Source organism: Megalops cyprinoides, chromosome 23, assembly GCF_013368585.1.
Source record: "Megalops cyprinoides isolate fMegCyp1 chromosome 23, fMegCyp1.pri, whole genome shotgun sequence".
NCBI lineage: Eukaryota > Metazoa > Chordata > Actinopteri > Elopiformes > Megalopidae > Megalops > Megalops cyprinoides.
In genome coordinates this window covers 14,337,436-14,398,383 of record NC_050605.1, presented here as the reverse complement: position 1 = coordinate 14,398,383, position 60,948 = coordinate 14,337,436, and the positions used below count along the sequence as shown (strand labels likewise).

The window sequence follows — 60,948 nt, the reverse complement described above, 5'->3', positions numbered from 1 at the left end:
GGGGCTACAGTCATGACATCTTCAAAACAATAATACATGAGAATATGTAAAAGAGAATGAATAGCATACAGCACAGTACATAGACAGAAAGTATTTGCACTTAAGAGTCTCCAACATTCATACTAAAATTAAATTATTTCATTGTAAGACTAAAGAGTGCATTCTAAACTAAAGTTGTTTCTCCCCCTCTTTTGCTGCAGTTAGTGGTGAGTGAGATTACTCATAATTTTCCATGTCTCTCGCTGTGGTCACATCAGTGGTTGTGTATCCTGAATGTGGGGTCATGGTTTCTCCCTCTCTCTCTGGCTTTTTGGAAAGAGGTAAATCTCTGCCCATTAATAACATACTGTAGGAAGCGATTTTGATTAAACTGTGATGTCCAAACATGTTACATAACAGGAAAGCAGCAGGGGGAGGGTGTGATTTTGATAAAGGGGGCAGCTCACTGTCAAAACATAGGAACCCAGATCCAGTTTAGTAGAGTCCACATACCATACATAATATCTTTGTGCCACAATCACACTCACATTCACAATTTACCCCTCAATGAGTCTTTGTTCTGACACTCTATGCTTGAATGTGCAAACTAGCAATCCAAACAACAATCTTGACAGTTCTGACGGAGTCCAGTCAAATGGCACCTTTCTTTGGGAATAGAGCAGTATTGTCCCGAGGAATCTGGAACAGCAAACCTCGCTGACCCCCCTCTCTCGCGTCCGTTCACAAGCGCTTTTGATTATCCGTGCTAGCTGAACCTGATGATGTGTTTATCTTTTAGAGAAGATGTTATTTCTGTTATTGTTGTTGTTGTTTTGTCTTAGTCTGGAAGGAGGACTAATTGATCCATGCGGACTCCGGGGCAATGAATGCCGTTTGCCCCCTGCTGATTGGCTGGCTGGCAGTGGCTGTGTGCGCGGGGTTTTGGGGGGCCTGCGGGCAGCAGCTGAAGATGGCCCGAGCGCCTCTGCTGCCGCACAAGCCCTTCATCGTGGTGTGGAACGCCCCCACCGAGTCCTGCCGCCTGCGCTTCGACGTGGACCTGGACCTCAGCGTCTTCGACATCGTGGCCAACCTCAACGAGACGCTGAGCGGGCCCAACGTCACCATCTTCTACCACACTCACCTGGGCTACTACCCCTACTACGGCCCGGACCTGTCTCCCGTCAACGGCGGCCTGCCCCAGAACCAGAGCCTGACCAAGCACCTGAACAAGGCCCGCTCCGACATCGACAAGCTCATCCCCTTCAAGGACTTCCGGGGCCTGGGGGTGATCGACTGGGAGAACTGGCGGCCGCAGTGGGTGCGGAACTGGGGATCCAAGGACATCTACCGCAACAAGTCCAAAGAGCTGATAAGGACGGACCACCCGCAGTGGCCTGACAGCAAGGTGGAGAAAGAGGCCAAGGAGCAGTTCGAGAGGGCAGGCCAGGCCTTCATGAACTCCACCCTGCTGCTGGCGGAGGGCCGCCGCCCGGACGGCCTCTGGGGCTTCTACTTGTTCCCCGACTGCTACAACTACGGCTACAAGCAGCACCCGCACAAGTACACGGGCGAGTGCCCCAACGTGGAGCACGTGCGCAATGACCACCTGATGTGGCTGTGGAAGGAGAGCACCGCGCTTTACCCCTCCATCTACCTGGACTACGAGCTCAAGTCCACGCCCAACACCCTCAAGTTCGTCCACTACCGCGTCAAGGAGGCCATGAGGATTGCGTCCATCGCGCGCGGTGATTTCACGCTGCCTGTGTTTGTGTACTCTAGACCCTTTTACGCCTACACCTTTCACGTGCTCTCAGAGGTAAGCCGGTGAGGGAGCAGGACAGTACAGTGATAAGGAAGAAAAAATCAGCAGTAATTGTGTTACTTTACATTACATTATTGCCATTTAGCAGAATCTCTTATCCAGAGTGACTTACATCGATTACAGTTTTTTTTTTACAATGTAATCCATTTATACAGCTGGATATTTACTGAAGCCATTGTGGGATAAGTACCTTGCCCAAAGGTACAGCAGCAGTGCCCTATAAGGGAATCAAACCAGCAACCTTTCACTTACGAATCCTGCTCCTTAAACACTATGCTACACTGCTGCCCAGCTGTTACTGAGCACAACAGTCCCACAATGAGCTGAAAATTTAATTACCATATGGCTACCATCGTATGGATATAGCGTCTCTCCCCTGACTTCTTCTCTCTCAGCCTCATTGTTAAACCACAAGTTGTAAATCTCCCAGTGGTGGCCTATGAAGTGTTCTGATTGCCAGTTGTAGTTAAACTATGACAGGAATGGCGCGTCTTAGTTTCTTAGCCGAGCTTACTTAGCTTAAGTGTTTTTGTTTCGCTTGTTTTCTTAGCTTAATTTTTCCAAGATTTAATTTTTCCAAGATTTAATTTTGCCTGAAGTGACAGCAGGAAAAATTGGAAAACTGTCCACTTGTTTCCTCACGATGAACTGTATATTAAAAATAAAGGAACCTTTAGTGTTCTTCTGAGCTGTGATCCATGCCCCGGTTTTCATAAAAAGTGACTAGGTGAATTGGCTAAATAAGTGGCTGCCCCTCCAGCTAATGTGTTCTGGCAAAATATGGCTGCTTAGCAGGGGCCACATATTGGTGGTGGTTGCAGTGAGTGACCTCCACTCATTACAGAGCATATTAAGATCCTCAGAAAGGATGAGAGGTGTTGTATATAATAAATGAATAAATGAATCGATGAATGACATTCACATACCTCTGCTGTGTCTTCCAGAGCGACCTGGTCCACACTATCGGTGAGAGTGCAGCTTTGGGGGCCGCGGGGGTAGTGCTGTGGGGATCATCAGAATATGCCCGCTCTCAGGTAGAGAAATCACCTTTGCCTGCACGTATCTAACAATGCATGAATGCTCAACAATGAGAGGAAATACTACAGAGAACATTGCCAATACACCTATGAGAAAAGTCTGTAACTCTGTGAGGTTCTGAACTGTGACATTATTAAAATATTCCTCACCGTTTCTTCTTCAGAGTGCCAGTCTTTTGCGGTGTTGACACGACCTCTGACACCTCAGAGAAGGAGGAGGGGGCTAGATTAATTTACTACTGCCAGCAGTTCTGTGCTCCACTGAAAACAAAACATGGCCAATTTTGTGGGTCCATTTACTTCCTGTTTATAAGAGGCACAACAGTATATATTTATTGTGTCAGCAAACTTGGTGATTGCAGAGCGTCATCAGGATGGTAGTGGTTAAAGCTCATAGAATTACCCAGTTCCGAAGAGCTGTAATTAGCTTGATGTATGTGATAGAGCAGTTTATCATGGTTGAAGAAGTAAGGTTATATACAGGCAGAGGGATAACATTTACAAAATGTTTGTGTATTGGAGGAGAGAGTGCTATGGTTATGCGTTTGTTTTTGTAAGTTCGGATTCCACCACGCTTGGAATGAGCTGTGAGTAATGGAAAAAAGTAACACTATCTTAATTTGTTGTTTTCACGTAAAGGAAATTGACGTGTGTTGCTGTCAGGTTGAGGGATAAATCTCTCTCTGAGAAGGGTGCGCAAATCACAGTGTCTCTGTATAGTGAAGGAAAGAGTAGATCTCAGTGTCTCAGCGACGGAGAGTGCAAATCAAAGTTAGGGGTTATATTCACACCATAAAATAAGAGTGTCTCTATACAGGAAATGATTGTGTTCACACTGAATCTCAGTATTAAGAGAAATTGTTCAGGGGATTGTGAATCTCTCTATTTCCGTCTATATCCAGGATCACTGTACAGTGAAGGAGAGAGGTTTAGGGGAGCGTGAATCTTGTGGTCTCTATGTCTTGGTTCCAGAGGAACTGCCTGGTGGTGAAGAAGTACATTGACGGGCCCTTGGGGCACTACGTCATCAACGTGACGTCAGCGGCCAAGCTGTGCAGCAAGGCGTTGTGCAAGAAGAACGGGAAGTGTGTGCGGAAGAGCCTGGAGTCCGGGGCCTACCTGCACCTCAACCCCCGTTTCTTCCGGATCCACAGCAACCCGGGCTCCCAGGGGCCCCGCTTCCACGTCAGCGGGCACCTCAACAATGACGACATCCTGGACATGAAGCACAAGTTCACCTGCCAGTGCTACCAGGGCTGGACGGGCATCTTCTGCGAAATGCCCGAATCTCCGCCCTACCCCCCGCGCCCCCAGGACGGCCTGCTCACGGACATCCTGGTCCTCCTGTCCCTCCACTTCTCCTGCCTGTCCGTCATCACCTTCCTCGCCCTCTGCCTCATCATCAAATGCCTCATACTGTAGGGCGGTCGTACTTAGACTGCCCACAGGTCAAAGGGCAAACCGCATCTCCCGTCATAATGTACGCACGAATGCCGCACCACAGCCGTCATGGCAGCCCACAGTGGAGAGATTAGAGTGTAAATGCCAGCTCACCACACTCAGCTAAAGGGCCAGTTTGACTGAAGAGTCAGTGTCTGGAGTAGTGATGGTTTATGATGTCCTTTTGGCACTTGTTGCACTGTAGAATTAGTGAGAACAGAAAAAACAACAGCACTCTAATGCTTAATACTGTATATTTTTGGAAATGTAGGATATAGATTAATTAAATGTCTTGTTTAGTCAGCTTAGGACTACTATTGGCATATGAATAAATATATTTTTAAATATATTCATTTTTCCTCTTTAACTGATCTAAGGGCCTTACAAAGAGGTCATGAGTAGGGGCTGGGGTTCATTCAGCTGCTAAATGGCATGACGTTTTGCACTCAAATTTGGGAAAACAGTTAAGCCATTTCTTTCCAATTTTTAGAAAAAACATATTTTTGCTCAGATTGGTTAAACTGGTTGGTTAGACTGCATGCACTCACCATTTAGTCATGATGCTACATCACCATCACTGCTGGAAAGACTGTGTCACTGGGATGTTTGAACAAATCTCTCCCACATGGGACTGTCCATCTATCTCTGAAAAACACTGTTCACACACATTTTACAACAAGCGCACCATGGGACCATGCTGATCTAAATGCACTCCCCATCTCACATTGGTTGGCAGTGATGCATTCATGCACTCTGTAATTACCGGCAATAACTCAGTATGATTTGTTGAAGGGTATTACGACGGAGTGCATTAGCAGTGGTCAGCTGCAGGAGAAAACAAAATGTGACATATGGAGCAGCTCCGTCCAGGGAGACACTGGATATATTAAGACCACAGTAATGAGAATGGGTGCCACGGCATTGTGGGTAATTGCAGGCGGGGAGGAGTGTGTTTTTACAGTGATTATGAAAGGAAGAAAGGGTAATGAATGAGAGAGGGGAGGCAGGGGGTGGCGGCCTGCAGACCCTGCAGATATGAAGGGGAGAGGGGCTGGGTGGCCAGCATGCTCATCACTCCGCTGTCATTGGTGGTGCCCCAAATTGATGCCTCTGCCCTGGGTAGCGTGATAATTATGGTGTCGGCCATTTTGCAGAGTGTTCCAAATCAATGGGTGAAGATAGCGTACTTTATGGTAAAACGCTATACTGAAACATATACTTAAAGGGCATTCTTCTACGTAGTGTATGTGAACCGTCACAGAAGAATGTTCCCAGAGTACATAGTGCTGTCAGAAAACAATGGTTAATTCTAAACAAAATAGGGCCCAGACTTGTTTTATAGCTGCAGTTAAGTTAAGCCTTAACTGGGAAAGGTCTTATATTCTAAACATCCCAACCTCACCATCAGCACATTTGTCATTCTTTATAAAAGCAAAAAAAAAGTCATATCAAAGGTTGTCTGAATATCTGATATGTTTGACACACCTCTGCTTAGTTTAGACTGGGCCTTTTTTCCACCCCCGAAGACAGGAAAATAAACCTGAAACGGCTGTGTGCACATATTTGGTCTCAAACATAAAGCAGGAATCGGGCGTCAGACCTAAACCTCTTTTCCAAAGCATATTTCATTTTTATTTTCCTTTGCAAACTGATAAGCCATGGCGTATTAAGGCATTTATTTAGCCAGGTTTCATTTGCTGATGCTGATGCTCGGCGCTGATTAGAACAGCAGAAAACGCAGCGGCCGTGACTGCGTGTTTGGGAAGGGCCTGGGGCTGCCGGATGCACGCTCCACGGCCGGCTGAGAGTTTCTGCAAGGTGGGCAGATCCCGTATCAGCACAGGGTAAAGGATACGTGGATTAAAGAGTGCCTGAGGTTTGGTGGGGTACGTCCAACACAAGCAGCGATCCTGCTGGAGAAACACAGGGAGGAAGGGGGCACCGGGGACATGGAGGGTATGAAAACCATGTGACCTCACTTTATTCACACCCCAATTAGAACACATCAAAGGGTAAATTGTCAGGATTGCTAATTACTAGGGAAAACGCTGCGTTTATTACGTGTTTGTGTGTGTGTGTGTGTGTGTGTGTGTGTGTCTGCGTGTGTGTGTGTATACACATCTGGAATGGCCTCCAAACAGGTCTCAGGCAGCATGAACATCGATGAAATTTTGTTCTTGTTTCACCTGAAACAGGTGCAGTTATCATCAGCACCACGCAATTTGCGATTTTACACATAATCGTTTTTTAATGTCACAAATCCGCCTGTGAGTTTTAGATTAAGTTCAAACTGAAGTCAGACCCACAGAAATCAAACAGATCATGAGGCAGGTTCATGAAACTGATCATTTCTGTCTTGAATTACATTTAAGAGCAGCTACAGAATGCAGTATGTGCTGTAATGCTGGATCAAGTGACAAACATTTAACTCTAAGAGCATAATTAACATTGCAGTTTAGTTTTGGGAAATACAAATTTAGGTTGGTTTGATTGATTCAGTGTTGTTGTTTTTAAATGATTCCAAAACCCTTTCCTGCTCAATGATTCAAACTAAAAACAATCTAATTCTGCAGGTGGGCAATTATGGAGATTAAAAGGGATAGCTCAGGCTGTTCACCTAATTACAAGAGTTATAAAACAGCTTTGAATGTGAATTAAACAAACAAACTCTGATAATCACACTTGTTGACTCCTGGATCAGGTTGATTGAAAGCAACATGCAGCTTGAAAAGAAAACAATTTATGATGCGGTTATGCATCAAGGCCAGCACAGGAGGGATTCCAAACACTATCGTCAGATTTGTTTTCTGAAGGAAGGGATCATTTCTGTGCTTTAGAGTATAAACAATCAGACAAGGCAAAACCACCCCTTCCAAACACATATGCACCAGAGAGAGAGAAAGGGGAGGACAGGAGAGATCAATTTTCCCCTGTGTATGGCAACTCAAGACCGATGTAGTGGAAACGAATCCTATGAGCCTCCCTCCAACCCCCCGTCCCCTTAATTTTTCCTTTCGGCAAGCTACCAATTTGGGCTCCCTCACAAAGTCACCACATAATGGTAGGTTTGGGGAGGCAGAGGGGAACTTTGGCATAGTCTCCCTTCATCCACTGTTTCACAGGTACCGCCGCGCAGCAAAACATGAAGGGAGAGCTTCTCGCTGCTCTCCTTCTCCATCCAGGAAACTCGACTCGCATCACTCGCTCTGCGAAAAAGGAGAAACACCCGGGCGTGTTATTTCAGATGAAGAAATGTGCCGGCCGAGAGTTTTCTTTGCACCGATTTTCAAAGGCTCATTTGTTATTGCCCATGGTTAAAAATACAAGATGATCGCCCGTATGCGTTCTTCATTAGAGCGCGGAGGAATGAGTTTGCCATGTCTCCGTGTGCAGTTTCTGGGGACGCGTCATTGTGGAAAAGCTGCGATGTGCCGGCCGCTGCGTGGACAGAGGCCTCGGCGAGGGCAATATGATGTCACCTCCCTGACCTCAAACATGGTTTCCCCTGGACTTTGATTTTCAAAACAACAGCGACACCAAATAACCTCATTTAAATTTAACAATGAACCAGGGCATTAACCTCAATAGAACAGCGACTGTTGCAGTCTCGGAAAGCGGCGTAATTGCATGTTTATTCTGAAAAGGGAGACAGGGTCATGTTTGTGTCAGACGGCACATTGGGGTGTTGTCATTTCTCACTTCCATTTCTCCGGCTCTCCCTGCAGCATCAAACAACCAGCAGACAACACACAGGTCCTTAAGGACTCTACAAAAAAACCCATAAAATTAGCATAGGCGTGCCATTGTGTTTTTCTGTACGCATTTCAAAAAAGCATTGCAACAATTACAAATCTGATTTAATGAAAAACCTGCATCATAGGCCTGGCACAGGTATTTGCACGTATATGGTAAATAAGTGGGTGCCTTTGGCTTCCTCCAGGGCGCTGGGAAGGACAGCAGTGCTGTGGGGATATACAGGGAAATAGGCCAGACAGCAGTGCTGTGGGGATATAGAGGGCACCAGGAAGGACAGTACAGTTGTGGGGACAGACAGGGGATATGAAGGACAGCAGTATGTTGGGGATAGACAGGGGATATGAGGGACAGCGGTATGTTGGGGATAGACAGGGGATATGAGGGAGAGCGGTATGTTGGGGATAGACAGGGGATATGAGGGACAGCGGTATGTTGGGGATAGACAGGGGATATGAGGGACAGCGGTATGTTGGGGATAGACAGGGAATTAGGAACGACAGCAGTGCCGCGGGGACAGACAGGGCTGCGGGGACAGGCAGGGCACTGGGGCGGCTGGTCTGCTTGTGTTGCCCTTTGTTTTCCACATGCTGACTTTCCTGCTGTGGGTCGCTCATTTTTTTTTGTCTTTAAATTTGAACCGGGGCTGTTTTTCCTGCATTTCTGTGGTTTCTCTCTGGAGCACAATATTATCCAGTGGCGCCTTCATTTGAACTGGGGGGTTGGGGAGTTGTGGGGAGGGGGGAGGGGGGGCTTGTGGTAAACATTCCCAGCTCCTCATATACACATCGTTTTCAGACAATAAACACCTATCATTACTAATCACACCACAAAGAGGGTGCTGTTAATGTCCTCTTCACTTCAGGAAAAGAGATGATCTGATGTGTCTTTATGATTTGAATGTGTCCACATTTCTAATTATTTTTCCAAGTGGTTAAGATTTTGCTGAGTGGTTAAGGTGCTGAGTATGGGGTAAACACAACTGCACATACATTCTTTAATTAAAAGCCAGAAGGAACATCATTTGTTGGTGTTGCAGATCTTGATACTCTTTGTGTTGTTGGACAAAGAAAACAAAACAAAAAAGAGGCCTCAAATCACACACACACACACACACACGTGCACGCACACACACACACACGTGCAAGCACACACGCAGTAATGGTTGCACATCTTTCTATTGCAGTGTTTCTTATCCCTGTTCCCATGATGTATGTACATCATTCTATGCAGTTTAACTCTTCTAATTACCCCATTTCCTATTCCCACTATATCAGCTGATACACATGCCATAAAGATCAGCGAATCTGTGCAGAATCACCATAAAATTGGATTTGTGCATCCTCTGTATGCTTGTAGCGGTGGATCATTTTTGCAGCTTGATCTGGTGAAGGAAGACACAAGTACCATATTTACATGCATATTAATATTCCCATGTTAATCCAAATTTTCAAGTATTCCGACTATGACATTGAGTCATGTAAAGAACCTGTTCTAACAACCATAACCCAAATAGGCTAGTGCAAGAGATTGTGGGTCATAATGCACTTGCTATCTAGCTCACATTGTTGGTACAATGATGAGGCAACTCTTCACAATAATCGTTTTGGTAAAAGACCTAAGAAAATAACACACCATAATGTTGAGCAGCTCTTCTGAGCGACTCTCCAAAATAAGAAAATTTGTGGAAAAATTCACATCTCTCTTTGCAGGGCTACCATATACAGTATACAGAAATATTAGTGTTGGTCATATTTCATGGTGCATGGAAATAGCTTATTTGGAATATAAGTGTAACTAGGGTAATGACTATTACCCGGCATACTGTGTGTCAGTAAACATAGTCACTGACATCTACTCAAACTACATTGGTGTTGAATTATGTCCAAGACAGTCAAGCCTCCAGGTCTATGAGGCTATGATCATTGGAGTGTTTGTAATTCTGAATGCTGCTATTCATTTCATTGCCTTTGATTCTGGAGATTTTGACAGGCTAGCGCCAAAGAAAACAGCGAGACCAACATTTACTAATGATTACACTCTAATTTTACATGCGCATTTAAAGTAAAAAATAGCCCAACAGGGAGGGGGAAAAAAACTTCTGCTTTGAATTGTGGACAAAACAAGAGTCAAGAGTTGAACAAAGAGTTTTGGAGAAACTGTGTTTTCCTGCAGAGGTACTGTACATCAAGCCGTGTCCTCAGCCATCTGTCGCGATCACAGTGTTCCTGTAATTTCGCTGCAATGTCATCACATTAAGATGTCACAGAGACCTTGATGATGTTTTCGTGTAAGCAGACCTCAGCTCCGTTCTAGCGCTCCGCTCTGTATAAATGATGCATATCTAGGCCCCATCATAAGACTTTTCCCATTAAATAATATTACAGGGGGGAGAAAAAGCGAAATGACTGTAATTCCGTAAAATGAAAACAGCCCGTTTGATTTGGGCAACAGCTGCAGAGGGTTTACGCGGCTCGCAGTAGGCAGGGCTCGCTCACACACACACACACACACACACACACGGCACGGAGCTCTTCCCGCGGCACGTCACACACTCCCCGTTCCTAATTGTCACCTTCTCGGTCTATAGTTGACTTCGGCAGACGCCAGCTCTGTAATTTCCTTTCCGCTTCAGCAAAAAAACGTTTAGGAATGAAAACTAACACATCGTCATCGCCATCCTCACTCAGCTCCTTCTTTCCAGGGGAAACTGTGCTAAAATTGGGATCCTCGAAGACCATTATGACACAGGAATTTATGTGTAAAGAATATACAGTAGCAATATATTTCACCATCATTCAATATCAGTCGAATCATCTGTATATAATCTCTAACAATATTCATTTATTACAAAGAACAATTATGTAAAAATAAGCTATCAACAGTCCACATCCTTTGACTCAGCATAGTAAACACCCCTAGCGTAAGTCAAACATGCTTGACCTTTTGAGCTGTTCACTTACAACTTACATACAATGACTTGTCCTAGAAAGTGATGGTTAAAGGTAACTTGTTTTCATCTTCAAAAAGAATTGTACATTGTAATTCATATCAAAATCATGAAGTTGGATTTATGTGATATATATGTGATATATGTAATGATATATGTAATAATATTATTGTATAGATGTAATAACATTGTTGATTACTTCTAATATTGTTGACTATGGCTTTTTGCTTGTGTTGTACTGTGCCTCACTTGTAAGTTGCTTTGGATAAAAGCATCTGCCAAATGACTAAATGTACTGTATATCGAAATGTAAATGTAAAGGATTTGAGATCATATCGACACAATCTCAGCATAAACTTCCCTTGTTTGATTCAAATAAAACACCTTTAATGACCCCAAGGATATGACTAGCTGACTCTTGCAGTACAACCCCCCTCCCCACCTCCTCCCTCCCCAATTAAGTAAAGTCTAGTATTCTTCTATTCTTCCACTGTGGTCACCACTGTCTCTGTGAAAATCTCACCCTACACAACAAACCATAAGCAACAGCAAACAGGGCTGACATAACCAGACAGCAAAAGTACTCTGAGAGACACAGCACTCAAACACAGCCATGCTCTGGTGCCATTGTGTCTTTTTTTTTCCCCAGTGATCCTTCTTTTCCCACATTAGAGAAATAACAAGGCTTGGTTTTTTGGACTGACACCATCCCTCTATACTTTTGTAAGGGAAAGCTTGGGACCCGTACAAAATGTTTCGCAAACTTGCCTTGTTCCCGGTACTGTAACCGGGTTGCTGGGAACCGGCTACACCGTTGTTCTGAATCGCACGAACTCCAACATAAACACAGAGATTATGTAAAGTATTATAGATTCATTTCAGCGGATCTGGGTGGAATTGTGCACTGTCTTGGCGCACACACAGACACACACACACAGACAGTCTCGCTAAATGACTGAGATCCACATTGAAAACACAGAAACCAAATTTGGATGGGTTCCCCAGCAAGAGGTTAGCATGGTGGTTTGCTTGACCAGAGCTCCCTGCGTCCTCCAGTGCTGATGCTAAATGACTGCATAGCTCTTGCTGGAGCGGTGTTCATTCCAACCTCACTAATAGCCCCTTTCCCAAGCCACAGATCTGCTGAAGATGAGAGATATTTTCCCCTGGTTGACTCTGCCTCCCAAGGTTCTGTGGGCAGTTCACCATGCTACAGGAAAGGGGGTCAGGCTTGGACCTCTCAGTTAGTAAACCTATTTGAGATCAATGGCACCTTTTACCTTTTACTGAAGGCCAAGACAAATTTGTTCTGCCAATAAGAGGGATGAATGTGTACAGGTATGTAGTCGTCAAGCAAAATTATGAGTCTTATTGTCAATGTAGGTCATAGGTCTGTCTCTCATGGTGGTACTACTGTAACACATCGTGTGTGACTACTGCAGGCATAAAAATAATAATAGGCCTTCTAGTCCCTGGAGAAGTATCATTACAGCCTGAACCCTGCGACTGCCAATTTGGCATAAGCTGTAATGTGGTGCTGTTCAACTTTCATCGTGCATTTCAGTGACAATTTTGACTAACATGACTGGCAGCCTAAAGGTCTGTTTCACTGCTTCCCAGTGAGACACTGCTTCCTGCAGGAACCGTCACTGTGGTCTGCACAGGCCTGGAAATGAGACCCCGCCAAGATCCCCTTGGTCTGAGACCCACAAAGCTTATGCCACATGACCGTGGGGGTACAGTCAACCCAGGATGAGAACAAAAGTTGCATTTGTCAAGCTCCAAAGGCATTAATGTGGGCATAACAGTAACCAGTAACTAGAAGATTATGAGTTCAAATCCCAGACAAGGCACTGGTTTTGTATTCTTATGCAAGGTACTTAACCTAAGCTGTGTTGGCAAGTGTTGAGCTGCAACAAAGGACGATATATAAAAACGCAAGCTGGCCTGGAAAAGGGCCAAGCAAAATAAATAATGTAAAGCTGTCACCTCATCACTCACAGTCCCCTGACATCAGCTTCCCAGCAGAGAGGATGACACCCTGCTCCTCAGCGCCCACACTTCCTGCGTCTGCGGAGTAATTATAGGATGCAGGATGCGCGAGAGCCTTCTGATGAGCTCCCGTCTGGAGGAGGTCGACGGTGATGTCATGTCCTACAGGAGGCTGTAGCCAGACAAAGCGAAGGTGATGGTCTCTTATTTTAAGGAGAGGGGCGAAGGTGGTCCGTCAGCGAGATCTCCCACCTACGGTATGCGGCGGGGTGAGGGTTTACTCGAAAGACCAATCACTGCTCGCGGCGAGGGATGGGAACGCTGCCTACCCCGGAACCGAGGACTGGTCCAGAACCACAGGGGTCAGAGCAATCGCTGGAGGTCTGATCCCCTCGGGGTGAGGGGCTGGAGCAAGCCAGCAAAACCAGCCAGACTCTCCAGGCTGTGGGAATGTGGTTTTGAAAGCAACGGCTCCTTGGGCCCCCCCACCCTCAGCTCGGAACAACCCTGTCTCCACACTGACTGCACGCTGCTGTCTCCTACTGGGAGGAAGTGGGGGGGGGGTGGTCTGTCCAACCAGGCACCAATTCTACTGCATCTCAACATCTGTATCCAATAGGAGATGAGGGATTCGGCCCAGGCCTCTTCTGAACCCGCAGATCTTTTCAGCGCCTCAAATAACAGAGCAGTTTGCCACAGGCTTCACTCTGTCGTACAAAGCCTTTGCTTTAGGACTTCTCTGCAGCTAGCGCTGCATTTTTACTCAGGGTTCGGGGTCTGGTTGGGTAGGTCTTGCGGTAGACTGTCTCATCGCTTTGTCATGGGAACCCTGTTTCAGACAAAGCTGTCTCGAGGGGGTGTCTGCCTCTGTCCGTGGAGGCTCTTGTATGTTTCAGAGTCACGGACCAGCGTAGAGGAAAGAGTGCAGGCATGATCGCCATCTCCACCCCCTCTCATCGGCATGTCTTAGTTCCACGACGTTCTCCAGCCATGTGTACTGTACATGTACGATGACTGATGGTGACAAGCATGTCCATAATGACTACTTACAGTAACTGTTCACACAAAGCCGGTTTATGGTGATGGACGAGGTGCAGCCAGGCTCATGCTCACATGCTGCGTGTGGACTTTCCACCCCTCGCGCTCTCTCCTGCCAGCGCCCGACACTCTCCCACCTCCCGTAGCCTGCTCTGCCAACCCGCCAACACGACCACTTTGACATCTGCTGTGCATTACCGAGCGTCTATATGGCAGGGAGTCTGAGCGCAAAAGTAATGCATTAGTATATACTGTAGCTTTTATGTTGAGTGGAAAAGCAGGGCACTAATATGAACTGTGGGGTGTTTGAGTGAAGGAGCACTGAATTAGTGCAGAGCTGGAGCGAAGGAGGAGTGAATTAATGTAGAGCTGGGGTGGAGGAGCAGTGCATTAGTGAGGAGCTGGGGTGGAGGAGCAGTGCATTAATGAGGAGCTGGGGTGGAGGAACAGTGCATTAGGGAGGAGCTGGGGTGGAGGAGCTGTGCATTAGTGAGGAGCTGGGGTGGAGGAGCAGTGCATTCTTCAATCTTCAGACGGTGTAGATGTAGATGGAGGAGGAATGGTAAAGGAAGGAAGCTGTGGGTTAGGTGAGACCTGGCAGAGTCAGCAATGAGCAGTGGAGAAGAGAGCCTGAACACCCCCACACCCTCCAAGACAAACAGGATAATAGTTTGCAATATTCAACACTTACTTCAGAGATCCAAGTAAGGGTATAATCAGACCTGACACAGACAAACACGAAAGAATCTGATTACTCAGGAGCTTGAGGGGCTGCAGTCGTTGTTCGGATGCCGAGAGGGGCCCGGGGATCCGACTTTGCCCCGTGTTATTACAGTCTGTCAGAGTCTGGGATTCATTCACAAAGGACAAAGAAACTGTTCTGTGTTTACTCCTCGGCACAAAGCACCAGACTTGTGATTACACCTTCGTGTCTGCTCTGACACTGACTCCCGCTGCCTGCCAAACACGTCTGCACTCCCTCATTGACCCTAATACCTCACAGCTACTGATGAATTTCATCTGACATTTAAACCTATCGCGTACATGAATAAAAAATAAGGCGAAAATGTTTGTAACGTAAGCAATATCTGCACCCACTATCGCTTGTTACAGCGTGAGGGGGTTAAGGGTTCTTCCAGAAGCAAATACGCCTTTTTTAACTTAAACCTGACTAAGCTGCTTATGTTTCTGTCATTCACCAGCACTTGCAATCTGGAGCTCTTCAGTGTTGCACGGCAACTGTTCGCAGAATTACTTAAAGCTACAAACTCAAAGAAACGCCCTATTAGACCACTAATTTACTATAGGATCTGATTGTTTAGATACAGAACAAACACATGTAGTTAATCGGACTATTTCACTCACGATTTCTAAGTGTACAAAGACAGATTTTTAAACATTATGAAAATATACCTAGGTTTTACAATTAATATGTACATTTGTATAATACACACATTCTACAATTGTACTATGGCAAAAAGTCTCTTGTGTGGCCTCAGAAAATTTCTGTGTTCTGAAACGTTTAAATGATTGATATCTTGTGGCAAACGGATATGGGTAAGCAAAGGTATGTCAGCAGAGGCTAGTTAAGATGATGTGCAATATCAGACCAAGCCATGAATAACTGACCTCTGACCTAACCCACATGCGGGGCGGAAGGAGATGAGCAGCGGGCAGCATGTTGTAGAGGAAGCAACCCAGATCTTTCTTGCTAAAACGAGCCCCGAAACATGCTTGCGTTCTTTGCTTTCTGAGCCTGTGCAAACGGCATCCCGGCCGCGCTGCAGCGGCACGGCACATGACAATCCACGCTCCTGTGCACCGCGGCGCACTCGCTCTCGCACGTGCACAGGCAGACACACCGAGGCCCCAGATAATGCTGATTGATGTGGAAGAAACTAAGACGTCCCTGCGCAGAGACTCCCGGAAAGGATCAGGCGCTGACGACGACACACACAGTCAACGGGATTTGGGCTGGAATCTCCCTCCTCCCCACTCCTGCGCTAATCGCTGTGTTGTGGTGGAAGTCCTACTGGTGGCTTCTCCTCCCCCTCAGGAAATGCTGCCCCCCCCCCTCTCTCTCTCTTTCTCTCTCTCACTCTCGCTCTCTCTCTCCCTCTCTCTCTCTCTCACTCTCCACAGTATAAAAGGGTACGGGGTGGTTTGCGTTGCAGACAGAGCCGCCGTGGGAGGAAACATGCTGGAGAGTTGGCTGCGCTCCCTCCATCCTCAGGAATGTGTCTTCAGGAGTAGCCGAGCGGTGTGGGACCCATGGGTGAGTCTTCCTCACTCTTCCTCAGGGCCAGACCTCTACAGGACGGCGCCTGGGGGCACACCTCCATTTTTCAGCATCTGACTCTACGCACAACTCATTCAGAAACGGTACTAACTCAAACGTATTAGGTGACAGTGAGCCAGACAAGGGTTGCATAACACAGGTATTTTTAAAACACCGCTTCACAAGCTGTAATCAGACACTGCCTCTGTCAACGTTCTGTAGTGTAGCAGCGTAAGGGGGCGTGTCCTCTTTGAGATTGTGCTCCTTAACTCACAAGTTGCTACTACTAACCTCTGCTCTGCCCTGACCAAACCGTTTTAGAAGTCTGGTCCGTGGCGCTATCACAAATACCAAAGAGCTGCTTCCTGGCATCACCAACATATCATGTGAAGCCTTTTGACAGACAGTGCAGTAGTGGACTTTGCGTGCGATATGTAATTAGCTGTGGAAACAAAAGCTGAACGAAAACATCTGCAAAACGTTTGTTTTGTTTAGGACAAATTTCTACAAACTCGGCAAAGCGCTGTAACAGCATTTATTGCTGTGGTTTGGACAACCGCTCAAAATGTTAAAAAGCGAACAAATGTTTCCAAGTAGAGCGAGGTCATTAAAAACTAGATAAAATGTAGGATCAGACATCACAGCCCCTCGCTCCTTTGATACAACCTCGACTCAAGTGGTAAAACCTTGTTACTGCGTCCCTTTGAAGCAGACAGGCAGACATACATGCAGACAGACACACGGATGGAGCCGGATGCAATATCCTAGAGGCAAGGGTAATGAAGGGCTTCTGGTTGAAGTATTTTCCTAGAGACTGACATTCAAGAGGCAAACCCCCCCCACAGAGAGCAGTGCTGCCAGGTCTGTGCTATCAGCTGACAGCTGACTTCTACCTGATGGGTCCAGTGCATCTCTGGAGAAAGTCAGAGGGATGAAGCAAAGACATAATGCGTTACTGTGGGATCAGGACCGCAGAATAAATGAGCAATCATTCACACTGTAGTCTCAGATCACACCGTGTACTGCAAAGTTCCATAAGAGGGAAATCGCCTGAGCCATTAGACAGTCCGCACTGTGGTTTGTTTTGATCAGGAGATCAAAGATCAGGCAACTTTGATCAGGAGATAGAGGTCTGATCACAGGGCCTCCACTGGGAAGAGAGATCTGATCCTAACTCTGGCCACTGGAGATAAAGACCTCAGCCTTCTAGTTACTTCTCTGGCTTGGAGCGGGATCTAAACACTTCACTTTCTTTAGCCAAGCAAGAGATCTATGTGAGTACTCGGTAATAATCTCATAAGCTAACCATTATGGAGATTACTGTACAAATAAGGATAAAGCGCCATAGCAGTTATTGAATGAGGCAGCCTTTGAATGTTTCACCCCAGTACCGTTGCTGTCTCTGCACTTCAGAGAAACCTGTTCATTTACAGGTCACTCTCACAGAAATGAATGTCAGTGTTCCTTCTGAATGGATGTAAGTATGGTCTCACTTTCTAGGAATAAATGCGTTAGCACTGACATGGAGCGCTCAGTGATAACTGTCCCCCAACGCAGCTTTACTTCAAGATGGAAATGGGTCCTATAAGGGCCTGTAATGCCATTGTAAAATCTAAGATTCTTCATCTTGTGATCACAGGATAATTATCTCACAATGTCAATATTTGAAAAACCTGCAAAATCTCAACATTACGAGATAGTTAACTCTGTGTTTTTAATATTAAATGTTTTAGATTTTCATTCAAAACCGCCAAGCTGCCGCATGAAGAAATAACCTTTTAAGCCGGTAGAGTGTTGAGGGAGGTGCAAGGAAGCTTCTGCTGCTGCTATAGCATCCGTGGTCAGACGGGCCACCTGTTGTTTATGGCCGTCAAGAGGATCAAGTGTCCTTTCAGTGCTGGAGCCAACCATCTTAATTAATTTATTAATTGCATTAGTGTCGCTTTTGTTTAAATCCCCACCACAGCACACACAGTATAGGCAGCCACTCGCTGTATACCCCGAATGACCTCAGCTTCCTTAGGAAAAATAACCAGATTTTTCCTTTCCTACCCAGAACCTCTGTGTTGGCTCTCAAGTCTAATTTGTTATGTAGGGTATATGCACACCCCAGTCAACACAGCTAATTCTTTTCATTTGTTAACATCAAACAGCTCTAACAGCTGTGAGAAATTATTCGCAAACCACGCTACAAGCACAACAGAATGCTGTTGTCCCCTTCAATAATGCACACTACAATATAGGAACACTCTGAATACCTGTGTAGGTGTCAGGATCCATGATTGAGCAGGCCATTTACAGTGTAGAAGGTGAGCAGAAAAGGAGAAAGACCAATCCCCTTGAAAGCCGCAGAACAAGAATGTAGATTTTGTGACATGTGGTCATAGAAACTCACAAATTGTCCTCTAAACAACAAACTGACCGGAACCCAGGTAATCATTGGTAATTGTAAAGAGCTGCTGCATGTCAATGAATTTATGACAAATTCTCCCCTGAACTTTTACGTAGAAGAAACCATGTACAAGTATGTACCACAGTGCCAATTAAAAAAAATCCATACTTGCTTTTATCAACTTGTTGCTATAAAGTTAGACTAATACAGTAAATATAAATATTTAGTTTACTTTCCCACAAACAGCAGCACGTTGACAGCCATTCACCCTACAAAATGTATGAAACAGTGACACCTTGTGGCGAGATCACATACTACCAAAAATCTGAATTTTTCCCCGACCAGCGGATGTTGAACGTGCGCAAATTTTTTTTACCTAAGATGCAAATACAGTTTACGATGGTGTTATATTTTGTCACAATCTTTGTCACAGTTTTTACATCTCAAGTTGAAATGATGCGAGTAGCCAAGACAGAATGTTGCTTTGCATTTGTTTTTAAAATTTGTTTGAATAGCCCCAGGTGGTCAAGATTTTATGACACAAAAAAAGAAAAAAAAGGAAATACAGGAAAATGACACTAATTTGTCTTTAATTTTCACAGATTTTCCCAGTCTTTAATGCTGCTCTAAACAGACAGGATTACATAAACACTGTGCCATCTGTCTTACTGTCTCTAACAAACTTCTTTTAGCCGCAGTTTATTTATTTTTTTCCCGTGCACAAAATGCCCTGACGAAATTGCAGTTATTACACTGAGCCTCTGTTTATGAGAATGTAGCCAAAGACAAAGCTGTGAGGAAATTCAGGATTTCACCTTTCTCTGTACACCCCCTGCGTAGACACGCAAGGCTTTGTGTGGGGGGATTTCTGACATAGATCCATGTGGACATGACAGTGTCTTTTGTGTGTGTGTGTGGGGGGGGTCGACTGCACCCCCCGTCGAAGTTTCACATGACACTGGTACTTACCAATAACAATAGCACATCATCCTCCCAAGCAGGGCTACTTAACTCTGGCCCTGGGGGACCGGAGGGCCTACTGAATTTCATCCCATAATGGTCCATTCAATTAAGCATTGTCCTGACTGAAACTATTCAGCCCCCCTTCTGTGTTTCCAAGAATGCGAGAGGTAGGAAGGGAGGTGGAGTAACCTTTTGGGTTGGATCACAGCCTTGTTAAGTAGCTCTGTACTACAAAATGGCTGTTTTAATGCAGAAATAACGAAAAGAACATATTTTTTCTACTACTGTATAACAATACAAACACATACCCAGCGTATGAGAGCGTACAGCAGGCCACTATGTTATTTGTGAGCACCGTCGGAGAACTGGAGACTGATTGCGCAGGAAGTCGCTTATTTCAGCCCTTCCTGGCCACACAGTAAACAGCAGACTTCAGAAATGAGTACCCTCAGATTTTTTCCACTAAATAATATAACCACCATGTAATTGCTTGCTCCTACATTATCCCTGGAATTCCGTGCGATGCATTTTCTCTTTCAGATTTGCTGACGGCTGGCATTAATGATGTCCACATACGTTATTATCACTATAGTTACGGCTGATTAGTTCCGCCGTTTAAGTTTCCCCATACATAAAACGCTTGTGTCTGGAAGCATCCCGTCCCACCCTCCATCAAAAGCAACTCTGCAACTCAAAGGCCTTTGGGAAAATGTGACTGGGTCCTGCTGAGGTTTCCAGTTCACTCACAGACATTCCTGCTCTCTCTCTCTCCAGTGTGAAACACACAGCTAACTCACACCTTAGAACTCTCCGCTTCATTCTATCAGTGCTATTACAAAGCCATGATCTGCTTCATGGCAGTCTCTTCCTTTACCCCGAGACGATGAAACTCCTTTATTGCTGGGTATGAGATATTGTTGTACACACACTGGGTAAACACATCTCTGAGGGCTTCGACGTTGGCATGCGAGTCTCTTTGCTGGCTCAGCCGCTGTGTCATTAGGGCTATGTGGGCAAGACGCTGGTCTGTGTTCACTGTGATGTGGACAGAATGCCATTGGTAACTCTACTCCAGGGTCTGGTCGGGTCTCTGGGTGTGAACTGAAGTCCACATTATGGCCTCTGACCTCATGATGTCCCGAAGCAGTTTGAAAGCCTATTTATACCTCAACAGACTACTTCACAGGAAATTCTTGCATAGCTTTCAGACTGGGGGAAAGCCAAGGCATCACAACACTTATGCCAACACAGAATAAGCACACACAGTGAAATCTATGTTAGGAAGAATTCCTTAATGTTTGCTCCGTATCCTCAAGTGGTACACTACTGAAAAACAATAAAGAAACAGATCCACATGCAAAAGAACAAGGCACTATCTTCTCAAGGTGATCCCCAGCTTGACTTCAGCAGATTAGATGCTGAAGTGCTGATGGAAGGTGAACATTACACTACTGTCATTTAGCAGACGCTCTTATCCAGAGCAACTTACATAAGTTACCATTTTTACATGCTATCCATTTATACAGCTGGATATTAACTGAAGGAAGTTAAGTACCTTGCCCAAAGGTACAACAGCGGTTCCCCAGCAAGGAATTGAACTAGCGACCTTTCGGTTACTAGCCTTGCTCTTTACCACCACACTACACTGTTGTCCATAAGAACAGAAGAGCACTGTGAACAAGCCAGTCACTCCACCACTTTACCACTAGTCTTTAAAATGATAAAATTAAATTACAGAGGCAGTTTGAATGTACTCCTCCATCCCTGGACTTCATTCCCCACTAACCTCTTTGTCATCCCTCCCCCAGGCTGAGTGACATCTACCTCCAGTGAGACGAGCAGCAGGATGCCCAGTGCGCCAGCGAATGCCCAGCCTCACCACATCACACGCGTCACCTGCGCCCTCACCTGCTCCTGGCTGCTCCTCGTCGTCCATGCCAGCCCCGCCCAGAAACCCGCCAAGCTGCCTCTGATTGGCCGAAAGCCCTTCATCGCCGCCTGGAACGCGCCGCTCGACATGTGCACCAGCAAGTACAACGTCAGCGCCAACCTCAACCTCTTCCACATCAACGGCAGCCCCCGCGCGGTCATGACGGGCCAGAACGTCACCATCTTCTACGCCAACCGGCTGGGACACTACCCGCACTACACGGAGCAGGGCACGCCCATCAACGGCGGCCTGCCGCAGAACTGCAGCCTGGATTCCCACCTGCGCAAGGCCCACCGGGACATCTGCCACTACATCCCCTCCGAGGACTTCCAGGGCCTGGCCGTCATCGACTGGGAGTACTGGCGCCCGCAGTGGAACCGCAACTGGCACAAGAAGGACATCTACAGGCGGAAGTCGCGGGAGCTGATCTCCCGGGCGTACATCAATGTCACGGAGGAGCAGATCGAGGAGCTGGCCCGCGGCCGGTTCGAGAAGAGCGCCATGGCGTTCATGCAGAGGACGCTGCAGCTGGGGACCCGCACCCGCCCCAACGGCCTCTGGGGATACTACCTCTACCCGGACTGCCACAACTACAACCTGCACCAGCACAACTACACAGGCTCCTGCCCCCTGCTGGAGAGCCTGCGTAACGACGAGCTGCTCTGGCTGTGGAACAGCAGCACGGCGCTCTTCCCCTCCGTCGCCATCAAGAAGTCCCACGCGGACAGCGTCAGCAACCTGCACTTCTCCCAGTACAGGGTGATGGAGTCCCTGCGGATCGCCTCGCTCACCTCCCTCGACTACCAGCTTCCCATCTTTGTCTACACGCGGCTGAGCTACAGGGATGACGCTATGGCCTTCCTCACCACGGTAACAGATCAAATGTTCCACTCACTGCTTATGTGTGTGTGTGTGTGTGTGTGTGTGTGTGTGTGTGTGTGTGTGTGTACGTGTGTGTGTGTTTTTAACTGTGCACAAAAGGCACATATCATAGTATGCACATGTACTCTACTTGTAATGAGGGAGTTTAGACTAATGGACCAGAAGACTCTGGTCTCTATTAGGGGAGACTGGGTATTAAAGGATGACTTCATCAAAATGGTGACAAAATAAATAAATGCTGTGACTTACCTTACAGTTTAGTAGGTAGCTATGAGTAGGCCTACTGAAAGGAAAAAAAAAAACAAGTTTGAATGGAGAAAGTTCCATTTCCTTCCACAGTTCATTCAGTTATAATACCAACTCCAACTACTTCTTACTAATGCTAAAGTGCTCTTATTTTCAGTCGGTGGACACATTTTATCTCTTGTACATAGTACCAAAGGATTTTGTCATCACTGCTCATTCTTGAACCAAATCTTCCCGAAAGATCGCCATCTTGTGGTCATATTTGGTAAATGAATATTGTACTGTGCAGGCTAACTCATTCCCTCGATTGAAGGCATTGTTATTCCCGTTGTATTACAGAAGGATCTGATCCACACTATTGGGGAGAGCGCTGCATTAGGTGCTGCGGGATTTGTGATCTGGGGAGATCTGAACCTCACCTCCTCCAGAGTGAGTCCACGCAGCACTGTATTTTACCCAAAGTTTACATGTATTTACACGGTCATTGCAACGTTTAGATAGGAGCAAAGCAGTTATTACGTCTTTGGATATTTCCCATTATAAACATTTTTTGAACTTTGACTTGTTGGAACTTATATAAGATAATTTATTACCGTTTTTTTCCCTCCCTCAGCACAACTGCTCGCGGGTGAAGTCGTTCCTGGCGCACCGCCTCGGCCAGTACATCACCAACGTGACGCGCGCCGCCGAGGTGTGCAGCGACTTCCTGTGCCGGAGCAACGGCCGCTGCGTGCGGCGGGACCCGCGGGCGCCGCACTACCTGCACCTGAGCGGCGACAGCTACCGGGTGGAGCCCTCCGGGGACGGCCAGTTCTCCGTCACGGGCTGGCACTCACGGCGGGAGCTGCAGCTGCTCGCCGAGCGCTTCCGCTGCCACTGCTACCAGGGCTACGGCGGCGAGCGCTGCGACGCCCTCGGCGCCCCGGGGGACGCCGGGAGCTCCGCCGTCAGAACCGGGAGCGCCACTGCCGTCGTTCTGGTGCTCCTTATCTTGAACTTCGTCGTCTGACGACTGTCTCTGAAAACACAGAGAGTATGGGCGTGCTCATATTCACCAAAGAACGGTTATAGGCTCTCAATAAGCTTGTGTTGCAATAAGCTTACTATTATTGATTCAGTTTTTTTTTGATATATTGCAAAGAGTTTATTTTTATATGATACAAATATGAGCCAGCCATAATGGAGTGATGCTGCAAATGTATGTCTTTCAATTTTTTTGTTCAGAAGTGTGCAACCACTCACTAAACATCACCTACAATGCATAAATGACAACAAGAGCAATACACTTGTGAGGAGTAGCTGCTGTTTTTGCCACAGAATGGCTAATGCGTTTGAGGTGAGCTACTCTGCAGTGCAGGAAATTGAGGTGGGTGGACACATGGGACCAGTGGGTAAAACAATCTAAATGGATGAAAATCAACTAATGCATTCCGGTAAGCTTTTCTGCAAAGAGTAATGGGTTGTTCCACGTACTCCCAAACCGTCCTAGTGTTTCTTTACTGACATTTCTTATAAAACTACCTGTTAAAAAGAATATTTTGTTTGGTTCATTAAGAGGAAAGGAAACTGCAGAAATTGTAGATATGAAAACCACCCATGCCAGCATTTTGGTTAGGACTCCTGGAATGAGGAAATGAGGAGGACAGGAAGGAGAACTAAACAGCATCAGAAAACAATGTAAGCATTATAACTTGTTTTAACCCTTGCAAATGAATTATCTTTGAGTGACTATGCGCTGTGTGAAAACAGGGTATTATTGGACAGACCTTGTTTTCTTGAACAAGAATGTAAACCCACACACGAGGGCACTGTGTTGCTTGAATGTAGAACCGTTGCAGCGAAAAGGTTAATGTCAATAACCATTCTATATTAATCATATTATTAAGCCATTGTATGCACTTGGAAATATTTTGAAGCGTTTTCTTTTGATATCCTTGAATACATAGTGTATCTGCTCAGTGATGGTTAATGGATTTTGTTAGTAGTTTGTTCCTGCTGTTGCCATAGATTGTCATAGGACCTGGGAAAACCAAAGGAAAAGTCTCCCCAAACAACTCATGACTTGCCAAATTAGCCAAAATCCCAATTATGATGCTTACATCATGTTTTTTTTACAAGAAAATATGAGTAGAGAGTCATGGATGCATATGAATTGGTGTTTACAACCACTAAATCCACATGACATCAATTAGTATAGCAACATTCTGTAGGTTATTTGGACCTGCACTGGAATTCACAAACCTATGAGTAAGGCATCTTTGATTGTCTCTGAACTTCCTTTGAATGTATACAAGGCAGCATAATGAGGAACAGCAGTAAGAAACAGCTGTCTTGATTCATTGTCTGCATCTTGTCTTCTGTATCTCTTTCTTTCTCCCTTCCACATAAACTCACTCTTAGGCAAGTCATCTCACATGCGAGTCCATTTAAGCAGCACCTCAGGATAGAGACTTTAACACAGGGCACAAAAAATGGCCCTGATCATCTACTCAGAAAAGTCAACATTTTGAAGGGCAGCTCAATCCTGAGATATGTTTAAACAAGATACCTTTGTGACCAAAGCAAGTGTTCGAAACCGCAAAGTGCACTTACATAAGTCTAAACTAAATATTGAACTGATTGTAATGACTGGCGCTGTAAGATAATAAATGATATAACTGGAGTTAATTGTCTCTCTGTCCTTTATTTTTCCCAGAACAGAATTCATTCTCACCTCTAGCCTGCGCATAGGGAAAAAGAAATGACGCAGTGCACAACAAATTGTTCCCTTAGCTTAGCTTACCCTCCCATGACATTATGTCCCATATGGCTACAACATGCTCACTCCTTTGTACCCTCTTCTTGGTCTCACAATAAAATGGTAACAGTTCAAAACTGCGTTGTGTACAGTGTCATTCTTTCTCCCTGCAGCCTCCAACCCCTCTGCATGCATTTTCCTCTGCAGTGCCAAGGTCTGCATCACTCATCAGCTCTTAAGGCCTTTCTTCCAGCATTCAGTGTTGCACAGCAGGTGCTTTCAACCATATAAACATTCACAATCAACTGTGTTGTCTTTAAACAGTAATCATTGAAGGATGTAAATGAAGACCCTTAAGGCTGTAACAAACCCAAACAATGGGGTGGGTGCCTTATAGTAACACATCCAGTAAGGTAGCCAGGTGCTTACTGACTGGTGGGTTTAATTGGCTTCACAAACATAAAGCAAGCACGCTGACTGGGAGGAGAAGACGATTTGTCTTTTTGGAAGAGCTGAACTGTTGCCTTTATATAGTGATAGCAGTGTACATATATTCTGATTTTTTTACTGTTATACTTTTAAACAGACTGATTAAAGGTATGACTGCATGACTTGAAATGTATAAAAAATGTAAGTTCTGTGCAGAGAATTCTGTAACAATCCCACTGTGATTGTTACAGTATACTTGTTATTCCTTATGCTAGGCTTATGGTGGTCTGTACAATGACAACATAAATAGCTGAGAGGCTGTGAATTAAACCTGCTGTGGATTACATCTTATTTGCCTCCTTGTACCAGGAAACAACTGGTTTGAACCAATCAAAGCACTTGCTCTCAGAAACCATTACCAAGGACCAAATGTCTTCACAGAGCCAACACCCACAGTTCCAAATTCACTCAAATTTGCAGGTTTTTTAAAGACCTACTTACCTGTCAGTGGTAATAAATCAGCACTCACAACCCTAAACTCCTTCTATCTGTGGATTTAAAACAAGATCCACAAGTTCTCTGGTCTGAACGCAGGAAGTGACTCATTATACCCAAGCAACACTGTATTAAGTAATGCTGTGCTTTTTGGCTTCCTGAACTTAACTTTACAAACTCCCTTCTCATATTCTATTGTGATGGAAGTTGCTCTGGAGAAGAGCATCTGCTAAATGCATATTATGTAATGTAATGTAATGTAATATTGAACTAAAAGCAGATCCATTGTGTGATCCATTAAAAGCATATCCCCTCTGTACATTTTGAATTTAAAATCACTCATGATGTTTATTCAATTAAAAGTCTCAGAACTCCAGCAGACTGTAAATCCACCTTTACCACAGCAACCGTTGGCACATACAGTCAGCATTCAGCTGTTTTTAGTCAACCTCTACATATCAGTTTTTACATTCCCTCTTCTTAGATTTTGGATATTGTTTGGTGTTTGCAGAAAGATCAGAGATTTCCGTACTGACTGGTCAAAAACATTGGGGCTGCATGAGGTTGGCATATATTTTTTTTAACCTGAGGGACTGAAAAAAGAACAACTCACCAACATGCCAGGTTTGCAGAGAACTGCAAAAAACAGAGCTATAGGGACAGACTATGTTTGTAATCCCTGCTGGATGCTATGCTATGTACACAGCAAATCCAAACAAGGTATTATTTTGAATATGATGCACTGCATAAGGGTGTGAGACTGCAGTGTGTTGTCTTATTTCCCAGTGCCATACTCAAAGACTGAATCACATCCATGTGAACAAGAAAATGTAATAAAGGAGAACTTTCCAATGAGTGTTTTCCCTGATTTCAGTCATGGCACTAATCCAGGGATTATTTTCTATGATATCAGTGATTTGAATAGATTAATTCAACCGCAGTCTCTCTCTTGAAGTCCTCATCCCTCGTGCTGGACTGCAGGCCCCAGGAGCAGTGCACTCTGGTTTACAAACAAAAACCCTCTACTGTATATTCTGGAGTTATGGAATTATGTGGTACATGAGAGTGAATGTACCCCAACTCTGTGTCAGACCCTGAATGGCTGAAAAAATAAATCATCTCACACAACTGATAGTTAAGGGAACACCATTATGCATATGTTTACTATAAGGAAACATGCTATAACTTTAATGTTTAGATATCTTTAATAGACCTTTATTTTTATATCTTATGCTTGCAAGCAGCTTGTCTCTCTCTCTAATCAGTTCCAGTGTTATTATCGCAAACTGAACAAATGTAAAAATGCTGAGGTGTTATTTACAAAGTTAAGTATAACAAACAGACGAAGGCTCTTGATAAAATGTTGATACGGCATTCCATAACACGTATACTGACCACCGTATTTATAAAGCGGTTCAAGCCCAAACTGACACACCAATCCTGTAGCAATCTTCATACAACAGGTAAGGGCCACTGTTAAGTTTACCATCTGTTGTGCTTACTTATTTCAAGAATAAGAACGTGGAAAAAATTGCAAATGGCAGCTTGAGATTCACAATCAACAGCTATCTGTGTGAGTCACAATGACTAAAGCTAGCTCAGTGGCTGCTTGGTTGTATTTTTGTCAGGTTATCCTCTTCCAATGCAGGCGTAAATGTGCGGTGGTCATTTTAGGCATAATGAGGTTCGCTTTCCTCCGCTGCTTTTTTTCCGGTTATGTTGAGCAATGACACCATTTTCAGAAACTCAAACAACTTTAATCATTGGTTCCCATTAGCTTTTCCCTGCACTGCTCTTACTAGGATTTGTTGCACTTGTGTGCAAGCAGTGAGTCAGCATGTATCAGGGCGTCTGCTAGGTAAAAATGAACAATAATAATAATCGGCCGTAAATATTATGGAACCACCTGTCTGAGAGAGGAGACAAACTCAAGGAGTTGTTCCTCCGTCTCTCAAATATTGTTTTTCCTGATTTTTTTCTTCCTCTTTGCCATCATGTTTTGCGGCACACTTATAGCAACGGGGGGCGAAAACCCACCGTACGCCCAAAGCTGTTGCTGAGCTGGTGCTCCAATAACGTCTTGGCCCCGGTCTGCACGAGGGCTTGCTACATTTACTGAGGTTAAACCAGTACACACGTTCCACAACATAACACCAAGGTGTCTTCTCCTGTCCCGTTCCAAGACAAACTTGGTGTGTCTGGCCTATAACAAGACCTTCTCCAAAGACAAATAGAGTCTGGGGGGAAGTCTCGTACACAGACGCACAGCGCGTCCTGCCTGGGAAACAGGGACTTGTTTTTTTGGGATTCCTCCTCTTTTACCGGTGCTAAAGAACCCTTCCTCCGGACCACGCTAAGCTCAGACCCAGACAGCAGCAGTCATCTCGACAGCTCTTGTGCAAACCACTGATTTGAAGCGATGTGCAGGTACTGTACCATTTGCTTATTGTTGCATGCGCGGATTTCAGCTCCAGCTGAGTTCCGGCAGCTGAGCAAAAATGTGAGGGGAAGTGGTGGTCATCTCTATGGCAACACCTCCCGAAAGACCTTGCCATCTTTAGTGAGGTCACGTCAGCTGCCAGAGGTGATGCCCTGAAACAGATAAGAATCAGCTGTATTAATCATGCATAATTTAATGCTTCGGGGAAGGTAATATACAAAGAGCTATTTTACAGAAGTACGAGTTATATTGACATTTTGGGAACTGGGACAACTTTGTAACCGCAGATGACCTCATCTAGCATATAAAAAATGTCAGACAAAAAGCCATCTGTAATTATGCACAGGATGTGCATTTTTTAACATAAACATCTATAACATAATTAGAATAGAGAGGTTATCAAGCTCTGATAGGTGATTTTAAATACTGGTAAATTTTATTTAAATTATTTTTCTTTCAAATAAGTATATTTTATAAGTAGGATATATGTTCATTACCTGGACCACTGTGCATGTGTGTCTGTGTGTGTAATACGTCTTCAGCTGGTATGTTGTGTGTGAGCGTGCATGCATGTTTGTGAAATGTCTGTATTCTTCACCAGCTTGCACGTTTGTGTGTGTGTGTGTGTGTGTATGTGTGTGTAATACATGTCTTCTTCACCTGGTAAGTTGTGTGTTTTAGTGTGTGTGCATGTATGTGTGTAATGCACCTTGAACCTTGAACCTTGCATTTTTTACCTGGAAATGTGTCTGTCTGCTTATAAGCGTGCGTAATATATGTCTTCTTCACCTAATTGTGTATGTGTTTGTGTATGCGTGTGTGTGTGTGTGTGTGTGTGTGTGTGTGTGTGTATGTGTGTCTTCCTGGGACAGGAGCAGTGATGGAGCAGCTCATCCAGATGAGGAAAGGCTGTCCTCAGCTGCTGCCTCTCCTCACCCTCTCCATTTTGGCAACCCTCAGCTCCGCCCTGCCCCTCCCCCCTACCGCCATCCCTCTGTCTGACGGTCAGCCCTTCGTTGTGGTGTGGAATATGCCCACTCCCACATGTCGCAGGTATGACATCCCCTTAGACACCTCTCCTTTCCTGGCCGTGACCACACCGGCCAAGGTGCCTGGGCAGTTTCTCGAACTGTTCTACTCTGACCGGCTGGGACTGTATCCCTATGTGAACCCAACCACCAAGCAGCAGTTCTACGGAGGCATACCGCAGAGGGGAAACCTGAGTGCCAGTCTGGCCAAAGCCCAAACAGACATCGCCTATTACATCCCGTCGGAATCAACCCCCGGTTTGGCCGTCATCGACTGGGAAGACTGGCGCCCCCTATGGGACAGGAACTGGGGCTCCAAGAGGATCTACTGCTCCCTGTCTGTGGCCTATGCCCGCCAATGCTTCCCGCTTCTACCCACAGCTCAGATCATTGCCAAAGCCAAGATGCAGTTCCAGGCCGCCGCCAGGGACTACATGGTGGAGACTCTGGATCTGGGGGTCAGCCAGAGGCCGCAATATCTGTGGGGCATCTACCTGTTTCCAAACTGCTATAACTACGGGTGGGCAGACCCTGGCTACACAGGGAAGTGCCCAGAGGAGGTGAAGAGTCAGAATGATGAGCTGCTGTGGCTCTGGGAGGCCAGCACCGCCCTCTACCCCTCCGTCTACTTGCCCTCCTCTCTGGGCGGGAGTCACAACGCGGCCCTCTTTGTCCGCAACCGCGTCCAGGAGGCCATGAGGGTTGCAGCCCTGCCCAAGAGGCCCTTCACTGTGCCCATCTACGTCTACACCCGCCCCGTCTTTACCGACCAAAACAGGCGCTTCCTCAGCGAGGTGAGACCATCTGTCCCCCTGGGGCTGTTTTTCTGGTTGAAGGTACAAATCACTTTTGGCTCATGTGTGCCCATTCCATCATTTTGTTAGGCAGGCATGTTTACGTAGCAACACACTCAGTGTTCTTACTCCTCCTTAAACAAAAAGCCTTTTTTGCGTGTAGAACAATAGCTGTGTAAATGACGTGAGTGTTTTAGGTGCAAGAGGTAACCAGGTGGTAACTTTCAAGATCTGAAATTACAGCGCCATTGTCTGGAACGTTTAAGCTAATGTGGTGAGGTGTCAGGTTTCTGTATGCAAAGCCACGCTGTAGTTTTTCCTTACATTCCTCCCCACACACTCTGTCGTCTCCAGGGGGACCTGGTCAGCACCATCGGGGAGTCTGCTGCTGTGGGGGCCTCCGGTTCAGTCCTGTGGGGGGCCAGCGCTGACTTCGATGACAAGGTATTCTCACCCGCACCCTGAAACCTGATAACGTGCCAAGCACACCGCTGTGCTCGCTGCAGGCCCGTCCCTGCCACCTGCCAGCCTCCGGTGTCTTAATGATTGGATTGCTGCAAGTCGTGACCCAATCTCCCTGCAGGATACAGCACCGTCAGGATATGCCAACCACATTTCTGCACCGTCTCATCAAGCTCACAGAGGATGCCAAACACAAGGCAACATGGAGAAATGACTCAGAAAAAGGAAAACTCTGCCTCTTCTGGTTTTGTTGCTCTTTAAAACAGCCACTACATGCTGCATACAGCTGCATTGCAAAAAAAAAAATAAGTACAAAACTAGAAATGTCATTCACAATGTGGGTTCTCTGCACTCAACACGTAATCAATACAAGCCCCCTGTCTTCCCCTCTAGGCCTCCTGTGAAGCTCTGTCTGGTTACCTCACCTCCACCCTCAACCCCTACATCGCCAACGTGACAGCAGCAGCCAAGCTGTGCAGCGACACACTCTGCCAGGGCAACGGCCGCTGCGTCCGGCAGGACTACAACACCGACGCCTACCTGCACCTGAACCCCAGCAGCTTTAAAATCCAGAGCTCCGATGGGAGATACGTGGCGGTCGGGAGGCCCACCCTCGCAGACCTAAGGGTTTTCGCCGAAAAGTTCACCTGCCAGTGCTTTGCCGGGCTGGACTGCTCACCCAAACTGACCCCCCAGCTTCGCAGAACTCTAATGGTCATCCGCGTGTAACCTAGCGCCTCATTCAAAAAAACTGACAGACTTTTCAGTTCCAGCCAAATTGACTTGAAAGCATATTTGGCTGCTCTGAATATGACTATAAATGAAGAATTAAAGTTTTAAGGCAAGTTTTAGAATTTGCTACAAATAAGCTCCCAACTGGGAGCTGGATGATTCAGTTTACCAGTTGGTGAAATCTTTGTGCTGACTGTTTTTAACCTATAATTTATATAATTTCATAATGATTGCCTTCAAACACTTACACATTCTGTCGCTTGACATGTGAATAGGGACCCACTTGAGAGCGACCAAATATGACAACATATCACAATAAAATTAATTTGTGGATTATTAATCACAGTGGTATTACTTATTTACCCTTACAGTGCAAAGTGCAAAAAACCACTAAATTCCTGCTTCTGTCCCACAAAGAGTATAACCTTACACAGAGTGCATATATGTTCTGTTCTACCCTGAAAAGGAGCAGACCTACAGGCTTGCAGGGTGGGCTGCAGTGGTGCATGTAATCACTGAACAGCAATATTTCAGTACACCTGCACATACACACACAGTCTCACACACACACACACACACACACACACACACACACACCACAGTTTTGTCTGGTACATTTCCACCTTATTTTGACTCTCAGTAGTGAAAGAGAGTAGCATAGAGAAAACATTTCCTGGCCTTTGGTATGATGCACTAAATCAAAATGTCCCTGAGTGATGTCCAGACACTGTCCTCTCACACTTATTGCCCCCCCAGTTCCTTGGGGCTATGGAACTTCCAATTCTTAACATTTCTGTAGATCAGTGAATTACCCAGTTACAAGGATGGCCTGGGGGGAGACACGGGCAGCAGCATGCTTTGAGTTCATTCGGGCTCTTAATAACTTCAACCTTGACAAGTTTCCACATGTGCCGGGCATGAAGCCTAAACTACAAGCCAATGGGTAGTTATTTTAGGGTGAGTTATTTAAACACTCATGGGAGATCGGAGATGAGATTTCTTCCAATGTCCTGACAATCGCGTACAGAGAGATTAGTCAAGCTCTCGGTTAGGGAGAGAAGACTCGGTTAGGAGAGAGATTTTCCAGATTAAGGCAGTTTATGGCAAACCCACAGTAAGTGCTGCTCTTTTTTCATTTAACAACTTTTAATAGCTTTATTCTATCTTGAGTTTCCTGTTTAAAGTTGTTCTTCCTGTATTTTATCTCAGTTTTTCTTCCTCTTGCTCTCCCTGGCCTGTGGTCTCGGTTCAGACATTGAAAATTGTGATGAAAGCCATTTTACCTCATGCCAGGAACTGAAAAAGTGTTGAGGTTCCAGCAGGGAAGTTCCAAGGGGAGCATGTTACTCTTACGCATACTTGTTTCTAGTTCAGAGGACGGAAACAGGGGAGCCTTTCGGTCACACCTTGGTGACGAAACCCTCACGTGAAATCATGTGCCTGCAATACCTGTCTCTTGTGAAGAAATACAGTTCTTTCATACATTGGTCACAGATTTTTACCCAAACTCACGGCTGAAACATTTGCAATAGGTTCTATCAATGAAATATAAATATAAAATGACGTTAATACAGACTTCGTGATTAGAACAACATTACATATTAATTTCCACTTATGTTCAGGTCCTCTAGCTAGCACACCGGAAATCCCATTTCCAAATTTTTCACAATGTGACACAACAATACTGAGTATGACAAATCAGGTGGAAACAGATTACACACTATAACTGACTTCTTAAAATAAGAATGGAAGCTGTACTCATCTCAGATCTTTGGAGGCTGGACCCATCGCACATCTTTGGAGGTGTCCTGTTTCTCACTTAAGAAACAATGCATCTCCTGTGTAGACACAATTAGTGACAAGTGGAATTCTATCTCAGGAATGCATATTTTGTAATGTTGTGAAAGAGGCGGGAGGTATAGGCAGCACTCTTACTTTCCCCAACCAGAGACAGTTGCAAACCACCAGGACAGAGGTAAGGCAAATAAAACCGGCTCAATTATTCTAAGACAATATTTGTATAAATGGTGTGCCTATCTTTGTACTTTGCTGGGCTATAATCCAATTCATTTGAAAATCCATTGTGAAAATCATCATGTGGGATGGTAGTATTATGTTAAATTGTTGAATAATGTAATGTCTTTGAAAAATGTGTTTTAAGTGAATTGATTACAACCATGCATGGCAGATAAATTTAATCACAGTCTGAAATATTTGAAATATGAAATACAGTGTCATTTGATGTTTGGTTATTGCTCATGCAGATCATGTCTGCTGACTTTAACAAAATTTGTTTAAGTAGGTAACTTTCAATGGTGCTGTAGTTATATAGCTTATTTTAATGGGATTTTCCGAAGATTTTGAATGGTATGGCAGAAGTGTTCTAGAAAATGATGTCACAGTGCATTTTTAAAAAAGAACAGTCAACATTTAAATAATTTCCACAGGAGACATGCAAAAACAAAAGAATGCAGCTTTTGAAAAAATAACTGTTTTTTTATGGTGATGAAAACTGCACATAGTTTGTTGATCATTTGGTTCAATTAAGTAAATATGGTTCAGTTCTGCCAATTCATTATTACAGTTTTTACTCAGTTCATTAAGACTGTTTTATGTTTAGCTTTAACTTTTTAGACCAGAAAGGCACACTTGTTTTGATATCACGCTTGGTTTGATAATCATTTTCTATTTTGCTCTCTTCGAGGTACAAGGCTCACCGTGACCTGCATGTGAAAATGTTTGCCTTTTATGGACTTCGTCTGAGGGAGTGTGTCGTATTCATGGTGCTGCTTAACCAGTGCGCCTCACTACCAAAAACAGCACCACCCCTGAAGCCAGATTTTCCCTTTGTTTTCATGTGGAACGCTCCCACCGAACTCTGCGAGAGCAGGTTTGGTATGGGTCTGGACCTGACATACTTTCAGTTCGTCAGCAGCACTTTGAAGACGGCGATCAACCAGAGCATCTCCATTTTCTACACGGACAGATTCGGCATCTTCCCCTATGTGGATGAAGAAACTGGAGAGACATACAGCGAGGGACTCCCTCAGCTAGTTGATATCAAAGAGCATCGCGAATTAGCAGAAGATGACATTATCTTCTACATCCCCGTCGACCAGCCCGGCCTAGCTGTGCTGGATTTTGAAGAATGGAGGCCGCAGTGGGTCCGTAACTGGGGCAGCAAAGATATCTACAGACAGGTGTCAATCGAAACTGTCATGCAGAAGCATGTCTTACTGACCAAGGAAGAGGCAGAAGTCATCGCCAAACGAGTGTTTGAGGCAGCAGCCAAGCGCTATTTTTTGAAATCTCTGAAGCTGGGAAAAACACTGCGTCCACAGCGATTGTGGGGCTACTACCTGTACCCAGACTGCTACAACTATGAATACAACCAGGATTTAACAGACTATATGGGCCAGTGCCCTGAAATTGAAAAGGAGAGAAATGACGAATTACTCTGGCTTTGGCAAGAGTCGACAGCTCTGTACCCCTCTATATATCTTGAGCTGGTACTGAAGGACACCCCTGAGGCTGCTCTGTATGTCCGCCATCGCATCCAGGAGGCCATGAGAGTCTCTATGCTGCCTAACAAAAACTACTCCATTCCCATCTATGCCTACATTCGTCCTGTGTACAAAGACAGTGATGAGGTCTACTTGTCTAAGGTCAGTCTATGTTTATATTACTCTCAGCATAGACAGAATTGAATGGAGAGCAAATTAAATACAAAAATAACATGGAACATATTACTTTTCAATATTTACACATTTTATTAAAATAATAATAACAGGCAGATTGCTGCAGTGAAATACACCTAGGGTTCGTGAGGTATAAGTACCAATAAGACAATTAATTAAATTGCTTATAATTTAGAGGAGTGTAGGAGTTTAGAGCATCATCATGTTTACATCAGTACTCCCTCCGTTTAATTTGTATGTCTTCACCTACCTATAGCACGAATGCATTGCTTCTTAGGCTTCTTCCCTCTGTCTCCTTCCTATCAGATAGTCTTGTGAATGTCTTTACATCTTAAAAAACGGGACAATAATGTTCCTTCTCAATCATTTCTGTGTGAATGAACTGTCATCACGCAACAATGTAAACAACAGCAAAAATTAGTGCTGCTTCAGCATATACCTTGCAGACGTCCGAGTGTTTCCATGACAACAGATGTAACGTTTGATCTGTAGTATCCTGTGATCGTGTGCTTTCTAATGGTGTGAATCCGATAATATTCCAGTTGGACTTGGTTAGTACTATCGGAGAAGCTGCTGCTTTGGGGGCCGCCGGCGTTGTTGCCTGGGGGGATATGAACGTCTCGGAGAGCGAGGTAGGCCTACACTAAATTTCCACATTATTGTTTTTGTTTTAACAAATACCTAGCGGTGAGCGTGTTTTCAAGAAGGAAAAAAACAGACTTTTCCCCACGTGTTGCTTAGGTTCATTTTGAAGTCGTATTCGGTAAAAACTCATTAAGTCATTGTTGTGCCTACTTGTTGCTGTTGCTGATCTCCATTGTTTTTTTGTTTTTTTTTTTGAAGAATTCATGCTTCGCTGCTAGACGCTACTTGGAGAAAACGATGAACCCCTACATCGTGAACGTAACTACGGCGGCGCGTCTGTGCAGCTCTGCACTATGTCAAGGCAAAGGGCGATGTGTGAGGAAGAACTGGGACAGTGGAGAGTACCTCCACCTCGATCCGTACAGGTATCTAATCAAGCGGTCCAGACTCGGCGAACTGACCGTGAGGGGGGACCTAACCCAGGATGACATTGACTGGTTCGAGGAGAGGTTCGACTGCCTGTGCTACAGCGACGGTCCCTGCTACTCCCCCATCACTTTGAACAGAGTATCAAACTTCGTCCACGGTAAAGGAGTTAACCTCTACCCGGTGCGAGCTCCCTTTCTGACGTCCGTAATATTCTTGTATTTCCTGTTAAGGCAAGCGTAGGCTTGAGTGTTATAGGATCTGCGTGCCACTATATGAGGGGAAAAAGAGGCACATTCATTTTTTTTTCTAAATAAAGCGATAGTTTTGATTGTTCAGCTTTATTTACATTTATTCTACACAAAATGTTTAAAGACACCAAAGCATCTATCCAAATGTAGTAAGTGTACCCAAACTTAATGTTCGTACCAACCCTTCAAAACAAAAATGGGGTTTACTGTCCCCTTATCCTCAGTTTTTTTCTATGCATAACCCAATTCACCCTGACCAAACAAATAGGTCTTTAAAGCTTCATTGGGGCTTTTTGAAAAATCATGTTTTGGCCTAAACAGCTCAGTGATGTGGCAATGTTCCATAAAAGTGTGAGCTAGAGTCTCGGTTGGCAATCCGGTTGTGCCAGATGTCAGTTTGAAGCTATCACCCTCTGTACACTGAACATGTCCTTTTCTTTTCTTAATGAGTATCTTATTCAAGGACCTCTAGCTACATTTCATCCTGTCATGATTCATCTGCTGTGGCTCCTCACATGGTCAAATGTTAAACCCTGCTCTTGCCAGCCACGCTAGCAGATTCACAGAGTTTGAAACCTTGGCCCATTTATGAATTTGAGACAAAACGAGAGAGACAGAGTGAGAGAAGTGGAGAAAAAGAATAGGGCAGATGTTCCAACTGAGCATGCTCCAACTTGAATCTGATTTTACTGTTTTGTGTGTTTTTCCATTTGAATATAATTTCAATACTTATCACATTGGAAGAGTCTTGTCTTCTGTTGAATCTGATCCTGAAGTTACAGCTTTAAGGATCCTATAATCTCATAAGGGTCACACAAACTGTGTGTGCTTTGTACAAGAAGAACAAGAAGATGTTGTATGAACAAGTATGAACAAGAAGATGCTTTCAATAGATTTACCCTATATTTTCATAGGTATTTTTATAGATATTTTCACATCCTCAACTTGGTGACCTTAAGCAGAGGATGGTTTGTGGGACTGAAGGTATCATTTGGAGTTACTACAAGCATAAGCAGTCACAGGTCCCTCTTTTTAAATAAACAGCTGCACCCACTGTTTATTGATATACTCAGGGACTTTTGCAAAAGAAAACTAGACTTCTTATGCATTGTGTTAGGTTTGAATCAAAGTTTGCAGTCTGTGGCAGAGAAGAGGATGCAGGGTTGGAGTGGGGACTATTGTCATTATTTGGGGTAACAAATACGGGTGTTATCATATTATCCTGTTAAAACATTACACATATAGTATAGCAAAAACTAATAGATTTGACTGCCAGTCATGGCCAGCTGGGCTAGGGCTGTGGGTCTCAGCCTGCATTCACAAAGAGCACCTTACTTGAATGAGCCACTCAGCAAGTCTCTCTTCTCATTTGTGTGTCTTGCAATGAGAGAACCCACATTGCTATCTTTTTATTGTTTTCAGGTGGCACTATGACCCCATCTAGAACAGTCGTACATAATAAGATGGAACCCTGTCTGTGAGCTGTAATGTACTTGAACCCTAACTGTGATATGTAAAATGCTGGAATGCTGTCTGTGAGCTGTAATGTACTTGAACCCTATCTGTGATATGTAAAATGCTGGAATGCTGTCTCTGAGATGTGACATGCTGGACCCCTGAAAGTAAAGTGATACCAATCTAGTGTTTCTACAGTTATTGTACATATTTGACATATTTTCTTACAATAAAATAACTTGGAGGCATTCCGTTTGATCCAGTTTTTTGCCTACAGGGGCACTGAGGGGGATGGGAGAAATACTTTTATTCAGTGAATTTGCAGGACCTAAAGCCCTTTAAGGTATTAAGGAAGATTATTGCCTGCAAATAGCATTATTTCTCATGAAGAGACTCCTCAAATTCAAAGTAGTGCCACACAGAAGGAGTTAAGTTCCCACATTGGAGGGGGCAAGGAGGAACCAGGACTGAAATGTTAGAAAAAAATATATTATATATATACACCATATGAACAAAAGTATTCGGACGCCTGACCATTACATTGTAATGACATTGTATTCAAATACATATACTTTAATATGGAGTTGGTCCCCCTTTTGCAGCTATAACAGCTTCCACTCTTCTTGGAAGGCTTTCCACAAGATTTTGGAGTGTTTCTGTGGGAATTTGTGCCCATTTGTGCCTTTTGTAGAGCATTTATGAGGTCAGGCACTGATGACGAGAAGGCCTGGCTTGCAATCTCCGTTCTAGTTCATCCCAAAGGTGCTCAGTGGGGTTGAGGTCAGGGCTCTGTGCGGGCCAGTCAAGTTCTTCCACACCTAACTCATCAAACCATGTCTTTATAGACCTTGCTTTGTGCACTGGGGCACAGTCATGCTGGAATAGAAAAGGGCCTTCCCCAAACTGTTGCCACAAAGTTGGAAGCATAGCATTGTCCAAAATGTCTTGGTATGCTGAAGCATTAAGATTGCCCTATATATAATAATTATGTTTATATGATAATGAAATACAATGAAATACAATCATTTCATTACCAACTTACCATTTCGTAACCCTGAGCTTGCAAATTAGTTTGCAAAACTACATGAGTCTTCCATGGCAATGCACACTGTAAAGTATGTGCAAGAAGAGCAATTCAAAATAGTGTACGGAGGGAATGCAAGCAAGAATTCAAGAAACCAAACATACCAAAAGTCTCAGGAGTCAGGATGGTGAAAATGCACATTTCTGTGTAACACAGAGAAATACAAACAACATTAAATCCTCATTTAAACCCCAGCCAAGAAACTGCATAGCTTCTCTGACAGCCCTGAGGACTCTCAGTTTATACCAGAAATAAACTACCCCTAGTGCAGTGTCTGTAAAGACCGATAGCAGTGTAGCTGTCATGATACCTGCCCATTAAGGAAACACCCAGTGAGCTAACTGTAGATACTGTGTGACAGAGCAAAAGTGACAGGCTATGTGCTAATTAAACTGGCAGAGCCAGCCTCTAAATCTTCTCTGCAGGCTTTCTGCAGCACACAAATATTTGCCTAGCGCTGTATTATAACTGATAAAGGCCCAGGACAACTCCCTCAAGTTGAGTGGAGTCTCCCTTGTTGTCTCTGGTAGAGATCATCACATTACACGGTCTCCGTGGCAACATTCCATCAGCACATATTGTACAGGAAGCACTTAAGGGGTTCCACTGATAGCCGTGCTCTCCGTCTGGCGCTGTAGGTCTTATAAAAGATGACTCATGCAGCCACAAGATAGTCTTTTAACAGTTTATTCACCCATTACGATCTCATCTTTGAAGAGGGCATTTTTTTTTTTTTTTGCAACTTATAGCTTTTGTAGTTACATATTGTAAACATCTTATGTAAAATGATGCATTTTCTTCATTAAGCTAATCAGAATGATGCTAGTGAATACACACACAGAGAAGTAAAGCAATGTAAAGAAAAAGATGTAATAAGCTTTCGGCCTCAATTCTGAAAACGTACCATGTATCAGAATGACTTTGGTACAAAAATGTGTAAATCTTTAGGACAGCTGACATTATAGTTATCAAATAATAATCTCTTAGTGACAAAGGGTATTGCTTGTCATTCTATGGATGTTAATGGATTTCATACAATCAAGACACATATTATTTATATATCTATTCATACCCCACTTTCAAGTTCCCAACTTACATGTTTAAACAGTATTTGTTTCCTTTGGTGTACCTATGTCTACATTTGACTCCAAAGACAACGAAATGAATCATAAAACACACAAGCAATACAAGTTATGAGTTCTCATGTTACACTAAATTTAGGACTCTTGATTTTAAGGAGTTGACTTTACTTCTGTTTAGAAAAATCAGCTTCAAAATTGTCTGCCTCCACAAATATTTTCAAAAGGACATTGTAGGAGTTGCACCTTTAGCTGCCTTGGTTAAAAACCTCAGGGTCTGATACATATACATTTAGATACATGCACTTTAAGCTGCAGAGACTCATAAACATGTTGGATCCACAAAAAATCCCTTTGCCTCTTGGCCTCACGGTATTCATTTGCTCAGCAGACACATGTTACCATGGCACAGAATTGCACAGTGATTTCACATACTCTGGAACCGTTATATCGCTAGGTCTGAGTAGCTGATGAAGCACCTTGTTAAAAATTACAATAGGGCCTCACCTGGGACTTAAACCCACAATTTCATAGCTATTACTCCCACCTCTGCATTTGTTCTGCATGTCTTTCTCTCTCCTTTCCTCTCTATGCACCAGGAATAATCACAGACACTGCAGGGCCAATGAAACTGCTGAAATCCATCACTATGATTGGATAAAAGCTAAAACTGGGAATTCATTCTCTGGAGGGTATTCAAGTATCAGCTGGACCATTCATTCTCCTCTAAGCCACAAAAAACATAATGCCTTTCTTTAAAACGAATCTACCGTAATCTTCTTGTGGAATTTGGGGCTTATGAGTGCAATTATTCTCATTATTAATTTTCTCTATCATGTGTTTCATGCATTTATTTATTATTTCATTTATTAAAAAGAATTATACAAAAAAATTAAACCTATGCAAAAACAAATAGATCAGACCACAAAAGTCTTCATGCATCTTTCAGATTACTTCACTGCCTTTCTATTTAGCAAGACCACAGAAAAATACTCTCTGTATAAATAGACTGATATTCCTCGGAAGCAAGTACTATCCCTGTTTCAGTCACCTTCGACAGCCACCAGCAGTGGCAATAGAAAATGTTAAAATGGGCCCCATATTTACAAAAACAGTGTGAAATACCTGCAACAAAAGAGATCCAATATTAGAAATGTTAAAAACACTAGTGCTTTTTCTAGTCTTTTTTTTCAGTGGGCACAGCAGCCAGTCACAAGCTGCTGAATACATCACAGTGCACGGTTTTCAGTAACTCAGCTTTCTTTTTGGTCCGGCATCACAATTCGGTACGAAAGAGGATTCAAAGTTGATTTATCAGGCAGTAATTCTTGAAATGTTTGAAAACAGGTTATTTAACTGAAGTGCGTTTTAATAAAAAGTTCCACTTTTCTAATTCAGACTTTCTCTTCAAAAGACAATGTTGAGCTAACCTCAGAGTAAATTTTGCAACCCATCCTGGTAATCTAAAACCTCCACCTAGATAGAACTCCATCTATGACTGGGCATGCATGTTAATTCCAAACATATGCTTTAATGCCATTGTTAACCTACGCTATAATAAAAATGGTTACCCCACTGCAATTAATGATTAGATGATTTATAAATGTGACAAGGGGACAGTATTACAGCCTAATCCCTTATCTAATTTTCTAGTAAAGCAAATAATAAGCCTATTCCACAGAATTCAGTCTGTGGTGCTTCCGTGTCCTCCTTTCTTCCCCGGTTATCAGGCTCTCATAGAAGGCACTCTGGATGACGAACAGTGTATTAAAATGTACAGTTTAAAGAAACACAGCAATATCAATTCAATTCCTGCATTCTGACAACCAATGATGTGCTAAAGCATCTTCATTGACAGATCCTAACCTTCATCACAGCTTTGCAGGTGTTTATCTTCTACCATATTCACGTCATAACATTTCACTTCACTTCGCCAACATAAGCACTGTTTTGACTCTGTTAGCTGTACCATCATAACTGCAGGATGTACCTCTGAGTGCCTGTTGTGGATACCTTATTTGGATACCCTGTCATGCAAGGTTCAGCAGCTGAAAACAGGCTTGCTAAGCAGGGGGAATCCCAGGAATCTATTTCATGTCAAATACCATCATACGTTTACTGACTGCCAAATATCAACCTGTGGTGTTGTGTACATATGTACAGCCTGCCCTTCAGGATGCGTCAATTGCAAAACTTCATCTTATTCAAAGCGAACACTGTATTAAAATGGCAGTTGTCCTGACGAACTAAGAACCAGAAAACGTTTGGACATCGTCACCTTAGAAAAAAGATAGACCCTTACGTCACATTAAAGCTGTTTTGACAGCTACAATAATTTCTCTGAAGAAATACTTATTTTAAAACTACGTGTACGGCTTTGATGTTCGGATTAAATGTACGCCGTTGGTATTTGTGATGAACGTTCATATCATTACCCTAATTTAATGTGCCAATATTATGATACATGTTTTTCTTTAAAGCTGTGACGCCCATTGATCCCACAACCCTTTGACATCGTGTCTTTGGCACACACGACATGCATCAATACATTGGAGAGTACATCCTGATACAGACTCAGACAGATCCAACCGGGCAGATAGAGCAGAGTGATGAGACCCATGAAATTCAAAGGATAGTGAGAGTAGTCCCATGAACACGCGCCGTAGTGCCGCAGCGCCAGCCCCCACGAGAACTCCCAGGTGTAGATGAAACAGATGTAAATCGGAAGCCTTTTCCACGTACTCCATCCTCGCTTGAAATGCAGGTGCACGTACAGCTTTTCCACCACATAGCTGCAGCTGCCGTACATGAAGAAGGACCAGAGAGACGTGTGGCCCTTCAGTGTCCGGTCGGATTTTTCGATGAGGTTGAACATCGAAGTGAAAACGACTTCATCCAAAAAACCGTGCATTCCAAAGAACGCAAAACGCACGATGCCCGGCAGTCCGCGTGCAGACCCCTGCGCCTGAATCAGTTCCGCCTGGGCGCGTTTCCGTGGACAGCGGTACTGAAGGCGCAAGAATCTCTTGAGAAATACTTGCGAGTAGTACAGGGCGATTATATAGTGAATAGCAACCTGCGCTACCGACGTGCTCTGTACAGGACTGGACAAGGCTATGGTATTTCCGATCAAGATTTGCAGCCCGATGTAGACAGAAGGATAGAATATGCAATGAAAAACGACGGGGCGTCCTTGGAAGATCCTCTTCTGCGAATATATTTTCTCTAGCGCGAAATGAGTCATCGAATGCACGATGCAAAGATAGGGGGAGGAGAATCCCAGCAATTTCAGATCATTGCCTTGCAGGAATGTATGCACCGATGACAGGATAATGTCCAACGTGACTCCGTGCATCCCGTAGAAATAGAGTCGCATCCATGGTGGCAGCTTTTGCATTGATTCGCTTGCGTTTTCGGTGCTGCTGGACAGATCCCGCTGCCGACTCTTCCTCAATGGTGCCGGGCTTGCGCAGTCCACTGAGCGAACCGGCGGACTGTCTCTCCGCCGGCTGGTCATGGTCACACTCAGACGTAATTCAGACGTCGACTACGCTTTGTTTGGTTTGCATGTTGTAATTTCCTCCTGAATGACAGCGCCGGGTAGACTAACTGGCTGCGAATATTTAAAGTCCTGCACTTGACATCGCGTCTAATCCGCATCTGAAGTGAGGGGGGAGCTAACGTGCAGTTAAAAAGGACGTCCTCAACATGACGTTCCTTAACTCGAAACTCCTTAGTGACGTGCCGCTGCTGTAATTGAGGATAACCATATTGCTACCATCTGTAAAGTCATGTGAGCAAACACCTGACCTAGAGTCCGATCATGAATCTTTCCAATAGCTGCTGCACCAACAATAAGTAATTATTTTTGTATTAGAAGCTCCGTAAATTGCATGTGGTTAATATTGTCAGTAGCCTACTTTCCTGATGTGTGTAAACTCAATGGGCTATCAATTCTAAATGTAGAATAAAACTGCGGGGCAGACATCACGCGCAGCAGTTAGTCTAGTTTTTTTTTTTTTTTTTTACACAATATAATTGTGGTCAAACGTCTGGCTCTTTGACTTTGTGTTGTGTGCTGCTTTAGCAATTTTTTTTCATAGATATTTTATGCAGCTCCTGTTTCTTATAAGGAACAACCATAAATCAAATCTTATGGGCTACAATTTATTTTGCATTGCTCTGTAGCTTTAAGAGAGAGCGAAACAAAGAGAAAGCACAACGGGAGCGGTACCAAGAAGGAAGCTTACTCAGAGAGGAGAGAAACAGAGAAATACCTTGTATTAGCAGTATGTGTGGCCGGCCTTTTTCTGCCTGAAAAATTCGCTGTGACGAGTGATTTTCACTATAATGTGTACAAAAGAAATAATACCCTCTATTATTTGGTGCATTTCAGGACACATTAATTACATTACATTAATTAATCATTGTCACCTTTCATGAAGCAAAATCAAATAAAATAAAGTAAAATATACAAAAAAAAAAACTGATTCAGCAAACATAACAGAAACAAATCATATCTCATACCACATCACATCACACCAAGCCACACTGTAATATAACACAGCAAAAAGGACAAGGCAGTCTAGTGTACTGCTGCCCTGTGTTATACTCAAAGAGCCTAGAAATAGGAGTGTTATGTGAAGGCCAGCTTAAATGGATGGACAGGTTTTGAGCTGTTCCTTAAAACTGGAGGGTGGCTGCATTTTGATGCAGGGAGGATGTGCATTCTATGGCCCTGGGGCTTGAATCATGAAGTCTCAATCACCAACAGTGTGGAAGAAAGAGGAGGGAACAGCCCGGGGGATCAGGGGATGAGAAGTGAGATTAGCAGACAGGGGTAAAGTCATAGAGAAGGTTAGCAATGTACTTTAGGGAAAGGTCATTTGAGGACTTTGTCTGTTAGCAGGAGAGTTGTGCACTGAACTGTAGCCACCTTCACTGCTGTAGGTACAGTACCACAGGCCAGGGAGAAGCTGACAATTTCTACCAGCAGAGTGGAAAGAGTGGGAAGGCAGGCATTAATGTAGTGGGAATGGGATCAAGCCGATAGGCGGAAGCCTTGGAGTTGTTGATGACTTCAGTAACGGCAGCCTCATTAACAGAAATAAAGTGTGTATGCATCAGCTGAACAGTCATGAGGCACACGCTTGGCTGGAGCTTGTGTGCCTGTTGAGACAGATGCACTGACTGTTATCTCATGCTCAGAATCTTGTGCAATATCACACCAAACCAGCAGATTTATCTATAGCTGCAGTGTAACCCAAAAATTTCCACATTCACTTTGATAAAAAAACACACACACACACACACACAAACATACAACTGATGTCATGCATATGCACAATGGGCTGTTATGCAGACTGTGTGTCATCATTTGCATGTTACAATGACTGAACATTTAAATATTTAATTGTATCTGCAATTCAAATGTATATAACCACTGTAAACCTACATAACCTGGCCTAGGGCTGCATGCGCAAGCTCTCTGTTACCAAGGTAACCCAGCAGTGTTCCCACGCCGCTCACTGACAGCAGGCAACATAGCAGTAATTACACTCTGGGACTCACTAATACCAAGTCATTTTAATGCTTAACCACTGCCCTGTTACACCACAAAGGACTTGATGCCTAAGGCAAAAAATATTTCTCTGTTACTCATATCTATACAGCAGTTTTGTTCATTTGTGTCCAACAGGGTCATGTGACATTTCACTCTGTAAAGAAAGACAAAAGGAGCAACACAAGCTAAGAATTTGGCTCCCCCGCTCATGTAAATGTCAAGTCCACATCAATAGCTAGAGATTGAAAATAACTGCCCGCAACTCAGAGAAATAATGGCACTGTTATGCAATGGCCAGATTACTTTGATTTAAGCCACAAATTGTCTCTTCATGGTGCAGACGAGATTGCAGCATCTTGCAGCAGGTGCTCCAGTGTAGTTCACAACATTGTTTGCGTTCTGCTTCACCACAGGGTTGTGCTGTTGAGTCGTTCCTGCTCTGTTTACAGTTTTTGGCTTGAGACCAAAAAAAAATTAAGAAGTAACACTTGTTGGTACCGTTGTGTCTGCATCAACATTTCCTTCCTGTGGGTTCAGAGTTGGTTTGCACAGGGAACAGAGGAGGCTCACGTGGTTGATGAGTTTGCAATGCAAAGAAGCCGCAGTTCGTCTGGCTCCTCGCGGCGGGTGGCTGAGGGCAGAGGAAGCCAGCTGATATCTGCACAGTGCAGGTCTGCTCCTCTGACAAGACAGACAGACGGTCAGAGACTGAAGCTGTGTCAGCTTCACGGAGGTATTTATTTGGCTGGGTAGTTCTCACTGACAAAAATTGACTAGTTCTGATGGTGAATGAACAATGAAATGATGGTGATTTTTTTTTCCGTGGGCCCTCATGATATTGTTTATCAGGTACCATTAAATATCCAAGTATAAATGTTTTAACCTTATGATTAAAAGAAAAGGTGAGCTAATTCCAACATCTTGATCACTCTCCACGGACTCAAAGCCCACCTATTCAGGCTACACCTGAGCTTTCTGTACTTTGACCCCTCTCCCTCCTAACGCCAATAACAGACAGCAGCTGTAAATGGATTGTGACTTGAGCACAGAGTATAAAAAAGCCTGGTGGTACTCCTGTTGCATCGGCTCAGCACTAAATGCTTTATGGCAATACAAACCTGTGGTGATATGAGGCTTGTGGATGGAAATGGGCAATGTTAGTTTAAGAACACGAGCCTGTGACAGCACTCACTCCCACGGTGGCGGTGTTTCCTGCGGTGGCACTGCATTTCAAGGACAAATGATTTAAATGAATAAATGGATGCAGCCATAAAACAAGTGCATCTGAGGGCCTTAAAATGTGTTTGTTTCAGATTATGGTGAGTGAGTGTTTTAGACCGCTGTGTTTCAAAAAAAGTGTCCTTGTGTTTTTGCGATTATATACGTGCATATGAATGCATGTATGTGCACGTTTATATGTAAATGTATATACTAGGGGTACCATCTAAATCTTCTGTTTTTTTTTTTTTTTTTAGTATCTCTCTGCGCTACTCCCGGCCAATTTCTATATAATTAACATGATATGTCTACATAACTGTATTTTTCTGCAGTAGGTCAAAACAGCAGAAAAGGTTAACAAAATTACCTCAAAAGTCAAAAAAGAAGCCATTCAATTATAGGATATAATATAAAGTCAAAGCTGATGACATCTTAACATGCCATTGTTCTTGAAGGACAAATCATTAGTCATTTTTTCTTTTCCCATGATCTAGATTCTGTACAGTAAAGGATAAAATATAATGACACTATTGAGGTTAATACAATGATACAACATGAACAAATTTATCAAATGCATGTCACACAAAACCTTTACTGGACAAGATATTGTACAAATTCAAGAACTTATTACATCCTATTGCACATATTTAAAAAATCAAAATTAAAAAATCAGTTGTGTTCAGTTAAACAGTCATGGATCTTAGTGTTGCTTAAAAGGGAATAAAGACACATTTTTGAACCACATTTCATATACACTTTATTGTACTTTGTCAAGAATTCAGAAATACCCCATTGTGCAAACCCAGTAATTCAGTTTGATTCAGTTTAATTCAGATGTTGTTTAATGTTGTTTTCATGCCCGATTAAGTGCTGACCAATGAATTCTACTTAATTCAGGCATATGTGTTTTCCATCCTTTTTCATGTGGGGTGTATGTGTGCATGTGTAGTTTTGACAGTAGGTGGCATTAGAGCATCATTTATTTTGTGGAAAGTTCACTTTTTTCTCCTCATATAAAGCATATTTGACTCAAATCCGTTAGATGCAACCCTCACTCATATTTTCCAAGGTAATATATGCAGTATTAAAATCTATTGGAAAAAAGGCATAAACTGTTATCACACAGTTGAACGTCTCCTACCTGCCCAACTGTAAGTATAGCTACTGTGGGCTGTTTTAAACATGATCAGCTATTCATTGTAAAACAGTGGTTTAATTCATCATAGTATTGCAGGGAGAGTTTTATAAATATCATCTACATCCGTCTTTAAGGCCCTTTTTTGTAACAGTGCATATGATTATGTTTAGCCGGTGTATTCCCTGATAATCTAATACGCTGAAATACTCAGTACTGAATATGTAAAAAAGTACTTCAGTGATATTTCTGATCCAAGATATTGAGACAATAAAAAAGACAGAAAGACACCAAGCAGTCATAGACATTAAAAGAAAGCTTTCAGGTGTAATCTCAGACTGCTTGTCCTCTAATGTGCAGTGCTTATTGGCTTGAATGGCCTTGCATGTGTGCTGTGTCCTTTGAGGGTGGGGGTGGGGGGTTGCGGGGGGGGGGGGGGGGGAAGGGGGGGGCTGGGGCTGGGCCAGCTTCTTGATGAAGGCTAAAATTCCCATGTGGGGATTCAGGTGTTGTTTACAGTTCTGGTCTCATTAGGAATTCCATTCACCTCCGACTGGGCACAGGAGCAAAGCGCTAACATTGAATTCTCCTTAGCCTTGGTTTCCCTGCATATTTAATCAGCCTGAAAAGAGTCATGGAAAACACTAGTACTAGTACTACTGCCCGTAATAATAATAATCTGCACCTGTGTAAGGGGAGGGGGAATTAGTATAAATGTTTCAGTACACTTTATACTAAATTTAGTAAAAACAAATTCCCTTAATGTGTTAGAAGTGGAAAAAGAAGGGGAACATTGGAGTCTTCATGTTGTAGGGTCATTACTCCGCTGAGGCATTGATTGTGCTGGAGTCATACACAATAAGTCCCATGATAAAAAAGTTCCAACCGTCATCGTTAGTTTTAATTTAAAAAAAAAAAACCTGAAATAGCTGGTGAAATATCAGCAAGCTTTTCGTTGAAAAATGACATATCCAGACATCAATATAATATTTATTAGTTCTAATAGTTTAGAAAATTGTTGCATTATGGTGACACCCCAACACGTTGGGGATCTTGAGATCCAGGAGGTGTCCCTGAGTGAAGGAATGACTTCTCTCCAGCTGTGACAGGGGACTTCAAGGGAACTTCTGCCTTTTATGAACCTGCTGAGCAATCAAGAGTTACTGTACTTTACTGCCTTCGAGTCTGCTTACTTATTTTACATAAAAACACCTACCTTATGCTCTATTTTATATTCAGGCATATTAAAAAAGAGATATATTTGGATACTCTGTTCTTTAGAGATGAATAAAAAATGCCAGTAATCCTTTTTTAATGAGCTCCTGGGACAACTCAACTGTAAAGCATAAAGCAAAGTAGGTTTTGTTTACAGAAGGGTAGGTGGCAGGCACAACATGTGATTATGGCATGAAGGTCAGCATCACTGCATGAAATTGGAATGTATTATGTCTTCCTCTGACTGGCACCTCTCAACCATCGGTCAGAACACTGCATCTGTGCCCTTATCTTAAAAGAAGGATGACCAATGATTGAGTTTTTTGAAGTTCAGCGGTGTTTCCTCTTAGTCATCGCTATTTATTTTGAAAAGACTGAAGTTCACCAGAAGACTTAACAAATAAGGAACTCACTGGACATTGTCATATGCTAGCATGGAAGTATTGGTTAGCACTCACTCAGATGCATACACACACGCACATACACACACTCACAGGAGCTGGTCATGTACAATATGTTGTCACATTTTGTATTCTGTAACAACACAAGGTAAAAATAAGCTGAAGTGGATAGAATCAAATGTTAATCCTGCAGTCTGAAAAAACAGATAATGCTACTGTGGGATACATCAGATCTTACACTGAAGAGTGGATGATAAAAAGCAAGTTATGGCAGTGAGAGTCTGCCAGACCTTATATGTGTGTGCTACAGTGTATGATTTTTAAGACTGCATCACAGAGCAGCGCAAAAACTATCAATATTCTGACATTTCGACCAAGTGTAAAGGAGGCGGCAGCTGAAGCGTGCACAGCGCCTAGTGTTAATGGATGCAGGGGGGATGATAGTTTTACTCAGGCAGTGCTGTGAAAAGCGTGCACAGGAAATGATTTTAATATAACCTGTATGTGACATTGACAGGGTTTCACGTGAAACAGGAACTGACGCAAGCTGATTTGAAGGTCATAACCCATCAGAATGTGAGATGTTGTTCTTCTGTAACCCCTCTGTCCCGTTGTTAGTATTCAGCTCTCCTTTTTTCTGCTTTGTTTATTCATAATGAATGCAATACTGTAGATTTTCTTTTTTTTCATGCTGAGACCTCTCACTAAATGTCAGTAGAATGTCAGGATAATGTCAGGAATTAGAACTGATATACAAATTGCATCAGAGCATCCAGCCGCAACACGTCCGTCAAAGCGATGAAACAAATTTAGATGAAGTCAATGAGTGGCCAGCGAAAACACAAAATGATGTGAAAATTTCCCTTCTGCTGTTTATTCTCATCCACCGCTGCAGAGCAAGGAAGCTGTCCAAAAAGCCACTGCAGTAGACATATTCGATGTCTGATGAAAAATTTTTAAATAATTAAAATGCTAAATAATTCCAGTGATAAATCAATAGTTTAGTCCCTGAAGAACTAGATTAGTGGTGGGGAGTTCGATTGAATTCAGTCAGGTCTTCCAGGGTTAAAAATCCCACTTGACTCCACTCTTAATATCTGAGTCGCATGAATAAAACATTTTGTGGAGTAAAAAAACCTTGAAGAAATCCCTCGTTAGAGAGATCTCTCAGTGAGAGTCCCTGCCCAGGAGGACAACTCTAATGAGGAGACATCATTCTTTTACTCCGCTCTTCTGACTGGAGGGAGTCGGCACCGTGAAGCACCCTCTGTGTGTGTGTGTGTGTGTGTGTGTGTGTGTGTGTGCACATGTATGTGTGTGCGCATGTATTTGTGCATGTGTGTCAGTGTCTGCGTGGGTATCTGTGTGTGTGTGTGTGTGTGTGTGTGTTTATGTATCAGCATACAAATTTGAGTGAGCGAGTACCCTCAAAATCTCCTTAGAATGAAAAAAGTTTGATCAGAGATTTTAATCCCTTTCCCCTTTGACTCTTGCCTCTTGTGGTAAAACATCGCTGCTCTACCTTCAGAACCAGAGAGAGAAACAGACAGACACATCTGGTGCCAGTTGGAATACCACATTTCTTCTTCAATTCCAAAGTTAACCCAGCAGAGCTGGAAGAAAAGCCTCCATAGAACTGCACCCCTCCAGCCTTGCGAGAGCTGTAGGGCCGGGGATATGCTATGAGCCGTAACATATACTGAGGGAGGAGTCTGAAGAACCTTCCATCCTTTCCTCCGCTCCCTTCCTCGAGCCTCTTCCAGAGACGCTGATCAGCTTTCTGTTACAAAGGCAAGAGCGGAGTATCGGCGTTCTGACATGGCACTAATCCACATAACTGTTCCAACATCTCCACAATGCACAATCCACAATTAAGCTTTATGATCGAAATGATTTAGACATTTAGTCAGAACGAATATAAAACGTGGATACCTCCAAGTTAATTACCTGCTTAACTTTTGTTCAAATGCAGTCCATTAACACTGAGTAACAGATTAAAGCAAAGAGTACATTTTATTTATTCTGACAAAACATTTTTGTTATTGTCAGGTACTGCCTAACTGACTTTACTACTGATTTACACTGTACATTGTATCCTGTAAATCAGGAAAAACAGGGGCCAAAGGAGACTCTGACTTCCCATGTTATCTGATTTCACAAATGTGTATGCAAATATACCTACAGATCCCTGTTATTGCGCTAAGCCTCATTCTTTGTAGTCACATCCAAATTGAATGTTCCAGCTTTAATGACAACATTGCTATGCAGGTCACACACAGTCAATGCTAGAAGGGTGCTGGCTGCTTTGAGGAGAGGGGGTTGCTGGGTAATGTGTGTTTACTTGTATGATGGAGGTCACCAGGCCAGGACACTCATACACAGACCCCTTCTGGATTTGCATAATCCAGATTTAACCACATGCTTACATGACCTAGCTAGATATCAGGGGTCTGTGGTTTCTGGTGCAGAAAAGGAAATTTACCCTAAGGGACAGTTTAAGCATAACTCCAGAGAAAATATAAAACACACCTGACAGGGAATGTCTCACCGATTACACTGTATAGCTGTATCACACCCTGAGGTGTTTGAATATATTCATAAATATTCACATTATCCAACAACAATAAAAAAATAATAAATAATAATAATCTGCAGTATTTTTCCCAGTTTGATCTCTTCACCTATAGCTGAACAACATACACTCACCAATGCTTATTGAACTTAGATGGATAAGGTTGTTCAAATCTGGAGCATTGTTCCAATTTAATGAATTCTAATTTAATGAGTTAGATCACTTCAGTTAGAGAAGAAATACTGTAGCACACCTCTGCTCTTCCCTTCTAGCAATCAGCACCTGCATTAAACAGAGCCTGCAGCCTGTCTGCTTGGGGCTTCCATTCCTGCATCTCTGCTCCACACCGTCTCTTTCTGTCCATAATCGGGGAAATGTCTTCCTGAATTACTGCAGAGTTCCTCACAAGACTCCCCTTCAAACACACCTTAACACACTATGACAAGGAAATGTATATTCCGGAAGATTCTTCATTCGGATACTCTCATGGTGTGTTCCCAGTTTTGTTCTTCTTTTAATAAAGGTTCTTAAGGGGGACAGTGTTTGGGTGTGGTCCGTACCTTGTCAAACAGAATCCACCGTTACCCGTCTCATACCACACTGAGACGGAGTCTGTATTTACATATTCCAGAGTGCAGTTCCCTTCGGCGCCTGCAGGGTGCAGCTGAATGCACTGTTGTCAGGCCTGCATTTTGCCAAAATGACAGCAACCATGTTCCCAGCAACCATGACTCAGTGCAGGTCCAGTATCAGTGTTGACCACATCCCCCCCCCCCCCCCCCCCCCTTCCCCCCACCTACCCTGAAAGCAGAAGGAACCAGACTGCCAAAACTGAAACGCTTCTGTTCCCCGTTTTCTCCCTCCATCTGTCAATAAGACTGGGCAAATCCTAAAAGCAAGAGTAGATGCTACAGCACGTAATGCTGTGCATGTGCACGTGTGAGAGTGTGTGTGTGTGTGTGTGCGCATGTGCGCATGGGTGTGTGTGCACGTGTGCGCGTGGGCACGTGTGAGAGTGACCGTCCTGATGATCCACTGTTTGTTTGCCCACACTGTGCAGCTTTTTTCTGCATTATTTAAACTTCCTCAGATTCACTGCACCTCAGAACTCTTCAAAAAGTCCTGCTTCAGCTATCACTGACAGGAAATTTAATTATTCTCCACGTCTGATTTCCTCTGCTCTCCAGTGCTGGTTTATTTATATATGAGAAAGACACTGTATCATACCAGTGCTGCTGCTATTTACGGCACTCATTAGATGTATTATTGAAACAAAGCTGAGTGGACACAGAAACACTGCTAGTAGTCTAGTGTGTGCCCAACACTTAGGGGCTACAATTTCCTGTTTGGAGAATCCAGTATTGTTGTTGCAAAACTTCTTAATCTGTTAGCACCAACACAAGGGTAACAGAAAACAGCAGAAACAGATGCATTTTTTTTTGCTTGTGATAAATCTAGCCACTCTCTAAGGGCTGTTTGTAAACTTCACAAAATTAAGCTATTAAAATGTTTTCTCCCTCATCTACCTTATTCACTTACTTCTCTCAAACCATATTTAATGTAGAACTACTAGCTATCTTGCACCTTGCCAGGCTAGCTGTTCCTGCAGTCATGCATTACGTGTTCTTGCAGCACTTCTAATAGTGTTGACTCTTTATATGACTTACTGGCTTATATGCTGTACTCTGCCTCACTTGTAAGTTGCTTTGGATAAAAGTGTCAGCCAAATGAATAAATGTAAATGTAAATATTAAAGCAACTGCAAAACAAGCTGATAATTGAGCTGGAGGGAAAAAGTTAGACTCAAAAATGCCATGACCTGAGAAACCTCTGGGGGATGACCACGACCTCAGGGGGATATGAAAATGGGGGAGAGGAGTGCACCACAGGGAGAAGCAGAAAAAGATTGACTCATAGATGAGATAGAGAGAGAGAGAGAGAAAGGAATGCGAGGCATCACTGTCTGGACAGGCGCAATGTATTCTGGGAAGCCTCACGGAAGATCGAACAGAGACCAGAGAACCAAAACGAGCTCTGACAGGTGTGGAGAGACAGGCTGCCTTGTCCACAACATGCCATCAGCTGAATCAACGGCCCGGCTCTGTTCTCGCAAAAAGCCCTCCCACCTGTCTGAAACGCAGGATCTGCCTGTCAACATCACTCTCCTGCCCCTGCTTGTGTCCCCTGTGACCCCCTGGACTCATCCTCTTGTCTCCCTGTATCTCCATTTATTCCCTTTTCTAAATCCTCAGCTATCTAATCACACCGCCAGTACAAACTATTGCATTCAGTGGTCTCAGGGATTTGTCCACTTATTACTCGTTAATTGCGGCTAATTAATTAATCTGTTGTGCTAATCTGGCGGTCTGCTGTTGTCAGCGGCACTGTTCCCCTTCACTGTGAGCATAATCCGCTGCTTCCGTTGGGCTTGGACGTGAGCTGAACAGAGATGAGTTCAACTGTGTGGCCTAATTAGCCACTGACCCACTTCCTCATGTCTCATTTTCTTCTGATAACGATATCATTTTTTTTTTTTTTTTATCATCGTTTTTTTTCCCCCCATCTCACTTTCAGCGGTGTGCTCATCTGACTGTTCTGTGATCAATCAGATTGGCACTGTCAGCTCGCAGTGAATTTAGTGCGGCTCTCTGTCTCTGCAGGCCCAGGCTGAACAGCATAATCGAATTTAACTCAAAAACACAGAGGATGCTGGCCGGACTGCAATAACCTTTTCACAACAACACAGTGAAAGCTACAGCACAAGTGCTTTGTGTAAATAATTGATGGGAGCATGTATTTGTGGGACTGTACTATCCCAGTAGATAGGGCGGTGAATCACAGTCTGAGCTAGGGCAGGGGCAATTGCTCAAAAGTCCTTTGAATCTCTGAGCTGTTTACTGAATTTCCCCCAAACACTAATGTGCTGTGATAGGGAAAACCTTGGGTCAAATATGCTTTAAATTTCAAATTCAGAAAAGACTCGTTTACCTTTACTAAGTGGAGGAAAATAGGCAGATTCACAGAAGCAGTAGTTACACTGCCTGAATGACACTAAAATAAATAAAATAAAGAGTATTATAAAATATAAATAATAAACTGACATGTTGGAGAGCTGAGGAGAGGAGGCTCTTTACAGGCAAGTGATCTTCAGGTCATTGTCAAGAATACCCTCAATCCCCCCCTTACACACACATACATTACACACACCTCCCCCACCCAAAATGAAATTGGACTAATCAAATGAAGAAACACACATGTGAATGTGTTTAGCTGCTGTAACCAGGCCATATGCTGCCCGCTGAGGTAATTTCATATTAATCACTGCATCGCGCAGAGATGTGTAATCTAATTTTCCGAAGGTCACTGTGGTTTTTCTGTGCAGCTCTGGGAAAACAGTGAGCTGCAGATACAGTGAAAGCCACATTGGATGGCCATTATAGTGGCATTAAAATGCCAAACAAAGGAGAGCTAAAACCACCAGGGTCCCTTTGTTTTCCTCCAGTGTTATGCCACCAGTCAGGGAAGTGCAGTTGCGTTTGCTACTTTTTTCCAAAAAGTAGGATGGTTCACCAGCACGGAAAGTAATTTCAGTGACCTTAAAAACTGACAAGGCTAGGGGGCCATGGTAAAAGGGTGTGCACAGTGCATGACCGAGTTGAATAACAAAAAAAAAAAAAAAAAAGCTGCTGTTGATTCTGCAGCTTGACACACGGTCCCAGCCTACGACATCCCTGTGCTTGTGTGCACATCCGCCTCTGCTAGTTCCCTGGGTGATGCTGACATCACGGATTGTCGGCATGTGTCACACTGACTGATGACATCAGGGTGTTGGCACAGTGGTGGGCACCCTTGTGTGCTTGCCCCACCCTATATTAGTCTCTGGTTACCAAGTGTCTCTTCAGGGATTGTCCTGAAGAGCTGAACATGTATATGGGGTAGGAGGTGGGGGAGAGGTTCCTGTGATTTCCTGACATTTATTGTCCCCATATGGAGCTGTAGTGATATTCTAGAACCCTGTTTTGTTCCTTTGTGTGAGTGTAATTATATCCTTCTCCACTATGTAGTGTTGTAGTTATATCCAATCACCTTGTTTTTCCCCACTGTCTGTGGGCGTTCTTTCTGCTGTGTCACCTCATTTCCCAAGGTGTAGCCAGGTATATCCCAGTACCCACATGTGAAGGTGTAGTTATATTTTGGAAACCTGGTTTCCCTCTATATGAAGGTGTAGTTACAGCACTAGTCAAAGTTTTGACACACTTTTCTTTCTTTATCTTTACTATTTTCCACATTTTAGAATAATAGTAAAACACATCAAAACTATGAAACAACACAAATGGAATTATGCAGTGGCCAAAAATGTTTTATAAACAAATCAACTATCATATTTTAGATTCTTCAAAATAGCCGAAAATATTTTTTTAAAACGAACATTTTTTTGGAAAGAAATTCATACGTGGGCATCAACTTCACGATTTATATTTGTCTAAGAAACAAATTTCAAGCATTTAAGCATAAGTCTTTATATCAAAACCTCTTTGAATGCATGTCTCCCGTTATTTTAATCAGGTGTGTCCAAACTTTTGACTGGTACCGTATATCCTGGTGTCCTGTTTTTTCCCTGCAGGGACAGGCCTGGGGCCTAATTCAGACTCACATGCTGATGAATCACTCACACGCAGGGCAGGTCCAGGCACTGACCTGCTTTAGAGCAGCTACAGGGCTCTGTGGGGTAGCAGTCTCTCCCATAAAAGTGAATTTACTGAGCAGCCTTTTTTGTTTACCTCCTCACTTCTTCCTCCGGCAGAATTACTCATAGTGCTAGTCAAAAAAAAAAAAAAAACAGAACATCCTCACATTCCCAAACAGGGACAGCCAACACTGCAGAAGACTACACCACAGAGAGAACTGTGGGAAATGGAGACCTCTTTCTGAAAACCTGGTGTGTGTCAGTCCGGATGCCTTTGTTTCAGCACAGAAATGTACCCTCCTGTTCTGATTGGACAACATGTAATGATGTTAAAAGTCTCTGATTAATGAAGGTAACCACACCAGCACCACAGGAAGGAAAGGCTAGTCATTTACGCCTCATCTTTATCATTTGTGAAATTTCTCTCATATATAATTTAAATGATGGCATTTTTCAGATGAACTCCCTTTGTCTTTCTTTTTTTGCTTCATTTCTGTTTCTAGTGTATTCTCAGACTGAGTGAGGGGAGATGGAATTGTGGGTAAGGAGTGAATGGTGGGCTGGGTGAGGGAGTAATGGAGGAATATTAATGAAAACACAAACAATCCTATAAATTTCACTTGTAAGATTGCTGGTACTCTCTCCAAATTCATTTGATTTCACAGGAGCTTGTTTTGAGTGAAATGAGGACCCCTCCATTGTGTGTTCTTAGGAGAATCAGAGTGTGTATAAGAGTACCATCAGGGTCCTGCGGCTGGCTGGTCCCCTTGTCTCCAGTGTAAGACACTAAAAACCTCTCCTGTTCAGTGGGCTGTGGAGCTATGGGCCTCAGGCCTCTCTGTAGAGGCCCACTCTGATGGATCCAGCTCCCTGAGGGCTCACAGAAAGGATAACCTTTACCTCTGGAGTTTTAAGACCTTCTCAGCACCTCTCCCCAGAGGGTAGCTGGTCTTCCCTTTCCTTAGTGCCCCCGGCCCACTGGTGCAAAAAAGGCCCCCACCTCCACAAGTACACATTCTAGTCTTACACTCAAAACAGAAGTCAGTCCCTGAAAGGAAAAGTAATCCACAATATTCTAACTTGCAGATCCATATTTTTAAAAGGACAGGGAAGAAGACATTCATACAAATCTAAAGAGAATTTGTCATTTAATCTACTAATTAAAACTAGTATGATTTATTAAATCATATTGATTTATTCAGTTCTTCCTTGCAACACAGATTCCCTCCCAAAAGCAAGAGCTCCTTATAATCAATGGCCACAGTATTGTATTATTAAAAAAAGTGTGTGAACATGTTGATAATTTTCCAAGTAATAGGTTGCTCCCTGAATACCAACTAGTGGCAGTGCTAATACAAGATCTCATTTTATGAAATTATACATCGTCCAGCCATGTAATCCCCAACACACTACCCATGACCAAGACCATTCCCCTTCTCATAATCTATCCTTACTTCAAACATAATCCAAAATCTCAACCCTAACCCAAAGGACCTGCCAAACATGTAACTAACTTCAAACTTTACTGTATTTATTTATGCAATCAAACTTCATGTAGCCATTAACATCTTGTTATGTGGTAATAACAAATATAAATAATTATAATAATAAAATAATAATTGCAGGTGTAGTAGGGACACAATAAATCTAAAATGAAACAGAAGAAGAAAATGGCACAGCGCAATAACTGATGGAGATGCTGAGTGTATTGAGGATATTTTGGGACATGAGGACAGACGCAGCTTTCAGTGCAGTTCTCAAGGTTCCGTCGATTGAAATTCAGAAAAGATGTACTGGTTACTATGGCAATGGCAGAAATATGAATAGAGCATCGCTCTGTGTTTCCAGGAAATCCATTTTAGACCTTGTGTTCAGCAACACTGGAAATTTCCGTGCAAGTTACTGGTGCGCCTGGGTGCACTCAGAGAATTCGTGTCCATATTACCACTGCATAAAACATCATAAATCCATGAGCTTACAACCTACTCTGATCTTTTAAAAAACATTGGACAGCTACCAAATATGACTTACTTCAACTTGATTGCTAACAGATGTGAGAGAGTGATTTACTGTGTCATTTCTATTCATTTATTTCATAGTTTAGGATGAAGATTAAAGGTAGTTGAGAACTGCCTTAGATACTGTAAACTTTGTTGCTCCTGGCATCAAAATGTCAGAAGTTTCAAGATGGAAATGGAACCCTATAAACACCTACACCTCCTGGCGGGTAGGTAAACACACACGTACACACACACACAAACATACGCACACACACTGGCAGCCTTGTCCAAATCCTCACCATGTAACCACATTAAATCTTAGACTCCCCCTTTAAGAGCTTTGAACCTTAGCTCACTTTACATTTATTCCTAGTCTTATTTTTCATTAATGACTCACTTTTAAAGTTCATTTCACAGCATGTTCCGCTGACGCTGCCCCATTATGCCTCGTCTTATTGAGATTCTCTTATTGAGAACTCCTGCGAACAATGGAACTTCACTTAAAAAAGATAAAATTCTTTTCATCTTCGAAGATGAATAATTATCAAGTCTGCAGCAGGAGGACTGCAGACTCGGAGTACATCTACACAGCGAGGTTCTGAGAAGGACAGCATATGTGACACGCCAGTCAATGAACTATATCGGTAACCAACCGGGTCACAAATCTGAACCAGGTTCAAGTCCTGGGTGGGAATGCAGGATTTAAACTTCTTCGGAAAGTACATCCAGTGCTAACGGATTATATACAAGAAATATAAGCTACATAAGTCATTCTGGATAAGGGCTCCCATTGCAGGGATTACCGTGAGCTAATGATTAATCACTGATCTGCCATTGTGGCCTCAAGCCAAGCAGATTTAACATTTGTCTGCTTATCACTGTCCAAGCTGCCTCTCTAATTAAGCGAGCTGAGAACAACAGCACCATTATGGTGTCCCAGGGGGCCAGGCTGACAGCGCAGACAGCGCTCCACCCACAGGTAGGGGAGAAGCAGGAGCCGGCGTGTCTTTGGAGGCTTTCTATTTTGGTGGAGAGTAGGAGCAGCCCTCAGGGAGTGAGGTAACACCCCTGGCCCTGTGTCAAGTGTGAGGGGAAAGAGAAGTGGTGGTCAAATACAGAAAAGGGACCAGGGTAAATGGCAATGCGTGCAACAGCTGAAAGGTCCTGACCGACACCCACACTGGTGGCTAGTTTAACTCAGTAACATACGATGATTTATACCCATCGTCCTAAGCACTGATATTATAATTGGGAGATTCATCATTTAATCATGATTAACATGTACTCGGCGTTCTACATGAAACATTAAGCCCCACAGACGCAGATGACTGGACATATGGGATTTATGCATTTTGGCATGACGTCATGGTAACAGCATTTCCTTTCTCTTTCTCTCTCTGGTTACCATTCAGCGGAGGGAAGAGGTGACTGAACATTAGAATAATTAGAGGCCGGAGGCATGAGCAAGGGCTGGCGGTGGCCCTGACAGAGGATGTCTCGTTACCCGGGGGACACGCATGATCACTTCATTAATTATCCAACGCGCTGGCGAGCCGCGGGAGCCGAAGTAATGCGCGCCTTCCTCAGCTGAGCGGAGGCCAGATCCCCTCCTCATCCTCATAATCTCATCAGCCGCTGCGAATGCGGACTGTGGATTGTGGAACGGCGGTTGAGCTCACAGTGTCCCCCTCGTACCTCCAATTTGCACATAGGGGTCGGGGGGGGGTTGGGATTCGCTGCCGGCTGGTTGGGCTCCA

The 60,948-nt window shown here is 43.7% G+C and overlaps 5 protein-coding genes across 5 annotated transcripts; 4 read left to right on the top strand and 1 right to left on the bottom strand.

Moving 5' to 3' along the window:
- The first annotated feature begins 862 nt into the window (after positions 1-862).
- hyal6 (hyaluronoglucosaminidase 6) lies at positions 863-4,263 on the top strand. The gene is made up of 3 exons (XM_036518462.1): positions 863-1,798; positions 2,749-2,838; positions 3,814-4,263. Exons 1-3 carry the CDS (start codon positions 863-865, stop codon positions 4,261-4,263), a joined length of 1,476 nt encoding a protein of 491 aa, XP_036374355.1.
- An 11,938-nt stretch (positions 4,264-16,201) lies between these two features.
- On the top strand, positions 16,202-24,747 carry LOC118770429 (hyaluronidase-4). Its single transcript, XM_036518085.1, has 4 exons — positions 16,202-16,289; positions 21,456-22,447; positions 23,045-23,134; positions 23,319-24,747. The coding sequence occupies exons 2-4, from the start codon at positions 21,494-21,496 to the stop codon at positions 23,712-23,714; spliced, it is 1,440 nt and encodes a 479-aa protein (XP_036373978.1). The 5' UTR covers positions 16,202-16,289; positions 21,456-21,493; the 3' UTR covers positions 23,715-24,747.
- A 4,939-nt stretch (positions 24,748-29,686) lies between these two features.
- Positions 29,687-31,819, top strand: LOC118770768 (hyaluronidase-5-like). The gene is made up of 3 exons (XM_036518540.1): positions 29,687-30,628; positions 30,983-31,072; positions 31,484-31,819. Exons 1-3 carry the CDS (start codon positions 29,687-29,689, stop codon positions 31,817-31,819), a joined length of 1,368 nt encoding a protein of 455 aa, XP_036374433.1.
- A 2,741-nt stretch (positions 31,820-34,560) lies between these two features.
- Positions 34,561-36,828, top strand: LOC118770597 (hyaluronidase-5-like). The gene is made up of 3 exons (XM_036518358.1): positions 34,561-35,487; positions 36,063-36,152; positions 36,364-36,828. The coding sequence occupies exons 1-3, from the start codon at positions 34,603-34,605 to the stop codon at positions 36,772-36,774; spliced, it is 1,386 nt and encodes a 461-aa protein (XP_036374251.1). The 5' UTR covers positions 34,561-34,602; the 3' UTR covers positions 36,775-36,828.
- A 3,453-nt stretch (positions 36,829-40,281) lies between these two features.
- On the bottom strand, positions 40,282-44,066 carry LOC118770358 (transmembrane protein 229A). The gene has a single exon (XM_036517975.1). It carries the CDS (start codon positions 43,915-43,917, stop codon positions 42,856-42,858), a length of 1,062 nt encoding a protein of 353 aa, XP_036373868.1. The 5' UTR covers positions 43,918-44,066; the 3' UTR covers positions 40,282-42,855.
- Between the last annotated feature and the right edge of the window lie 16,882 nt (positions 44,067-60,948).

Excerpts from the sequence above, each read along its gene's own strand:
- LOC118770429 (XM_036518085.1), top strand. The coding sequence starts at position 21,494 with ATGCCCAGTGCGCCAGCGAATGCCCAGCCTCACCACATCACACGCGTC. Across the intron at positions 22,448-23,044 it reads CTATGGCCTTCCTCACCACG|AAGGATCTGATCCACACTAT; the intron begins GTAACAGATCAA and ends GTTGTATTACAG. Across the intron at positions 23,135-23,318 it reads TGAACCTCACCTCCTCCAGA|CACAACTGCTCGCGGGTGAA; the intron begins GTGAGTCCACGC and ends TCCCTCCCTCAG.
- LOC118770597 (XM_036518358.1), top strand. The coding sequence starts at position 34,603 with ATGGTGCTGCTTAACCAGTGCGCCTCACTACCAAAAACAGCACCACCC. Across the intron at positions 35,488-36,062 it reads ATGAGGTCTACTTGTCTAAG|TTGGACTTGGTTAGTACTAT; the intron begins GTCAGTCTATGT and ends ATAATATTCCAG. Across the intron at positions 36,153-36,363 it reads TGAACGTCTCGGAGAGCGAG|AATTCATGCTTCGCTGCTAG; the intron begins GTAGGCCTACAC and ends TTTTTTTTGAAG.
- LOC118770768 (XM_036518540.1), top strand. The coding sequence starts at position 29,687 with ATGGAGCAGCTCATCCAGATGAGGAAAGGCTGTCCTCAGCTGCTGCCT. Across the intron at positions 30,629-30,982 it reads ACAGGCGCTTCCTCAGCGAG|GGGGACCTGGTCAGCACCAT; the intron begins GTGAGACCATCT and ends TGTCGTCTCCAG. Across the intron at positions 31,073-31,483 it reads GCGCTGACTTCGATGACAAG|GCCTCCTGTGAAGCTCTGTC; the intron begins GTATTCTCACCC and ends CTTCCCCTCTAG.
- hyal6 (XM_036518462.1), top strand. The coding sequence starts at position 863 with ATGAATGCCGTTTGCCCCCTGCTGATTGGCTGGCTGGCAGTGGCTGTG. Across the intron at positions 1,799-2,748 it reads CCTTTCACGTGCTCTCAGAG|AGCGACCTGGTCCACACTAT; the intron begins GTAAGCCGGTGA and ends TGTGTCTTCCAG. Across the intron at positions 2,839-3,813 it reads CAGAATATGCCCGCTCTCAG|AGGAACTGCCTGGTGGTGAA; the intron begins GTAGAGAAATCA and ends TCTTGGTTCCAG.
- LOC118770358 (XM_036517975.1), bottom strand. The coding sequence starts at position 43,917 with ATGACCAGCCGGCGGAGAGACAGTCCGCCGGTTCGCTCAGTGGACTGC.